The 72089-nt window shown below is 42.6% G+C and overlaps 2 long non-coding RNA genes and 1 other non-coding gene across 3 annotated transcripts; 2 read left to right on the forward strand and 1 right to left on the reverse strand.

Moving 5' to 3' along the window:
• The first annotated feature begins 14897 nt into the window (after window positions 1-14897).
• Window positions 14898-15002, forward strand: LOC145528040 (U6 spliceosomal RNA). The gene has a single exon (XR_014070119.1). It is a non-coding gene; the product is annotated as a U6 spliceosomal RNA (small nuclear RNA).
• A 16407-nt stretch (window positions 15003-31409) lies between these two features.
• LOC145527434 (uncharacterized) lies at window positions 31410-35145 on the forward strand. The gene is made up of 2 exons (XR_014069751.1): window positions 31410-31704; window positions 33466-35145. It is a non-coding gene; the product is annotated as an uncharacterized LOC145527434 (long non-coding RNA).
• On the reverse strand, window positions 34032-43246 carry LOC145527432 (uncharacterized). The gene is made up of 4 exons (XR_014069749.1): window positions 43187-43246; window positions 42967-43025; window positions 37842-37936; window positions 34032-35117 (listed from the first exon to the last, which is right to left on the reverse strand). It is a non-coding gene; the product is annotated as an uncharacterized LOC145527432 (long non-coding RNA).
• Between the last annotated feature and the right edge of the window lie 28843 nt (window positions 43247-72089).

Raw genomic sequence — 72089 nt, forward strand, 5'->3', positions numbered from 1 at the left:
AGCAATTAATGGAACAGTTTTAAAGAAGGTAGGAAGAGGTGAGAGAAACTTTTAGAAATTAGACAGAACTCTTCTCAGAGACTAAAGAGAAGAAAGGGCGCTTAAAGATACAAGGAAAACTTGAGGTAAAGAAATGCAGCACTGGGGAAGTTTCCCCATGTGCCTTCCATTTCCTGTTGAAGGAGGAATCCTCTCGTTGACTTGCCTGGGGCAGGGTTGAGGCTGTGAATCATGGAGAAGACTGGAACTGCAACTAGGCAAAACACTGCAAGTAGTCTTCAAGAAACAGGTCAAGGTATCCCCAACAGTAAGAAGTCAGCTAAAGCTAGCGTGACCCCATTTGTCAGGGCCTCAGTTCACAGAACTGCAGGACAGGCTTCAGTGAAATTCAGAGGTCTGGGAACCGCAGAAAAGCCCAGTGGTGATCCCTGGGAGTAGAGAGCAACAGATTCCAAAGTAGTAGTAAAGTGCCTGTTGAAAAGAGCTTAACCAGGAGTCAGGCTTCCCTGGTGGCTCTGAACGTGAAGAATCCACCAATGAAAGAGACCCGGGTTCGACTCCTGGGTGGGGAAGATCCCCTGCAGAAGGGAATGGCTATCCACTCCGCTATTTTGGCCTGGAGAATCCCATAGACAGGACTGAATGACCAACACTTCACTTCAGCCAGGAGTAAGAGTGGCAAGTGGGGAAGGCGACTGGAGGGCCTGGGACGCTGGGAGAAGCACAGGCAGGGAAGAAATGGGAAGCTCTTTCAGAGGAGGAGAGGTGAAGGTCAAGATGCCAACATGCCACGGAGTGGCTCCAGCTCTGAAAAAACAACTGAAAGCACCAAGGAATTAAGACACATCATGAACGCCTACGTACCACTGTGGAGAGGCCCACACTTCCCAAAGGGCGGTCACCACAGAGGTTTTTAATCTCCAGGGCTGTTGGTTCCCACAAAACCCAAGGGTAGGAAAGTAGACATTAAAGTTCACCCTAGCATGTGATGAAAAGTGAAAAGGAAATCATTACAAATCATACATACGGCATGATTACACCTATAGAGACGTTCTTTATAGAAGGAAACAAGAAAGAAATGGGAGAATGGGGAAAATTACCAAAAGCTCATGCTTTTGATCCTGGGAGGATGCAACTATGGATGATTTAATGGTTTTCTTTCTTTTTGCCCCAACTCTTTGATTTCTGTAGAAGAAGTATTATTGTTTCAAGGAAAGCTGGAAAGGTTTTGGAGTCAGGAGCACAATTATAGTCACTCACAGTTGTAGACCACCCACCAAGCAGGAGGCATTGTACTTGGTGCTTTATATATATTACTTCTAATCCTTATGACAATCCTTGCAGTTACTATCATCCCCGCTTCAGATGTGAAAAGCAAAACTTGAAAATGATAAGCAACTTTGCCAAGTCCAAAATCCATCTGTATTCTGTCAATGTTAACTCACAGCCCATTCAATTCTACTCCGACTCTTTCTTATTAGATGTCTGACATTAGGCGAAATATTAAATCTCTCTGAGGTTCAGTTGCTTTACCTGTAATCATTAAACACACATACCCAGGAGAATGAATTTACCACCAGCTCAAAATCTGCATCACAGCCACCAAATCAGCTCATGGGAGTGGACTGCAGGGCAGTGGGCTTTCCAGGGCAGTAGACAATGAGAAGGTCCCTGGTCTATGGACCTAGTTATGCTGCTTGGCTAAAAAACCAAGAGAGCCCAATGTTTGGAAACAATCTCTTTACTGGAAATACAAAGGTTGTTAGTTTAGGTTTTTCTGGGATAATGTTGTACACCCAAACATAAAAGGGCAACAGTGGAGCAAGAAATGAGCTATTTTCCAAACTCGGACAGACCCTTACATCTGCAGAGACAGGCGCCAGCAGCCCAACAGCCCGTGGGAACTTCAGGGCCAAGGGAGAGCTCACTCAGGTGAGCCGCCTGCTCCGGTGTTCAGCCCAGTTCTGCATCCAGAGTGAGTGAATCAGGCCTGACTGGTGAGGTGTGTGCAACAGCAGTGCTGGGGAGGAGGTGTCCTCTCACCAGCCTGCAACTCACCCGAAATATTACAAATGTCTATGTCAAAGAGTGCATGCTCAGTCGCTAAGTCGTGTCCAACTCTTTTGCAACTTCACGGACAGTAGCCTGCCAGGCTCCTCTGTCTGTGGGATTTTCCAAGCAATACTGGATGATGTGGATGAGAAAAGAATATCTTTAAAGTATTTGGTACAAAAGCCCTGCCGAAAATATGACCTCATTAAGTGGCAGTGGGTTTTTTTTTCTGCTTTTCAAATTTTTAATATGGAGCCTATATTAGCTTTTATGGGTAAGAAAATGAATATTTAAATGTGCTTGCATTTCAGCTGCAGTTATTGGCTCAGATTGTAACTGAGATTAGTTATTACATTGAATGAAAGATACTCACCTTGTATTGATACATTATACATTTTTGTTTAGCTACACATGGAGCACGTATTAATCGTCATGGGTTTTTTTTCCAAAATAATTTTTTTCTTGAAACTTCATTATCAAGATCCTCTTTCTGAGGGTAAGGTGCCTTTTAGGCATTTCTTTCCATAAACCATTCTAGAGCAATCTGTTTAAAATAAAATGTGGGCAACAGAATTAGAAGCCCAAACATCAATCACAATAATAGGTAAAAGTGATGACAAGACAATAGCCGAGAGGTAGAAGCAATTCAAATGTCCATTGATGGAAGAATGAAATATATATATATATACACCACATATAAACAAAATGGGGTGTATGTTTATAATGAAATATTATTCACTCTAAAAAAGGAATCAAATTCTGTCACATGCTACAATGTGGATGAACTTTGAGCACATAATGCTAAGCAAAATAAGCCAGTCACAAAAAGACAAACACCACATGATATAATTTGCATGAGGTATCTAAAGCAGTCAGATTCACAGAAACAGAGACTAGAGTGGGGGTTACCAGGGGCTGGTGGCAGGGGAAGGGAAGAAGGAGTTGTTCAAAGAGTAGTAGAGTTCCAGCTTTGCAGGAGGTACTAATTAGGGTTCTCCAAAGAGAGAGATTTATTAGGAAGAATTAACTTGCACAATTACAGAATCTGGAAGGTTCCACGATCTGCCATCAGCAAGCTGGAGATCTAGGAATACCCGTACTGTAATTCCAGTCCAAGGATATTAGAAGACCAACATCCCAGTTCAGTATGCCAGCAGGAAGGAGACAAACCCTCTTTTCTCTGCTTTCTGTTCTATCCAGGCCCTCAAGAGAAGATGACACCCACCCACATTGGGGAGGGCAATCTACTTTACTGAACCCACCAATTCAAAGGAGTCTCATCTAGCAATATCCTCACAGACAGGCCCAGGAGTAGTGTTTAATCTTAGCATCTCATGGCCCAGGGACATTGACATATAAAATTAACCATCACCCAAGATAAAAAGTTCAGGAGATCTGTTTCACAACAATGTGAATATCCTTAACGCTACTGAAATTTACACTTAAAAACAATTAAGATGGTTAAAAAAGAGTTAATGGGAAAAATTACCAAAAAAATCATGTCAAAAGATCTTTATAAAAAAGAAATTTCCTTGAATATGTATAAAATAAATTTGAACCATTCAAAAAAAAAGAAAGTGATGCCAAAGGAATGAAACCACCAAAGGGTAGAAGATGTTACTTAAGGCGAAAGGATTCTGGTGGGCTAAGAGTTGTCCAAGCAGCCAAGTTCTGCCCACATCACCCAGGAGACAGAGATGGAGAATGTGTGGGCACAGGCTGCCTGCCAATCCTGCGTGAGAACTCAGGCCTTTTCCAGATCAGTCAGCAGAGCAAACCGCTTCTCCTCTGCCTTCCCTGACTCCCTGAGTTCTGGCTGCCTGGCTGGTGTCTGCAGGATGGCCCATCTGCCCCTCCTCAAGTAAACGCATCCATTAGCCCCACTAGGAAGTCGGCCTACAAAAGTCCCCATTTGCCTCCACCAGAGGAGACTTGTTCCTGCCTTGGGCATCACTAATACACCACCTGCTGCCTCAGACATTGGAGCCCAGAACAACTCTTCCTGCACTCTGACAATCCAAATCATGAACCTTGACCAAGAAAATGACTAACTCTGCAAGTGGAAATTTTTCATAAGAAGATTAAAGTAAGAAAATTCCTTAGCCAGGAGGCTTCCGACTGCAAATAGCAAAAAAAGTCTGACTCAAACTAGTTAAAAGATAAGGAAATATATTATTACGCAATAAGAAGTCAAAGTTAAGTCAGTAAATAGGATAGGCTCCAGGTACAGTTAATCAGAAACTCGGTGTCATCAAAGACCTACATGCTCCAGTTTCTACTCTGCCATCTCGGCGTCAGTTTACAACTCAGGCTGGTGGCGAGACGTCTCTACAGTTCCAGTTGTCATGTTCAGAGAGAATATGACAACAGCTGTCTCTTCCTGTTTTGTCTTTCTTGGGGTAGGATACCTTTCCCCATAAGCCCTTAGCATACTTCCTCTCTTCTTCTATTGGCCAGAAAATGGGGCCTTGTGGCCATCGCTAACTTATTCACTACAGGAAGACTGTTTTTACTGCATTCGGCTGAGTTTAATTATTTAGAGAGATCATAGTGTCCACTCTACAGGGTGAATAAGGCCATCAAATAAACACAGCTCTTGTATCAAATGGTTTCCCCGGAACCTTTCAAAGCATAACTATGATGCTCCATCTCAACTCGGTTCCCATGCTGTAGATTCTCAGCGGTGAAGTCACTCATCTGGGAAAGATAAGGGGAAAAGAACGCTGTGGTCAAATATAATTCACAAAATTATATTCCATCTCTCAGAGATTCATGGTTATCAGCTCATTTATTAAAAATCCTGCAGAGTCCCATAGATTGCTTACTCTATTCTTTCCCAAATTTATCTTTTATGTTTATTCCCCCCAAGGTGATTTAAAGTTCTCATTCTGTGGAATTAATGCTCTTCAAACTGTAAGAAATTTGAGTTAAGACATGACCTTTCTTAGAAACAGGCTATATTTGATTTTTTGTTTGCTTGTTTTGACCACACTGGGTCTCTGCTGCTTTCTCTAGTTGTGGCGAGCAGGGGTTACTCTTGGTTGCAATGCCCGGGCTTCTCTTTGCAGTGGCTTTTCTTGTTGCTGAGCACAGATTCTAGGCACTCAAACTCAGTAGTTGTGGTGCATGGGCTTAGCTGTTCTGTGGCATGTGGCATCTTCTTGGACCAGGGATCGAACCTGTGTGTCCTCCATTCACTGTGCCCCCAGGGAAGTCCCAATACTTGATTCTTCATCCCTGAAATCTCAGCTAGAACAGCAACTCTTCCTGGAAGCCCAGCACCCACCCAGAAGAAGGAGGCCTAAAACACGAAGCCCCCTGTCTTGTGATCACCTGTTCTTGAGTTGTCTCCACCACCATCTGTGAGCTCTCTGAGATCAGGAACGGTGCCTGGTTCAAGGCTATGTATACAATACCCAGCATGGTGACCAGCATAGTGAAGGCACTGTGTGTTTCTCGGAAGAATCCATTAGCCTACCGATGGTTTTATCCAAAGGTAAGGACAGAAACTGGAATGAGGCCAAGATAAACAGACACTGATCTCAGCCTTTCTAATCCACTCTGAGTCTATGTAATCACTGAGCACCTCTCCAAGACTGCTGAGGAGCTAACTTTTTCCAGAAACTCCAGTCAGCACAAAGGAAGCCTTTGTTCACAGATGCACTTCTGCACCCAGAGTCCTGTGCTGGGAGTCTTGGTCCTTCCAGTCCCATCACCCCCATTGGAGGACCCAGGAGGGGGCTGTGCTCTGCCTCCTGATTGGGCCTTTGGGGCTACCTTGTGACCCTCACACCACCGCCACAAATGGAGGATAATAGTCCATTGGGCAGAGGTCATCAAGTCTGTAAAAGTGCCTAGAGCATGTTGGAAGAAAGGCCTTTTCCATGTGCAAAGTAAGATTATAACTAGCAAAGGACAACAGCAGGACTTCAGCTGGCGTGGTCCAAAGGTATCCGATGTGGGGGCCTCAGTGTGGGGCTGAGTAAAGGGAAATAGAAAGGTGAGTCACTTCTCTACTCTAGTAGTACAGATAATGCTGACCCCCGGGAGCTAGATGGTGAGCTGTTGAGGCAAGCACTCTTGGTTGCCCTTTCAAGATTATCACCCACTTCTCTTCCTCCTTCCAACAGAAATGAGTTTGGGTTCAGGTATCCACATCCTCTTTCAAGCATCCATGTATTTCGGGGGATGCTGATGCCAATCCCAGCTCCAGGTGGTGACTCTGGTTTGTCTATGACCCAACTGTGGTGAAACTACTCCACCTGGCAAAGCTTTATTTAGCAATGGGCATGTGACCCAATTCTGACCAACTAAGTGTCAGGGTGAAATCTGCTAGCAAGTTTCTGGGAAAGTTTTCTTGTTTCCAAAAAAAAGAAAGGAAAAAAATAAAAAGAAATTTGTTCTTCCTCTGATCATTGCTGGTGCAAGAGTGATGGCTGGGACTGCAGCAGCCATTTTGTCACTACTCTGAGGATAAAGCCAACATCAAGGTGGGAGAATAGAGAGAAGGGAATATCCTAGGTCTTTGATGATGTTATCCAGCCTGGGGTCATACTATACCTGCAGGTCACACCAGCCTTCTTACTGTGTGAGCAAACATTTTATCATTGCTTCATTTTGGTTTTATATGTACTGTGGCCAAAAGCTTCCTGACTACGTTAAATGTACAGGGCTGCAAGGTCAGGCCTTGTGCATTCTATGTCCAATTGGTTTGGCTTTTCTTCCCGGCACTGGATAGTGGACACCACCAACCAGTGTGAACGGAGGCACTGACTCTAGAAGTTGGCTGAGAAATGCTGTGTCATGGGTAAAACCCTCAGATCTCTGTAGGCCTGGTTCCCAAGATATACACAGTACAAAGTACACTCTCCTCTGCCCAAGAGGAGAGTAAGATAAAAATGCTCATCTATCTTTCTTTTTTTTTTTTTTTGCTCATCTACCCTTGTTCCTCTTGGGAAAAGACAGTTTCTACCCAAGTGTGTAAAACCAGGTCTATCTTTTTCAGCTGAGTTGAGGGAAGGATGTGGTCAGAAAACTGTATGCCAGTGAGTGGGACCAGAGCAGAGTCAGGTCTGAAGTCAAGATTGGGCAAGACTGATGCATATGGACTTTAGTTGATATTATTTTGGCTTATTCCCAGGGCAGCTAATAAGTAGTGCAAAATGTAGAAACTAGGGAAGGTTGACAGTGGATGGACATGGCTCTCCACTGCCCCTCTTATTTCTTACAGACTCTTGACTGAAACTAGAGGTCTTCATAGTTAACCAGGAATGAGATGCTGGTCTGACTGGAGCTGTGCAGAACTGTGAGTGCAGTGCCAGTCTGTTCCCAGTCATGGAAGTGCCCGGAAACCACACTTTCGATCACTCAATGATTCTGTCCCTCAGGAAGCTGCACCCCCGTCCTCATATCCAGGATCTGGGCTGCAGAATTCTCACATGCTGGCAGCCGGCAATCTTTCCTCTTTTGTGCCTGCTGTGCAAGGGCGTATTCCACGCATGTCTAGTTGGACTTGCTGTTCGTTTCACTCCAGCACTTTCCAGCCGTGTGAACAGGCAGGAACCTCGTCTCACTAAGTTCTAGTGTCTGCATTTCCCCTCTAAAAGGCAAATTCCACAATGGCAGGGTTTTTCTTTTGCTCTGTTTTATTCACTGATATATCCCAGTGAAGCTACACAATCATGGCCAACTCTTTGCACCCCCATGGACTGTAGCCTGCCAGGCTCCTCCACCCATGGAATTTTCCCAGCTAGAATACTGGAGTGGGTAGCATTTCCCTTCTCCAGGGGATCTTCCCCACCCAGCAATCAAAACCAGGTCTCCCACGTTGCAGGCAGACTCTTTACCATCTAAACCACAAGGGAAACCCTCCAGGTGCCTAAAACAGTGCCCAATACATTGTTGTTATTGTTGTTCAGTCACTAAGTCATGTCTGACTTTTTGCAACCCCATGGACTGCAGCACACCAAACTCTTTATTTCCATTTATATGATTCTACGTCACACTAGTGGTTAGAGGATAAGACAATTGGATACCATTACTGACTCAGTGGACATGCGTTTGAGCAAAACTCCGGGAGATTGTGAAGGACAGGGAAGCCTGGCATGCTGCAGTCCATGGGGTTGGACACAACTGAATGACTGAGCAAGTGGTTAACAACTTTGTTTCCAAACAAGGAAAGGACTCTTTGTCCATTACCCCATGTACTAAGCACAACGTCTGGCCAAAGTAGGGATAGGATAGGTGTTTTGCTGTTATTGTTTAATCACTAACTCATATCTGACTTTTTGGAACCCCATGGACTATAGCCTGTCAGGCTCCTCTGTCCATGGAATTTCCCAGGCAAGACTACTGGGGTGTGTTGCCATTTCCTTCTCCAATAATGGGCCTTTATTGAATAAATATTGACTCTACAGTCTGATCCTAGCTTTTGCAAAATAGGTTGTGGCAGAGAAACCTTTGTTTGTATTGTTTCTTCATCCAAATCACCCCGTCGGTTATACTCTCCAGGATATAGCATGCGGAAGAATGAATCATCTCTTGGGCATTCTTTTTATTTTGAAGAAGAGAATGTAGGACAATCCAGTCAATCCTATTCCTCTTTTAGGTAACTCCTACTTCAGAGTTAACATGTCCACTCCCCTGGCTCCTGACCTTTGCAGGACCAGATGGACAGGATACCTTTATGAAAGTGAAAGTATTAGTCACTCAGTCATGTCCACTCTTTGTCAGCCCATGGACCGTAGCCCACCAGGCTCCTCTGTCTATGGGATTATCTAACTGAAAATTCTGGAGTGGGTAGCTATTCCCTTCTCCAGGGGATTTTCCTGATACAGGGATCGAACCCAGGTCTCCCACGTTGCAGGCGGATTCTTTACCATCTGAGCCACCAGGGAAGCCTACCTTTGTGAGAAATCCCCTGAATTTCAAAGCATGGAGTGTTCTAAAAGAGCCATTTACCTTTTTTGTGGTTTTAGTTTTTTATTTTGTGTAAAGGTTGTTTTCTATCTATAGTTATTACAAAATATTGGCTGTATTCCCTGGGTTGTCCTTCAACTTATTTACACTCAGTGTTTTGTACCTCCCTCTCCCCCACTGGTAATTACTAATTTGTTCTTTACATCTGTGAGACTGTTTCTTTTCTGTTGTATTTACTAGTTTGTTGTGTTTTTTAGATTCCACATATAAGTGATATCATACAGTATTTATCTTTCTTTGTATGACGTAGTTCACTGAGCATAGTGGCCTCCAAGTCCATCAATGTTGCTGCAAATGGCCAAAGGTCATTCTTTTTTATGATTGAGTAGTATTCCAGTGTGTGTGTGCATCACATCTTCCTATCCGTCCCTCTGTCTGTGGACATTTAGCCTGCTTCCATGTCTTAGTAATTGTTAACAATGCTGCTATGAACATTGGAGTGCGTGTATCTGTTTCTATTAGTGCTTTTTTCCTGACATATGCCCAGGAGTGGAATTGCAGGGTCATGGAATAGTTCTATTTTTAGTTTTTTGAGAAACTTGCATACAGTGGCTACACCAATGTACTTCCCACCAACACTGTACAAGCCAAGAGCCACTTATCTTTATACCGATGCCAGTGCAGGAGATGCAGATTTGACCCCTGCGCTGGAAAGGTCCCCTGGAGAAGGAAATGGCAACCCACTCCAGTACTCTTGCCTGGAAAATTCCATGGACAGACGAGCTGGTGGCATACAGTCCATGGGGTGGCAAAGAGTCAGATATGACTGAGCAAGCAGGGACGTTCACCCCTACACAGGTCTCAATTCCTGATGCCTGACTGGCCAGCTGAGCTTAATAAATGATTCTTTAAGTCCGTTTTACCTTCCCTCTAGTCCAAGGGTGCTTAACTCAGGATTTAGGTTAAGAAAACAGCAGTAGGAACATAAAAAGTTATTCAGAGAGAGAGTCTCTTGCTTTCATTGGATTCTCAAAACCACTCACCTTCTAGATTCTATGCTTTTTCCGTTCAGTGTGTCTCCAATCCTTACTTTTAATCAGCTCGTCTTCTCTCAAAACCTTCTTTTTCTACATCAGACTTTTGTGTCCACCACCGCTCTGCTCCTTGTCCATTTATTCTGACTCTGATGACCTACTTCCACTGCACTGCAAAATCATCCCGCACATTTACATATCTTCCATAAAGTACCATTGTCTTCAGCAGGAAGGGACACAATTACAAGGCACATAATTAGGGCAAGAGACTAGCCATTACAATCTTGTTTCTATGGAAAAATAAACTCTTCACTTTGCATCAGTTTCCTGCTGCAGACCTTCTATCCAGACAACTCCGGATGGCAAAGGAATCTATGCCTTTCTTTGCAAGGTGATTTTTCAGAACCCAGAAAAGTGAAATTAGCAAGAGCCCTGGACTTAGCACCAGAAGATTTGTTTTGGAATCCAAGCTCTGCCACTTAGCAGCTGAGTGACATTGGGAAAGAGGCTTAACCTCACTGAGGCTCGGTTTACCCATATGCAAAAATGGTGATGCTCACTCCTACCTTGCCCCATGACAGTGAGTTCTGCGTGATCTGTGTTACCTGCAGACATGCATCGGTGCTCACGTAGTGATTAGTCTTGCAGGTCTCCATGATCAGATTTAAACAAGAAAATACACGGGGGGACTTCCCTGGTGGCTCAGTGGCTAAGAATCTGCCTTCCAATGCAGAGGACTTGAGTTTGATCCCTGGTCTGGGAACCAAGATCCCACATGCCGCGGAGCAACTAAGCCTGCATGCTACAACTAAAATAAGACATAGCCAAATAAACAAAGTTTTGTGTTTTTTTTTAAGAGAAAGAAAGAAAGAAACACTGGATTTGGAGATTTCCCCTTGCCATGTAGTAGCTGAGTAATTCTGGGCAAGCGATTGCTTTATCTCTCATTAAAGATTAAATATTATTTCTTCATCAATAATGTCTCCCACCCTGCTTACCTTACATAGGACATTTTAATCTGAAATTGCTTTGTAAATTGAAGCACATCAAAGTGTTTTGATGGTGCATCCCCTTCTCAGAGAAGTCCGAACCTAGGAATTTTAACCAGATTCTTTCATCTCCCCTAACTTCCACCAACCGCCCCCACCCCCCAGCTTTCCCATGCTGAGTATATTCCCCAGGAGAAGATCAAAGAAGGAGCTCTTCCCTAGTCCCTCTCTCTGGGAAAGTAGGGCAGATCTAGTAGCCTGGAGGGAGTTGAGCCTAAATTAAACTCTGAGGCACTCCCAGGACCGGAGACACCAACTCATCAAAACTTCCATTGCTTGGCCTGAGTGACAACTAAGCTCCTTAAGTCTCCTAGACAAATTCAGTAAGAATGAGGATTATTCATACTATCATTTTAATACAACAGTTAATAAGCATATGTGCTTAAAAATAAAGTTTTTATTCAGTAGTGTGTTTAACCTGAGTCCATCCAGGCGAGCATTTTGCATTAGTGCAGGTGGTATTGGTCTGTCATACCCCCCATTGGACTCTGGAGTCTCTAAGGTACAGTTTTTCATCCCAAACGCTGACAGCAAGCAACATTAGTGTCAGCCCTGTCCCCAGGAGACAAGCAAATAGGTTGAATAACCAGGCATAATATCTGTCTTCAGGAATGTTTTCTTTTGAGGAGGAAAGCAGAAGGAAAGAAAGAAAAAAAAACAAAACCTAAAACTCTCCAGGACTCCTCCCAAACCCTAGACTCTGACCTGGCTCTGCAAATGTCCAATTCCCTAAAGGTTCCAGAACCATCTACCGGCATGTTCTCTGAGGAAAACAGCCCAACTTCCACACTCCCTTTATTTGGCCCAAAGAGACAAAGTCTTAGATGTATCTGAAAAGTGCAGGAAGGGGTGGAAATAGGAAAGCATCACATTTTCTTTTCTGATAACTGTGAATTTCCCTTGCTTCATCTGGCTTTCAACTTTCATCAAAACAAGTTGTTTACCAAGATTAATGTCGGATACAATCAAGGCCCCAGATCGTTCTACCTGTGGGTACAGAGGCTCAGGAACACTGGGCTCAGATTACACTCTCTTCTTCCGCAGGGCGCTTCCCCACGTTATTGTGGGTTGCTTTCTGCTGATTTAAAGCGAGATGACACGGAGACAGATGAGTGCAAACCACAGACATAAATTGCAATTTGGCCTCAAAAGATGAATGAAGAAGCAATGCTTTGATCTGTGATTCAGAGCTGAGCTGCAGTATTTACAGAAAAACATGTCTTTGGGGAAAGGGAGAGAGAGAGAGACAAAGAGAAAGAGAGATTGAGGCAGAGAAAATAGCCTTTGGGTATTAAAATATATATATTTTCTCAAATTACAGATGACTTAAAGGAACTTGAGGGTGTAGGCGGAGAGGGCAGGGGTTTTCTGGCAATTTTGTTCAGCCTGTAAGGGTTGATATGGAGGGGACGTACACAATGGGACGTCTGCTCTGATAAAACATTGCAGCACCTAACTCAGTTCATACCTGACTGTCCTGTAAGACAAGGCTGCAGCTGTACCTGCAGCTGTTTAGTCGCTCAGTCATGTCCGACTCTTTTGAGACCCCATGGCGGACTGTAGCCTGCCAGATTCCTCTGTCTGTGGGATTTCCCAGGCAAGAATACTGGAGTGAGTTGTCATTTCTCATGCCAGGGGATCTTCCTGACCCAGGGATTGAATCCACGTCTTCTGGTTGGCAGACTATTCTTTACCACTGAGCCACCTGGGAAGCCCAACGCGGGGCTACAGAGAAACAAATGTCTCCACGGGGCATGGATGTCCTCCGGCTCCACTGTAGCTCTTTCCTGAACGCTGTGTAACCAGAGCGGTTGCCCTCTGGGCCAACCATCTCTCTTCCTTTACCCCAGTGCAGCGTATACAGCCATCCTGGGGACTCTCGGGGACGGTGAGACTGAAGACCATGACTGGGCAGCCCCTTGACTTCACACTGGTCCCAGATGTCCTTGATCGACTGAACTGGCCTTTGTCGTGCCTGCCAGGGCCCACCTGTCTCCCCACTCCCCTCTCAGCCCTTGACCAGTTTAGAATCTGTGCTCTCATGGAGTGGAGAGAGCTACCAGAGATTAGAGAATCAATCTTTCTAAACTTACAGATGGGCAAAAAGAAACCCAGAGACGGAACATGACGTCCCCAAGTCCACACAGCTGACTACCGTGTTCCACTTTAGGGAACAACAAACCTTCAAAACATATCGGTCATATGACAGAATACCCCAAAGGAAAAAATGCCTAAGAGAATGTCTAATTCTCTCCCATCCAACTTCCCCCTTCTGCTCCCTCTGGAGTAAGGAATGCTCAAAGACCCTTTCAGTATATCCCTTCCTTAGGTGGAAAAATACAGAAAAATGTGGTATCTGCTAGTGAAATGCCCAATGATACATTAGAAATAATTACTACTACTGATATTTATTGAGCAATTACTAGGCTCAGGCCCTGCTTATCTGTATTGACTTATTGATTCTCATAAGCCCTAAGAGATGGGTACTTTGATTATCCCCATTTGACATTAGAAGGACACAGAGATTTAGAGTAATCCCAAGGCCTCAGGTTTAATAAATGAAGGAGGCAGGCCCTCCTCTCGTGCGGCTCCCAGCTGGAATAGAGTCCCACTTCTTTACCTGTTACGAGCAGATGTCAAACGTTGTTGTGTTTCTACACCACCCTGGCTGCTTGTGGGCAAGTAAACGGCCAGGCCTCACCCCTGGATTCCTCAAAGACCCGCTTCATCCAATCCCCCCACCTCCCACTTTTCTCTCCTCTTTGTCTCACTCTGAAAGCATTTCTTGGCCATTTATGCTGCTTATCGAACAGTGGACCATGCTCCTCCCCACAAACCACTCCCTCTCAAGCCCCCATCTCTCCCGTGACCTCCTTTTGAAGGCGGCTCTAGACCTTTCATCAGGGTCTCCTCCTCCTTCCCTGCTTCCCCGTCTGGGCCTCCCGGGCTCCACATCCCTCTCTCTCATCCCTTCTCTCCACCACCCCCAACAAATCTCCTTGATCTTAGACCTGGTGTGCCTTGCCTGCCCTCCCCTAGCTTTTGTGAATATACACAGTGTTGTTTTGTAAACACCGGTGGATACCGACACCTGTCCTAGCAGTACGCTTAGCTTACTTGGTTTATTTCTTTGGGGAGTAGGGAGCTGGGAGGAGGGGAATTTGTGCCAACGTCTCTCTCTTTTCAGTTGCCTCTTATTCACCTAGCAAACATTCATGGTGCGATTTCTGTCTGCTGAGCACTGAACTGAGTGCTGCCCACAGGAAGCCGAACAAGACAGAGCCCCTGAGCTGACCACTGAACCCTAAAACATGAGGGTAACATCACCTCTCCTCTGTGCAGGGCTGTCTGCCCTTCAGTTGTTCACTCACTTATGCAGCAGAGGGGTGTGAAGCACCTGCCAGCCTGCCAGGCTCTTTGTAGGAGCTTTGAACAGGGACTCTGCGACCCAGGACCTTCCAGGGGAGAGACTCAGCAGAGAACTGCTGTCCCGTAAGGCTATTGTGGGGCCAGAGGAAGGCTTCTCGTGCTCGGTTGCTCAGTTGTGTCCAACTTTGCGACCGCGTGGACTGTAGCACGCCAGGCTCCTCTGCCCATGGGATTCTCCAGGCAAGAATACTGGAGTGGGCTGCCATTTTCCTTCTCCAGGGGATCTTCTCAACCCAGGGATCGAACCCGCATTTCCTGCACTGCCAGCATTGGCAGGTGAATTCTTTACCACTGAGCCACCTGGGCTTCCCAGAGGAAGACTTACCACTGCCTGAATACGTCAGAAAGAGGCTCCACAGGGCCCCTTGGAGCTAGCTCTTGAAGGACTAAATTACCTGGTGAAGGATGGAGAAGGGCACTCGCTTGGGCAACACGTATACTAAAATTGGAATGATGTAGAGATTAGCATGGCCCCTGCACAAGGATAACACACAAATTCATAGATCATTCCATTTTTTTTTCATTAATGGAGAAGGGAAGGGTACACAGGCAACATCACAGGCAAGGGTAGAGAAGTGTGAAAAGGAGACTGCTCAAAGAAGGCATATTGACATCTGTGGCTCTAGGTGGGTATGCGAAGGGGAGGGTAGGAAGTGAAAAGTGAAAGGTGGGCTAGAGCCAGCAATGGGAAGACCCCTACTGCTTCCTGCTGGGCCTTCATTCACTAATCTAGGATGCTACTACCACTTCTCATATGCTCCAGGGGGCCTGGGGCTTTCCACTCCTCACCTTTTACCCTGAAAATCTCCCATCTGTTCCTTTGACCACATCCAACACTGTCCCTCAAGGATCCTTCTCTTCAGACAGTGACCTTGGCACCACTTGGCCCCAGGACCTCGTATGAGTCATCAGCCCACCTCGCAGACTGCCAACCATGACGGCAGGAAGAAATCTCCGGGCCCAAATGCTATACAAGTATTTAATTATGGGTCCACAGTTTAATTACTTAGTCCGGCTTTATATGACTTAATTTATAAATATAATTTACAGTTCCCTTGTTTCTTTCTCCAGCCATTTAGCTCATTAGTCTCTGAGCCAGTAGTAAAATGATAAGGCAGAGAGGGCAGGGTACTGGGAGAAGTCTACCCCAGCAAGAAGCATTTTATCACCAGTACTGTTAAGAATTTCCAGTGGGAGATGATCATAAAAAGGAGATAGACTTGTAGTTGGTTTTATTATTGTTTTTAAATCTTGTAAAGCCAGTACCCACCCCCTCCACTTCTCCCCCATTGCCTGCACCCAGGAATGACCACATCTCCGTGTCTCTGCTCCAGGTACAACCTTTAGTTCCACATTAAGGCCAGCTCTCTGCAACAACCTGCTGGGAATTTCCTGGAGGCCTCCCCAAAGAGCATTCATTTATTCCACCAGCATTTATTTCCATACCTACTATGTGCAACACACTTTAGGCCAAGAAATGAAAAGCTGGGATAAAATGCAATGATTAACAGTTACTGCCTACTCAGTATGCACCAGACATTATGCCAAGCTGCTGCAAACATTACATTTAATTTTCAGAATGAAGAAATGAGGCTCCGTTTGTTCAAAGCAGCGGCTCTGGACCCTGGCTGCATGTTGGAGTCACCTGGGGAGCTCTGATGCTGGAAACCATCCTCTAGAGTTTCTAGTTTCTTTGACTTGCAGTATGGCCTGGGCATCAGGTTATTAAACAAAACCTCCTCAGGCCATAAGATGTGCAGCTATGTTTAAGAAACACTGATTTAAGTAATTTTCCTAAGATCCCACAAATAGAGCAGGGAAGGCAGGCAGGCTGGCCAGCTGGCCTCCTGAGCCCTACTATGTGCCAGACCCAGCACTAGGTCCTTTCACTACTAAGGGATGTAACAGATGGCAAATACCATAAAAAAGATTAAACACTATTGCAGGTCAAAGGACAATGCAAGCAGGGAATCCTTTATGAAAGAGGTCACTTATCGGTTATTTTTTTCAAGAATTTGCAGGCTACAAAGAAGTGGTGGAAAGGATCAGGCGGGACTTCCAGGCAGAAAGAACCTTGTGAGCAAAGGTGTGTAGGTTGGAAAACATGGCAAATGGACAAGAAACAAGAAACAAGAAACAGATTCCGTGTGTCAAAAGACAGCTGAAGGAAATTTGGCAGGAAAGTCAGGGACAGGTTGTGAAGGACAAGGCTTCCCAAACTATTTCAGGTTGAGGCACATGTGGAATAATGATCACATTTGTAGTACAAACCAAGATAAGTGGACAAGGCTGTCACCATCTGTCTTAGTCTGTTCAGGCTGCAATAACAAAATTGTTGTTTACCTGCTAAGTCATTTGACTCTTTGCGATCCCATAGACTGTAACTCACCAGGCTCCTCTGTCCATGAGATTTCTCAGGCAAAAATATCGGAGTGTGTTGCCATGTCCTCCTCCAGGGGATCTTCCCAATCCAGGGATCGAACCCATGTCTCCTGCATTGCAGGCGGATTCTTTACCACTGAGCCATCTGGGAAGCCCCTCAATAACAAAATACCAAAGGCCTAAAAACAACAGAAACTTATTCCTCCCAGTTCTGGAAGCTGGAAGTCTGAGAACATGGCTCCAGTAGATTCAGTGTCGGGTGAGGACCCATTTCCTCATCAACAGTAGTCTTCCCACCATAACCTCACATGGCCAAAGGAACAAGACATGTCTCCAGTGTCTCTTTTATAAGGACACCAATCCCACTCAAGAGGACTCCAATCTGATGAGCTAATCACTTCTTAGAGGCCCCACCTCCAAACACCATCTCACTGGGAATTGGGTTTGAACAGTTCAGTCTATAGCCTTATCTCAGCAGATCTAACATACCTACTGGGAATCTTTGGCATAAGGTCTGGCAAAGGATCCAAGAAGTCTGAACTTCACTCTCTGGGTAATGGGAAGCCAATGAAAATACCATATTGAAATGAAGAGATTGTGATAGGATGGAAGTTGTGTGTTTTTACTATAAATCCAGGCATGGTCACAATGACTTCCTAAATGCAAAACCTGACTTGAATTTTCCACCAAGCACTATTAATAGAATACTTTCATAAGGTATCATGATTAGCTACGTGGGTGGTATGTTTCCTACTAGACTTGGTTCTTCAACAAAAGGGATCATGCCAAACTCTTTTTTTTTTTTCATTTTCTAATTCGTGTCTAGCACAGATCTTGACAGACAGAAGGTTTACAATTAGAAACAGACTTTGAACCACTAGGGCTTCGGTGGCTCAGATGATAAAGAATCTGCCTACAGTGCAGGAGACCCAGGCTCAATCCTTTGGTTGGGAAGATCCCCTGGAGAAGGGAATGGCAACCCACTCCAGCATTCTTGCCTGGAGAATTACATGGACAGAGAAGCCTGGTAGACTATGGTCCATGGGGTCACAAAGAGTCACAAAGACTGAGCGACTAACTGTTTGAACTACTCATTAAATTCCATTCAGCAGGCAGCCACCTATTCCAAGGTTAAGAGCCAAAAGTTGATGCAAATGTATGAACATTAGAAAGAGAATGGGTGTAAGAGTCAGAGGATCATGACCTCCTATCTGTTAACTTTTGCCTTACATATTGAGGTGCTCCTATGTTGGGTGCATACATAAACATTTAAGATTGTTATATCTTCTTGGATTGATCCATTGATCATTATGTAGTGACCTTCTCTGTCTCTTGTAATAGTCTACTTTAAAGTCTGTTTTGTCTAATGTGAGTATTGCTACTCCAGCTTTATTTTGATTTCTATTTGCATGGAATACTTCATTTTCAGTCAGTATGTGTCGCTAGATCTGAAAAAGAGATATATGTATATATATTACAATATATATATATGTAAGAATTTATATATATATATGAATCATTGTGCTGTACACCTGAAACTAACACAATATTGTAAAATCAACCATACTTCAAGTAAATAAATAAATAATAAAAATTGGGGAAAAAAATGCACAACTTGGAGGTCCTGGGCAGACACACTTGGTTTTCAGGGATATTCCCCTGGCTAGTCTCTGTCTCTCTTCTGTAACAGGAACAGTAAAACCTCCCTAGCAGCACTGTTGTGAAATAGCACATCACAGAGTCCTGACACACAGCGGGCCCTCAGAAAAGTCTGTTAGCCCCAGTGCCCTTGACCATATTTTATTTTCAAATTCTTTGGATCAAATAATGAGGATCACATTAATGATACTAATTTGTCTTATTTATACTGTAAATATTTGCCCTATTGGATGTGTGTATGGCTGAGGAGCTAGAAGTCCTGAAAGTTCTGCTATTGCTTTTAGTTAGCCCTCTACACAACCACCAGGTAGGAATCATCATACCTATCATTTACTGAGAATTTGCTACGTTTCAGGTCCAATGCAAAACATTTCCGGTATGCTATCTGCTTTCATCTATACAATAAACCTAAATAGGGGTTGCCAAATCTGGCCCTGGCCTGTTTTTTTTGTATAGCCCACAAGTTCAGAACAGTTCACACATTTTTGAAGATTTGACATATATATACTACATAGCTAGTGGGAGCCTACTGTATAGCACAGGGAGCTCAGCTCAGTGCTCTGTGGTGACCTGGATGGGTGGGATGGGGGTGAGATGGGAGGGAGATCAAAGAGGGAGGGAATCTATGTGTACAAACAGCTGATTCACTTCCTTGTACTGCAGAAGCTAATGCAACATTGTAAAGCAATTGTGCTTCAATAAAACAACAAAAAAAGGTATGCCACAAAGACTATATATGCTGCAAAGCCTAAGATATTTATTCTTTTCTTAATTTTATTTATTTTTTTAATTGATGGAAAATTGCTTTACAATTTCATGTTAGTTTCTGCCATACAACAATATGAATCAGTCATAATTATATATATATATGTATATCTTCCCTCTTGAGCCTCCCCCTCCCTTCCTCCATCCCACTCCTCCAGGTCATCACAGAGCTCCCTGTGTTATTTAGCAATTTCCCACTAACTATCTGCTTAATACATGATAGTGTATATACGCCAGTGCTACTTTCTCAATTCGTCCCACCCTCAGCTTCCCCCACTGTGTCCACACTATGTTCTCTACTAGATTCATCTGTATCATTTTTACAGATTCCATATATATGCATTAATATATGATATTTACTTTTCCAACTGACTTACTTCACTTGTATAAGAGGCTCTAAGGTCATCCACCTTACTACAATTGACTCAGATTTGTTCCCCTTTTTTGTGGCCAAGCAATATTCCATTGTATACATGTACCACAACTTCTTTATCCATTCATCTGTCAATGGACATCCAGGTTGCTTCCAAGTCCTGAGTATTGTAAATATTGCTGCAATGGACATTGAGGTACATGTGTCTTTTAGAACTGTGGTTTTCTCAGGGTATAGGCTCAGCAGTGGGATTGCTGGGTCATGAGGTAGATTTATTCCTAGTTTTTAAGGAATCTCCATACTGTTTTCCATAATGGCTGCGTAAGTTTACATCCCACCAACAGGAGGATTCCCTTTTCTCCACATCCTCTCCAGCATTTACTGTTTGTAGATTTTTTGATGATGGCCTTTCTGACTGGAGTGAGGCGATACCTCATTATAGTTTTGATTTGCATTTCTCTCATAATGGATGATGTTGAGCATCTTTTCATGTGTTTTTTGGCCATCTGTATACCTTCTTTGGAGAAATGTCTGTCTAGGTCTTCTGCCCATTTTTTGATTGGGTTGTTTTTCTGATATTGAGCTGTATGAGCTGCTTATATATTTTAGAGATCAACCCTTTGTCAGTTGCTTCATTTGCAATTAATTTCTCCCATTCTGAGGGTTGTCTTTTCATTATGTTTATAGTTTTCTTTGCTGTGCAAAAGCTTCTAAGTTTTATTAGGTTCCACTTGTTTATTTTTGTTTATATTTCCATTAATCTAGGAGATGGGTCAGAGAGAATATTGCTGTGATGTGTGTCAAAGAGTGTACTGTCTATGTTTTTGTCTAAGAGCTGTATAGCTTCTGGCCTTACTTTAATCCACTTTATTTTTAATCTATTTTGAGTTTAGTTTTGTATGTGGTGTTAGGAAGTGTTCTAATTTCATTCTTTTACATGTAGCTGTCCAGTTTTTCCAGCACCACTTATTGAAGTGGTCAATTCTCCATTGTACATTCTTGCCTTCTTTGTTAAAGATAAAGCGCCCATCGGGAGCATGGGCTTATTTCTGGGCTTTCTATCTTGTTCCATTGGTCTATATTTCTATCTTTGTGCCAGTATCATACTGTCTTGATGATTGTGTACTAACTCATTCTTTACAAAAAAAAAAAAAAAACTTGCTAAAATCTGGTCTAGAAGACTATGGCCACTTTACAGATGAGAAACTGAGTTTTTTAGAAAGGTGAGATAATTACCCAAGGCCACACAGAAAATAACAAATGACAAGCCTTGGTTCCAGGACTAATTTTATACTCCTGGTCTTAAAGCTAGCTCTGTTGCTTTACGTTATATTTAGAAGGTCCTTTCCCTGTGACTTAAACATAAACTTGACCCATCCATAGCTTGTTCTAAGGGGTTTGTGACATGCCTTCTGTGTTGCCTACAACCCTGTATGTGCTCCATCTTGCCTCCCCTTATGCTTATAAAAAGACAAGGGTGGGGAATGGGGGGGTATCCGGTTCCTTGCCCACTCCCCAGTTTCTAAAGCAGCAGAGGGTCAAGAGCTGTGAGGAGAAGGACAAGCCAAAGAAGAGCCTGCTGAGGCGGAAACACGGTTCTTTGTCTTGGGAGCTTCCGGATTCCAGCTGTGGGGGAAGGGAGAGAACTCTGCGCTTTCTTTCCAAAGGAAAACATGGCTGGAGGTTTCCAGGTAAGCGCACATCTGAGCAGCCTTGTTGTCACTCTGTCTGGGCTTTGAGGGGAAAGACCCCTGAACATCACACCGCTTCAGCTCCAGCAGCTCACCAGCTGAGAAGAGCAGCTGCTCCCCGATTCATCTGTTTCATATTCAGCAGGAGGATTAGTTTAAGGTTCTGACCCCGGGAAAACGATGGCTGCAGCCTACAGTAAGCGCTCTGTTATCCCGTCCAGCTGGGAGTGAGGTGCCCAGCTTTGTCAAATGTGCTGGTTCCTGGAGAGCTAGTTGCCACGTAGACCAATGGCCGGAGATTGGTATTCAAAGACGCAGAATGCATAATATAGGCTTTGTACTAAAACTATCCGGAATAGAATTCCATCTTTCTTGGATATTTCAGCAGGCATGGTGCCTTGGGGACATTGTCCGAGTAGGAAGAAGGTAGAGGAAATGAAATGCACCGTTTATTGAGTTCTATGCTGCTAGCAAGCACTGGGCGGAAGCCTTAAATCAATAAAGGATTTAATGCTGACAATCGTCCAGTGAGGCATCTCCACTTTACAAAAGAAAAAACTGAGGCTCCAGATGGGTTCATTCATTCGAACGGTATTTACTGAGCACCTTCGCTTGACCTCAGCACTGGGAATACCTATCTCTGCCCTCCTAGAGCTTCTATTCTTGGAGGGGAGCTTGATTAAACAAGTACAAGTCCTTGATCAATTGTGGCAGGGATGAGAGTCACCAGGGCAAGTCATGCTGCTATGACAACACCTAACAGAGGAAGCTGGCTCAGTTTGATCGTCCAAGAAGACTTTCCTGAGGAGGTGAAACTGAAGCTGAGACCTGAGGTGTTCTATAGGAGAGGGGCAAGAGAACGTACCCAGCAGGTGGAAAGAAGTGTGGTCCTCCCAAAAGGTGACAACACGCCAGGCAGCTGGGGCAGAGAGTGAGGGTTGGGGACTGACACGAGGTGAAGCTGGTGAGGTCAGGAGAGCCTAGACCAGCAGGGCCAGCCTCGCGGTCCAAGTGAGGAAGTTGGACTTTATTCCAGGAAGTCACAGAAGGATGCGAGCCAAGCAGACAGGGCAGTCCTGCAGAAGGCCAAACTCTTAGAAGTAAGAAGCAAGCCAGAGTTCAAGTGCAGGTTCAACTCTAAAGTCCATGCTTTTCCACAGTCACCAGCATATCGTTAAAATTTTTTTCTGAAGCAAGCTGATTCAGTTAAGGGATAGGATCTTTCAACTGACAGAAAGGGAGTCCAGTGTAGAAAGAACACCCTGGATTAGGAATCAGAAGTCTTGGGTTCTAGTTCTGCCTTGGATCATCCCTGATCATGCAGGACCAAGCTAACTCTTAACCTCTCAGGCTTCAGTTTCCTCTAAGAGGGAGAGAGTGCTTAGACTAAGTGCTCAATGAGTTATCATGTGGAAAATGCTTCAAACCACATAGAACCCATAGTAAATAATCAATAAATAGCTGTTGGTTTTATCAACCTCTTTGAACGCTAGTATTTTCTGATTTTTAGTATAAATTCTGTGACTTCACTTTTTCAGAACCCTCCCTGCCCAGGCACCATCATCAATCTTGGTTATCTCTAGAATAAGTTAAGAAAATTGTCCTTTTGACATAATCCTAGAATTCTCCAATAGCACTTGAGGAACTCTTGTCTTCCTGGGTTTTATAGCCCACTTAAATGTTTGCAAAATTGATTCGCCCCTCTTACAGGATTTACCCGCATAACCCACAGGCAGAAATTTAATTACGGATCTGAAGGGACTTACTGTTATAATACTGGCAGAGCTTTCCTAGGTTAAGTGATAATTAAGGTTTAAATTCCACTGGGATTAAGCGACTTTTAAAAGGGTCCTCTCCCTCTCCCAGTCCATATTGTACCAAAGGTAGTTTGGCTTTTGAAATGCAGGACAATACTAAACAAGAAATTACTTTGTGTGCCATATGCAAGGTTGGATTTGCTTTTCTTTGGTTTCTTGATTTAGAGATAATACATTTCCACATCCATGTTGTGTCCCGATAGCCTATTTCTGGAAGTTGGGAACAGCTAGGAGGGCTACTCTTGATTATTATAGAAAATATTCAATCCTTAGGCTGCTTCCCAAAAGACCACCCCATCCCATCACTCAACAAGTTCTTGGGTCCTTGCCTTTCTTTTGCCCAGCTGGTGTGTGCTTTCTCTGGGAATGCAAACTCATTTTAATATTAGCTTAAGCAAGGCATAATTCGGAGCACATATCTGCAGCAAGAAAACAATACAATTCATTCAAAAGCTAAGATTTGATGACTTTTGGATTATCTATCATTAGGCTTTTTTTTTTTACATCCTCATTGCTCTCCATTCCAGTAATTGAAAGCTGTCTGTATGTTTAAGTAGTCAGCTGTAATTGGCCCGTTAATATACTCTCCCAGGCAAGCTCTGTTGTTTTGCAAGAACAAGATACAGGATAGCTCATCCTCCTTTTGCAAGCTTAGTAAAGGAAGAGGCAGAAGTTCTTTCTCGATCCTCCTGTGACAGATGCAAGAATAGAACTCACTATGCACTGAAGCTGAGTCACACACTGAGGGTAATTTTTATTCTGGGTAATAGTTCTTATTTTCCACAATCATCTTTTCTTGAGCTTTGTCTTCAGGCTTAACCATCTTCCCTCTCCTTCAACAGATTCATTTTGTCTTGAGAGTACGTTCCTTTACCCCTTTGTCAACACTGCAAAGCTCAAACAAACAAAAATAACCACCCACCTCTGCATTATCAACTTTTGTCATCAGAAGACTTCATCGTCTGCACAAAAGTAATTGTGTCAGGCACTCTTTTATATAACCATGTGTGTACTTGTGTGGGTGTGTAAATGTGCATGTTAGCAAAACTTAAAATCAAAAATGCACTTATAACATATCACAATCAGAGAGTCACAACATGACTGGGCATTTTTTTAAGCAGAGGACCTTTGACTCACTCTTTAATATATAACACCCTTCTGGTAGGAAGGTGAACAAAATCCTGCATGATTTAGCTCCTAAACTATCCTTCCAGCCTCATCTCTCATCACTCCCCCACTGCGTGCTCTATGCTCCGGCCATGCTAGCAGAATCTGTGCCTTGAAATTCATACTCCTTGCCTCCTCCAGACTTTACCACATGTTTTCACTCTACCTGGAATCTTCCTCTGCTCCATCCCTGAACTTTTTAGTCCTCATCCTCCACATCTCAAGTTAATTGTCACCTCTTGTGAAACTTGGCTGTGGACCTGGATCCACATACAGTTGCACAGATTTTTCAACTACAGAAAACAAATTTTTAACTCTTTCTTCAGGCAAGGCTGTATACTAGGCATCTGGGGTAAAGGAAAAAGAGGAAGAGGGCTTTGATGAAACATCCAAAGCCTTCCCATCTCTAGACCTTGGAAAACAAAATGATCCCTAAGACTCTGAACTGCTAATATCCTTATATCATAGCCATATAATTTTCTGATTCTCTATGCCATTTTATACAGGACTCTAATCATTTTTGATTCTAAATTCCTTATGAACAAGGTCTAACCTACTTTCAAATGACCTACAAGGCCTAGCACCAGGATGAATATATAAGAAATACCAACAAACACAATTGATTAACTGCCTATTGTCCTGTCTTAGAGTGTCTTCCACAAGAATCATTGAGCAGCATGGCGAAATGCCCAGGAGACTATAAACAGCCTAAAGACAGGGACTCGGTTTACCATATTCAGCATCTTCCCAAGTCCTAACACAATACCTGACACACCATAGGCACTCAGTAAATATTTATGGAGTAAGTAGATGAATGAGTGATGATATAAAGGCAGCAGTGAACAAAAGTCTTGCCTAAGGGACCCTCTAGACAATGAAAGAGACTTAAACTCACATCGTCCTCTCTCCTCCCAAACTTTTCATTGAAAATTAAATTCAATTTTTCCCTCATTTCTTCTCAGAGATCTCTTGACATGGAGTATTTCCTTTTTTCTTAAGTAACTCTTGAAAGGAAAAAGAATAATCTTAACAGAAACACATAAGCAGGAATCATCTTTAGAAGATAGCTTTGGACAACACCAGGAGTGATGATTGGGATAACTTCTACTCTGGAAGGCTTCACAGAGCTAAGATCAATGACAATTCTTTCTGTTATGGCCTTCTATTCCCCACAAAGAGTCAATGACAAGCATTACAAAATACAAAAGCAAAGTTTGAAGTACAAGCCAACAAATCTTCATTCTGTGTATTTGAGATAAAACATTAAAAGATAAACAAGGCTGGGGTGAAGTGAGAGAGAATGCAAACAACTCCGTACAACGTGATAATCACTATGCTGGAAGTATGGACAGAGGGTTGAGGGAATAATGAAGATGAAGCAATTAATTCTGTCTCAGAGCATAGAGGAAAATGTCACAGAGAAATTGATCATTGACCTAGTCCTTCATGATGGTAGGATCAGCAGGTAGAAGTGAGATGAGCAGTCCAGGTACAGAGAGCAGCATAAAACGCGAAGCATGCATCATGTTCCAGGTGATTAAGGCAGCTTGGCTAAGACTGGTTATCAACAATTTTAACACCAGTTTCATTTATCCCTAATGAAAACAGTTGTAGGTTTAGCTTACATTGATTGAGAAAGCACATCATAGCAAAATCTACTATGCATATAGTAGAGCTCTTGAGCAAATGTGTGTTTTATCAATCACCATTGCAGCTATGTATAGATATAAAAAATGTTATCACATTGCCAAGGTATGAAAGCAGTCTAAGTATCCATCAATGGATGAATAGATATATAAGTATATATATACTTTGTATATGTGTGTATGTGTATATATATATATAGTCCTATGTGTCACTTTGTGACTCTAACTCTTTGTGACTCCATAGACTGTGGCCCACCAGGCTCCTCTGTCTGTGGGGATTCTCCAGACAAGAATACTGGAGTGGGTTGCCATGCCCTCCTCCAGGGCATCTTCTCAATCCAGAGATTGAACCCAGCTCTCCCACGTTGCAAGTGGATTCTTTATAGTCTGAGCCACCAGGGAAGCCCAAGAATACTGGAGTGGGTAGCCTATCCCTTCTCCAGGGATCTTCCCGACCCAGGAATCAAACCGGGTTCTCCTGCATTGCAGGCAGATTCTTTACCAGCTGAGCTACCCGGGAAGCCCAGGACTACTATTCAACCATAAAAAAGAATGAAATTTTGCCACTTGCAAGAACATGGATGGACTTGGAGGGTATTATGTTAAGTGAAATAAGTCAGACAGAGAAAGACAGATACTGTATGATATGACTTACATGTGGAATCTAAAAAATATAACGGACAAGTGAATAAGACTAGGAAAGAGCCAGACTCACAGATTCAGAGAACAAACTAGTGGTTACCAGTAGGGAGAGGAAAGGAGGAGGGGCAATATAGGGGTGTGTGAATGTGTGCTAGTCACTTCAGCTGTGTCTGACTCTTTGTGACCCTATGGACTGTAGCCCGCCAGGCTCCTCTGCGCACGGGATTCTCCAGGCAAGAATACCAGAGTGGGTTACCATGCCCTCCTCCAGGGGATCTTCCCTGCCCAGGGATCAAACCCACATCTCTTGCAGTGCAGGTGGATTCTTTATCCACTCAGCCACCTGGAAAGCCCAGTATCAGGGTAGGAGATTTAAAAAAGGATAATCATAGGATTACATGAAATCATGTTTGTGAAACTTTTAAAAACTGTAAGCACTACAGAATTTAAAAAATCTTTCATTCAATGTTTTACAAAATTAAAAGTCAACCCCATCTATAAATTTCAATGCAGCAGTCCTAAATAAAATATTTGCTGATAGATTTAAAAAAGTAGTAGCACATGATGTCAGACTTAACGTTCACATCATCTTCCCTTTCTGTAAAAGTCCCATTGAAACTAAAACAGAAGATTTTTATCTAGAAAAAATAAGTGATTTTCCTGGAAAGTCTTCCTGGTGAGGAAACCAGAGCTTGAGAAAGAAGACAACTAGGACTTTAGGCAGTTCCTTCCACCCATACAGATGTGTCTGGGGGGAGATGAGTAGGAGGAGGAGAGGGACAAGCAGAGAAGGAATGGCAACTCTGCCCAGGAGGGACATACTGTTCCCCATCACCAAAGTGAGGTCATTCTCCTTTCCAAAGGTTGAGGTTCCCCCACATGCCATCTTCTCAGGGAAACCCTACTTACAAAGAGCCCCCAGGCAGCCCTATAATGCAATCATCTCTATAGCTACAGCAAAACCATATCCTACAGCCTATCTCTCACTCAGAGATAACCTGGGAATTATCCACAGACACGGGAGGAAAATTCACTGACACCAGAGAAAACAGAAAATCCAGGGAACAGAAAAGAGGGTTTTTGTTTTTTTTTAAGTCATTTGAATCCTCAGAATCTAGATTTTGTATCAGTTAAACATGAACAGGGTGCTATATAATGGGGAACAATCAGCCCAAAACAAAATAGTTCTTAGAAGTTAAAAATGACAAGAAATTCAATATGTAGGATGAGTAATACACTAAATACAGCAGACAACCAAACTGGCTTGTCAGAAAAATAAACAAGGAAACTTCTCAAGATTTATATCAAAAGCTTTAAAAATATGCATACAGTGAGAGAAAATATTGGAGACAAGGGGGAAAGGGAGTATGAGTAGGCAGTGAGGCAGTGTTCTTGATTTTCCCTAACAAAAACCCAATAATTCTCTTCAGCTTATAGAGACAAGAAATTAGAGGTTTGAGTATATTATTTAAGGTCATATGGTTACCAGTAGAACTAGAAACACAGCCTGTTAGCGGTGATTGCCTCTAGGACATGACACTGAGTTGAGGAAGCTGCCTCTGGGATAAAAGAGCTTCTTTTGTGGACTCCTGTTTTCTTTGGAAAAGATAATTACTACATAGATACACATTTATTCTAATATTTTTAATAAAGTTACCCTGAAAAAAAGTATACCACATTGGCAGAATTGAGACACCATTTCCATCTCTGTCGAATCTATTCTCTGCCAATATGGGGATCCTTTGTATGCATCAAAAAGAAACCCCAGAAGGAAGAACATATTCTATTTATTTATTCATTCAGTCATGCAACAAACATGAATTGAATGCCTGTTGTAAGTCAACGGCTGTTCCTGCAAAAATAAAACAGTTCAGATAAAGCAGTTAATAAACAACAAACATCCTTGCCTCACAGAGCTGTGTTCTTCCCTTATCACAATAATGCCAGGGTTATTACTTTGCAATTAATAGGCTCAATGTTAATGGGTTAATTCTACTCATATAAAGTTTTAAAATAGGTGAAGCTCATTTATAATGAAAAACATCAGAAAAACAGTTACCTCTTACGGGGAATTGACTAGAAACTGGAGCATAAGGGAATTTCTCGGTGTGGTGGAAATGCTGTATATATTGACAGGATATCAGGTTACACAGATATATGCATTTTCTAAAAATCGTGTATTGCACATTTCAGATTTGTAGATTTCCTCTTATGTGAATTTAGCCAAAATAAAAATTGACAACAAAATTTGAACTAAAAAAAAAAATTAGGCTCAATGTTACTTTAACCAAGGAATGTGTTTCTCAGGTGAAAAATAAATCACATTACTTTCAGAAGAAAAAAATTAAATATTTCACAATGATGAGGTGTGTTTACTGTTAGGTAAATTCAGGTAGAACCCGATGTCCTCCCAACTCCACCCCAAGAAGAGATCTTCCCAAGGATGGGTGGGAAGATCAGATGTGAAACATTTGAAGAGGAGATTTTCTGGAAAAAGGACAAGATAAGGAGATTAAGTCAGGGAAGGAGGCAGCTACCATGAAAGACTAGAAGGTGAGGTTCTTTTGTACAGTGCCTGGGAACACGCTAACCAGAAGAGTCCCAACTCCTAGCCATCAGGCTCTGTGCTATTTGGGGAGGCTCCAGTGACCCTTGAGTAAACAAAACGCTTGCCCCTCCCTCATGAGGCCTGGTCCTGGGGAGGATTAACCTGGGGGTACTCAAGAACAGACATGTTCCCTGACCAGAAGCCACTTTGTAGGTTCACAGAAAGACCAAGACCCCAAGCTTGAGAGCATATCAGTGCCAGGAAAATTCTGTTCTTTCCTTCAGCAGGTCTCCTGGGAACAACCTTCACCTCCACCCCAGCAAACATGATCACAAAAGAAGGGTACCTCCGACATGAACTAATATTTATGCCTACTACCAGCAAGTGGAAAGACAGCAGAGGGAATAATCACAAAAGAAACTAGATTAGATCTAGACAAAATTAAGAAATTCCATTTTCTCTGCAAATCCTGGGAGATGCATGAGTTAAGTTTTGTGAACCTACAGCATATGTTTCAGTCACATTACTTATTCAGGCTGCAGACTTCTTGATGTACATATGGTTCTTCTGATCTTTCCAAATAATTCCATAAGACCCCAGAGTGCACAAGTTGGAAACATTAGGGCTAGCAGGAAGGGCGCTTATTGGGGGGAAGTGAGAAAATGTGGCCAGGGAGGCAGATTTTTGAAAACCACCTCTTGTGCCATACCACAAATTCAGAGGAGAGCCCAGAACCATACAAAGGTACAAAATGTTCAAAGAAGAAAGGAGTGAAGGAAGAGAAGGTTTTTAAGGAAGGGAGTGATAGAATCAGATCTGGGTTTTGGAAAGATGATGCTGGCATTATCTGAAGAGTGATTTACAGAGAAAGAGATTTGTAGACAGCGAGCAGACCTAGGAGGCTACAGTCCTTAATCAGACAAGAAATGCCCTAAACTAAGGCAGTGAAGGGCTGGGGGGGGGGGGGGGGCGGCGGGAGACGTTAAATCTTACGCATTACTTTTTACTTCCTCTATCCTACCCTGACTGCTGCGGTCACCATTTCTGCACAAACTTGAACTAGTTCTGTGTATGTGTGTGTGTTAGTCGCCCAGTCATGTCCGATTCTTTGCGACCCCATGGCCTGTAGCCGCCAGGCTCCTCTGTCCATGGGATTCTCCAGGCAAGAATAATGGAGTGGGTTGCCATGCCCTCCTCTAGGGGACCTTCCCAACCCAGGGATTCAAACCTGCGTCTCCTGCATTACAGGCGGCTTCTCTAACTGCTGAGCCATCGGGGACGCCCCAATTAACTCTGAGCGGGTGCAAATGGGAGGTGCATATGTCCGCCCTGCTTCTCAACCCAAGTCGTCTCTGAAGTTGCTGCTCAAGCACCTACTCTGCAGTCTCACACAAACAATCCAGCAAGACGAAGGTGTGAACGCCTGGGGCCATTATCTTGCATGTTGCCGGATGGGATGCGAGTGTCCCAAGTGGACAGTTCTGAGACGCGTCTCCTAAGGCTCCACAGAAGACCTCGCAGGATCCGGACCCGGCAGCAGCAACCAGCCCAGGACCGCAACCCTGACTGGCCTTCTTGTCCTTCCAGATGTCCATGCCTCTCCCTCTCACAGCTCCCTGGGCCTGCCCTGGAACAAACCACCGTCCACAGCTCTTTTTTTTTTTTTTTTTTTAATAAATTTATTTATTTTAGTTGGGGGCTAATTACTTTACAATATTGTAATAGTTTTTACCATACATTGACATGAATCAGCCATGGGTTTACATGTGTTCCCCTTCCTGGACCCCCCCACCCACCTCCCTCCCCATCCCATCCTTCTGGATCATCCCATTGCCCCGGCCCTAAGCCCTTGTCACATGCATCGAACATGGAATGGTGTTCTGTTTCACATATGATAATACACATGTTTCAATGCTATTCTCCCAGAACGTCCCACCCTCACCTTCTCCCTCAGAGTCCATAAAATTGTTCCATGCATCTGTGTCTCTTATTCTGTCTCGCATATAGGGTTATCTTTACCATCTTTCAAATTCCATATATATGCATTAGTATACTGTATTGTTTTTCTTTCTGGCTTACTTCACTCTGTATAATGGGCTCCAGTTTCATCACAGCTCTTGTATTAGGTCTTGTCCTTCGGGGAACCCAGGCTACCACAGGTAGTCACAGCACCCGCTTCTCAGATGAGGTTTGGTGCCAGAGAAGGAAAAGCTTCCACAGTGGCCTGGGTTTCCGTTGTGCGTGACGCAATGACGTGCGCTGGGGCTGCGTGATGTGGCTGCCTCTGGCCCCGTCGCGCGCACAGCCCTCTTTTCATTCCGCGTGGCTAGAACCCGGCTCCTGATCTGTGGGAAGCTGGCTCCGTGAAGCTCTGACTTCTTCAAGACTGTTTGCTTCCTGCCTTTATTATATGTGGTTTCATTTCTGTGTTGTCTTCTCTCCTGCTCTTCTTCCTCCTCATCCCTCCTTCCTTTTATCCCCTCATGTCTTTCTTTTTCACTCACATCACACAGTCCGTTTTCATGTTCTGAGGTAAAATTCTTTTCTAAAAGCTTTTATTGAAAAAATAGTTGGTTTACTACCATGTGATAGTTTCAGGTGTATGACCAAGTGATTCAGTTATACATATATATCTATATTCCTTTTGAAATAATTTTTATAATTCTCTTCCGTTACAGTTATTACACGATAATGAGTCGAGTTCCCTGTGCTGTACGGTATCCTTGTTGATTATCTTTTTATACAGTTATTGCTGTTGTTTAGTCACTAAGTTGTGTACGATTCTGCAACCTCATGGACTGTAGCCTGCTGGGCTCCTCTGTCCATGGGATTTCCCAGACAAGAATATTGGAGTGGGTTCCATTCCCTTCTCCAGGGGATCCTCCCCATCTAGAGATTAAACCCAAGACTCCTACATTGGTAGGCAGGTTCTGTACCACTGAGCCACCTAGGAAGCCCATTTTATGCAGTAATAATATATATATTTTTTTAATCCCAAACTAACTGAGCCACGTTTATGTACAGAGGGAACCAATAAGTAAATTGGTACTAAAGATAAGCAGCCAAGAGTGAAAGTAATCCATCACTACACAGGGTGATTTACTAGCAGGGTGGTCTGGTGATTTGGGAGTCTCCTGGGCACCCTAACTAGGTTTTCACAAAAGGCAACCATGACTGGGTTTGCTTCTCCACCCAAGGGTGCAGAGAACACCCTTCTATACAGGTGGAGTGTAGAGACAGCCCCGCCTCTCACAGGCCTGGTGCAGGGTTGTATCAGGCAAGGCTGCTGCAGTGGTTGAGTTTGTCTGTTCCTGAGCCATGTTGCAATGAGACGCTCTTTCACACTGTAAAGTCACAGTGACAAAAACGTGAGTGTGGAAACATGAACAAATCTTTACTGAGCAATACTTCCTTACTCTGCCTAGTTAAACTTGTTGGAGTAAAATCCTAGACATTTTTAGTGATGCAAAGAACCTGTTTTGTTGCTTTTCAACCCAGATCTTAGGGTATGACAAATGACAGTGAAGCCGTGCACCCTATGTAGAAGTTGCCAGAAGCTTACAAGTGACACAAAACTTTACCACTATGCCACCCCTGCCCTGCAGCCACACATCCGCTCCTTTCTCTCTCTGGTCCAGAGAGAGAAATCCAGTTCCTTTCTTACCATCTACAGAGCACATACCAAAAGAAGCTGCTATGTTAAGACCCAGCCTTAAAAACCTTTTTTCCTGCCTTTGTAGCAAGCTATCATTTTTCATTTCCTTCTAAGTCAGACACCACCTCTGAGATTTACCTCTTTTCATTGATGTCAGCAGGAACTGACCTCTTGTCTAGCTGTCCTGAATCCCTATTGTCAGTTTGCCTTTGACTAGAAATATCTATATAAGCAGAGAGGGAATAAGAGCATTTATCTCTTTAAAAATCCCATGTTATGTGTTCAAGGTCAGTTTCCCAAAGATTCATTTGAGGAGTGGGGGTGGGGGTGTTGGGGCAACCTGCCAATGGGCCTGGGTCAGAAGCAGCTGGGTGAGATGCCATTTTTTCACATGCAAACAGTGGCAAAGAGATTTGTTTATGCCTTGTCATGACTGGACAACCCAAATACCATCAAGCCTGCATCAGCACTTGGGTCTGGGTTTTGTCATTGTCAGTCCCTCTGGTATTCAGAAGAGATGCTGGCTCAGGAGGGCCAACAGAGTTTAATTTCCCAATGCATCTGAAATCCTTTAAGCCTTTTGTTGGAGCCATTGCAAAACCATAGTGTCTATAAGCCTTTTTTTTTTTTCCCTTCAGTGGTTGTACCACAGTCACCAAGACAAGCACAACTGACTCTTTCTCCAGAGAGACGCTGGCATCTGTGGTCCAAAGGTTAAGCATACTGGGGCCTGGCAGGGGGAATTGCATTTTGTCGGAGAGTCCAAGTGGGTGCAGGCTGAGCTCAGCAGCCACTTGGGAGCAAGAAGCAATTGCTGGCTGTTCTTTCTCCAGGGGAAGGCAAGCAGCATATGGTGTTCTGTGTGTGACACAAAGGGTTAATTTCCACCAGCTTTTCTGTAGTTTCAGCAACTCTGGGATTAGAAGGGACAGGTTCTTTACAATTCCCTCCAATATCTCTCAAAGTTACTTTCCAAGTCTCTGCTTTTGTTCTGCTGTTTCTTTCAGCGGCTTTATTTTGCTTGGAGGTAAACACTTGGCTTGGGATTGAAGGGGGGTTTAACTGCTTTGATTTTTTTTTGCTTTTGCTTTTACCCAGGGTCACTGGAACAGTTATATCAAATCTTGAAACAGTCTTAAATGTTTTTACTCTACGTGTGTGTGCAAACACCACACACACATACACACACACACACATGCTCACCCTCTTCCATATAATGTTTATTAATGATTGTGGAACTATATTGGTACACATGGACTAAAAATTAGCTGGAACAAAGGCAAAATATTTTATAGATTTGAAGGTGGGGGGAGGGAAGAGCCAAGGCAAAAAAGGAGAGAGGGAAAGAGAGAAAGAGAGAAACTAATAATAATAATAACTGCCATTTACTGACAACTTTCTATGCACTGAGTAGTGGTGGTGGTTTAGTTCTAAGTCATGTCTGACTCTTGTGACCCCATGGACGGCAGCCCACCGGTTTCCTCTATCCACAGGATTTCCCTGGCAAGAATACTGAAGTGAGTTGCCATTTCCTTTTCTAGAATATCTTCCTGGCTCGGGGATTGAACCTGGGTCTCCTGCATTGCACTCAGATCCTTTACCAACTGCATTGGGCACACACGCATTCATATTCATTGAATTGTCTCAAAACCTGTCAGACAGAGGGGTTATTACTATCCTCATTTTACAGATGAGAACACCGAGGTCTAAATTACTCGAGACGCCATCCCAGATCCAAGCCAGGTTTTTCCAGCACAAAAGCTATTCCTAATCATGATATCATAATGCCTATCAATAGCACATGCCTGACTCATTTTCTCAGAATTGTATTTTTGAAGAAGATAATTGTCTCATTGCTTTTTCATAGCAACAAGTTCTGAGGGGAACAGTGATAATGATTGCAACGATAATGATTGGTACTTTAAGGATTCAGACACAACCAGTGGAGCCTACATAGAGTATCTCACTTAATGCTCACACAAACTTGCATGTATGTAAATAATAATATATATTATTTCCACTTGACCAATGAGAGAAGAAAAGCAAAGACTTTTTAAGTAAGCAGCCTGTCCCAGGTCACACAACAAGCAAAGGGCAAACTGGAATTCCAACTCTAATCAGCTGATTCTGAAGTCCTAAAACTTCTCAGAGTCTGTTCCACTTTTTGCGTACTGTTTTCTTAGGGAAAACGTTCCAGAAGAGTGTAGTTGTAGGACTTCTCTGGTGATCCAGTGGCTAAGACTTCACCTTCCAGTGCAGGGGTTGCAGGTTCGATCCTTGGTCAATATGCCTAGCAGCCAAAAAACCAAAACATAAAACAGAAGCAATATTGTAACAAATTCAACAAAGACCTTAAAAAAAGTCCACATCAAAAAAAAAAATTAAAAAAAAAAAGAGCATAGTTGTTTAGTCATTTTCCAGTTTATCTGTGAGTGCTAGCATCTTGTTTCTAACACACAGAAATTTGTGCATTGAACGTATTGTATAAGTACATTTGAAGAGATAAATGTTTCATAAAATGAGAAACAAGCGTTTACTGAACTTCAACTATATGCCAGGCCCTGGGAATGTTACCATTCAAAGGAACCTTCAGTACATAGACAAGGAGGCTCTTACATAAATGCTTTCAATAAAAAGTAGTGAGAACAGTGAGGGGCTATAGACCGCATGCCCAGATGCATGCAGTCTATAGCATTTAATGCAGTGGAGGCTCTGGGAGGCCCTGGTACCACACATTCATTGTTTGCAGATGCTTAAGTCTTCATGGCTAACACAATTTTAGAGGATAATCATGGTCTTAGCAATTCATGAAACCGATAAACAAAGTAAAAGGCTCCCTACTGCTTACTGAAGAATGGAACTACGCAGCAAGACCATCTCAACACAGATACCCCCACCCAGCCCTGCCTGCCCATCAGGACTCCCTTCTAAGGATGCTGAGTAGTCAGCAACCCTGCGATGCCTCCATTTCAGCGCCAGGTGACTTGACTAGGTGGACACCCTGCCTAAAGCCTCTCTCTCTCAAAACCTGTACCAGGATCAGATACACCATTTGGTAGTTCATTTCTGAATGTGTTTGCCACTTTCTGCTCTTTGGATTATTCCCTAGACTCTGTACCCCACTCCAAAAAAGACCTGAATTTTTCTTTTTGAAATGACTGATAATGATACAAAGTGATAGTGTCTCTAGGTTTGTATTTTTAAAAAGAAAAAAAAAAAATTTCCTGACCAAAAAGCAAGCAAATGAAAAACACACACAAAAAAACAAACAACAACAAAACCTTAACCCACAACACCTGGAGATGATTGTCTTTGCTCATCACCAGATTAGAAAGCTAAGTGGCTCCATTAGGCCGGGCCATGAGAAAAATAAGTAAAATGCAGGAAATCAGTAAGGAAAGAGAAGAGTGAAGCAGATAAACAATGAGAAGTAGAGACAAGACTTCACAGCCCCTGGGAGATGGAAGCCCTTGAAACTTTCCAATTTCCTACAAGTTTCAGTGGGGCCCCCTTGTACTTCCCCTGAGTGCTTCCAATTTCTCTGTTTTATTTAATAAATCTTTTTATGTGTTTTAGCTGGAGTGAGTTTCTCTTTCTTCCTACCAAAAGGTACTTGACAAGAAAACCTTCAAATCCTCCTCTGAGTAATAAATTTATCGTTTTAGTCCCCCATTTCGCCTCAAGAATCAGACCCATCAGAGCTACTTATGATCCCTCAGATGCATTTAGCCTTTCGCTCCTGCTCTGTCTTGGTTGATAGAGCAGGCTTGGAATGCCTATCGCCACAAGTTTAAGTGTCCACAGCCCAGTCAGCCTTTGAGCCCCAGCTGGAAACTTCCTCCATATGGCTTCTTGGAACCTTTCTGTCTACAAGTAATTTCTCACTCCCCCATAGAGCCTTTTATGTAGGTTTCCTGGCTCTGGCACTTTCTCAGTTACAATAGAGCTGTCAGGATACCCACCTTATCTTTCCTAGTAGAGTGGAAGCTCCTGGGGGCACAGACTTTTGTCTTATTCATTCCAAACTCCACCAGTGTTTATTTAACACACACTAAACATTCAAATACTATTTATAGAACTAGTGGGTTGGGGGGATGAATGAATTCAAATTACCATAAGGCATAATTAACTGAAAAATGTCAATACTCCAATTTTGGAGGGGAAAAAGAGAAAAGTAGAGAACTCAGATCATATCAACTATAATATATAGTCAAAATACAAATTACAGGACTTTGGAGGTTACTACAAATTCAATCAGGTCTTAATGGAACTTAATCTCTAAGGTTTCTTCCACCACCAAAAGAATCCATACTTATGTGATTCTATATTTCATACATCTACAGTACTCCACAGGGAGACCTGAGGTTAGGGTTCGAGCCTTGAGATGCTGTACATTTGCGGTGACTAAAAGAAAATCCTGTTGAAAAAAAAAGTGGAATTAAAAAGTTAAATTTTACTTGACAAAAGAAGAAGGAGGAGGTTAGGAAAGATGAAGACGGGGGAAGTGGGAGAGGGGAGGAGGGGGGGAAGGACAGTTCTGTTATCCATTTACTATATAACATTGTACGTAATTATTTCTTTTAATTACAGCTTCCTAGCTCAATTCTGGGTTTCCTCGGTGGCTCAGCAATAAAGAATCCCCCTGCAATGCAGGAGCCACAGGAGACATGAGTTCAATCCCTGAGTCGGGAAGATCCCCTCAAGGAGGGCATGGCAACCCACTCCAGTATACTTGCCTGAAGAATTCCGTGGACAAAGGAGCCTGGCAGGTTACAGTCCATAGGTTTGCAAAGACTCAGACACTACTGAAAGCACCTTGGCACGCAGGCAGCTCACTTCTACTGAAATATGAGTGCCATGAGGGAATGATTTTTATTTCACTCACTGATGTATCCCTATATATGCCTATAAGAGTGCTTGGCATAGAGGTGATACACAGTAAATACTTGCTGAATGGATGACTGAATGATGAATGAATAGGAAACATGAAAACAGGTAAGATGTAGCCTCTGACCTCAATATGCATCCAGCTTCCCTGGTGGCTCAGTGGTAAAGAATCCACCTGCAGTGCAGGAGACGAGGGTTCGATCTCAGGGTCAGGAAGATTTCCTGGAGGAGGAAACGGCAACTCACTGCAGTATTCTTGCCTGGAAAATTCCGTGGACAGAGGAGCCTGGCGGGCTACAGTCCATGGGATCGCAAAAAAGTCAGACACAACTGAGCTACTAAACAACAACAACAACATATAGAAAGTAAAACACATTTTGGGTCCCCTGCCCAGATCCCCTTAAGCAACCAATGCCCCCATGCCTCAGCTGTTGTTAGTGTCTGCAGACAGCTGGCAGCTGCCCACTACTCCTGAGAATTGACTCTGTAGGTGGGAACACCTCTTCCAGAAAGACCTGGGAAGTTGCACGCTAATTCCAGAGGTACACTAGCCAATGGTTTACTAATAAAGGGATCCAAACAATCCCTCCCTTGCCTCAGCGTGGGGAAGTTCTGTGGGGGTTTTTACCATCTAGGGTTCTCCCATGAGATCGAGCTAAAGCTAGCTTTCAGCTAAGCATATATCTTCATCTGGCCCTTCTTATACTGCTTTTCTCACTTCCTCCCTTACAGGTCGCCTGAGAGCATTCCCTCAGTAAATCAGGGAAGGGGATGACAGAGGATGAGATGGCTGGATGGCATCACCAACTCAATGGACGTGAGTTTGAGCAAGCTCCAGGAGTTGGTGATGGACAGGGAAGCCTGGTGTGCTGCAGTCCATGGGGTCGAAAAGAGTTGGACATGACTGAGTGACTGAACTGAACTGAGAGCATTCCCTCAGTAAATCACCACCAAAAAAATCCTTGTCTCAGGATCCCCATCTCAAGAACTGATGCAGAGACTGAAAGGGGAATTATTTGTTACATCTGATGTGCCAGGCACCACTTTTGAGATATTATATCCATTTTGAAATTTAATTTAATCCTACCTTCACAACCAATTTTCAAGACTGTTATTATCATCCCTAAATTACTGATATAAACTGAATAATTTACTTAATCATTCTATGTGGTCCAAGTAGGATTTGAAGCCTGACCTACTTAACTCCAGAATCTCTGTGCCTCGTACTGTACAACATTTTTGTTGTTTGTCACTAAGTCGTGTCTGACTCTTTGCAACCCCATGGACTGTAGCCCTCCAGACTCTTCTGTCCATGGGATTTCCCAGGCAAGAATACTGGAGTGGGTTGCCATTTCCTTCTCCAGGGGATCTTCCCAACACAGGGATTGAACTGGTGTCTCCTGCATTGGCAGGCAGATTCTTTACCACTGAGGAATCCTAACGTTAGTGCAGGAATTTATTCATATGCTTCGAGAACCTTTTCAATGACAAAAAGAGAACTACATGAGATTTTTGTGGCTGATCTTCAGTTAACCAGAATATGCAGTTAATCACAACTGCCTTTAAATTCAAGGTAATCAAATAGTGTCTCTCAGACAGGCTATCCCTTCACATTCTGATGAGAGTTTGACTTAGGAATCGACATGTTAGGGAGTCTTTCAGCACTCTTCACCGCATCAGATCTTTAAGTAAGTTCTTGGCCCTATGGGAAAGTAGATATCTGTTGACCTATTCTGTTGACTGATGAAGACATTTAGACATTGAGTGATGTTCCCCAAGGCCTTATAACACATCTTCATCAGAACCAAACATTTCAAATTCCTTACCCATGCCTCAGACTTTCAAATTGTTAGCTTGCACAAACCCACAGCATTCACCATCACTGAGAGCGATGAGTCCCTGATAAAAATCTGTTTTGACTCAAGTCTGATTCTACTGGTCAAGAATGGGGCAAAAATATTTACACTTGAAGAATTATCATCTTTCCAAGGCAGAGCCTCCATGGACCATATTAAATGGAATTGGGGGAGAATATTATGTAGAATTAAATTCTTCAAATTATTTAAAACTAAGAGAAATAGACAATCCAGACATTTTTTTTCTACTTGAGATCCTTGGGCTGCTTTGTTTCCAGAGCTCACTTGTTTGGAAGTGTATTATATTTTTGTAAAGGAGATTTTGCACTTCTAAATACTTGAGAAATAAATTTTGCAGGTCTGAAAAAGAAGAGATAAATAATAGGCAGATGTATTATAGGACAAATGTGGGCTAGAATGACAAAACACAAATACAATACCCACAGAATGGGAAATTATATTGAAACTGTGGCTCATGGATATTTCTGATGCTTTCAGGGGAATTACTGTAAAAGTGATATAAGTTATATTATGGAGTTCTGTGTTCTTCTATCACTAGTATTTTTTTGTTTCAATAAAAGCAATACTCTAGATCTTCAGACACTATCTAGATTTGATTTGCATTTGGCAACAATGGATTTTGTATCAAAGGAGAAAATGCAAAAAGGAGATTTCATATAGGTCTCTAGTTTAAAAAAGGAGAATAGCAATGTAATACCCAGTGCATAAAAAACAAAATTTTTAACTTTATTTTGTTAGTGAGTATGCTTTTATACCTGTTTTTAGACAACTCCTTTCTCTAAAGCTGAATCTCCCAAAACAAAGATCAGCAAACATACATTTTCATTGTAATAATGAGCACTTGGATATCAATATTTCAAATAATGATTATAATATGAAATTCAAGAATAGTGTCATTGATTGGAGAGCCTAATGTCCTGAGCCTGAGAGATCTGGATTCCAGCCCAACACAAACAAATTATGTGATATTGAACATTCACTTATTCTTTCTTGATTTCCTTTTTCTCATTTGCATATTGAGAAGGTTGAACTAGACAATTTCTAAGATTTCTTCCAGCTCTATATGTGAATTCACATTTGTAAAATTAGTTTAAGTACTTTGGAGAAAGACCTCAAAGCCTCTATAATCATTTTCCCGAATTAAGTGAATTATATTTTTCAGAGCATTTTTTTCAAGGCTATGATGAAATGATGAAACATAGCTTTCTCCCCAGAAACATATGTCATGTTGAGACCTGCTCCTTTGAAATATATCAGTCTTGTTACTGAAAGCATGTTGAGGTCAGATATGTGAACAAGGAAAATATGATGGACATAGTGAAAGGAAATTATACAAGAACAAAGATATAGGTAGTGACTCCAGAGAAATACTCAAGACTAAAATGGTTGGACAGACAACATAAATCTAGATAAGTCAGAAGTCAAATGCATACAAATCAGCCAACACAAAAAAATCAGAGCAAATGTGGTAGGTCAGAGTCTGGGATCAGAGAGTGGATATTAATAGCATTGAAGAACAGAAAACATCAAAGAGAGATCAGATTTTAGGGCATAGCTTATTTCCTCTCTATGCTGTTTATATTATGGGTAGCTGTGCCCTTGTGTGCTCACTGTAGTCAGAATAATGTGAAAAGTAATACTGTTGAAGTAAGATACTGGTGCAAGTAGGATGTTGACAAAGATTTAGAAGATTGCTTTTCATTAGAAAGTATCAGAAGATTCAGATGATTTAGGGATACTGGACACAGGAGAGGAGATGAGATAAGAAAGGAGAAAGCAGCGTGTCTTTCTTAGACACTTGCTTTGTCCTGGCTCAGTATGAGGAGAAAACAAGCCACTCCCTACTTCCCTTTCACTCTCATACCAAGCTAAACCAGTACAGCTAGCACCAGGGAACATAATCTGGGTAATGAAGGCAGGGACATAATCTCCACTGTTTGGAAGACTCCTCACAATAACTGGCATAACCTCCACCTCTTTCACAGCAACCTCTTTGGGTTATCCACAAGAGAACAATGTAGAAAGCCACACTGTGCAAGGACTCTCTCATATCCATTTCTATCTGGCTTTGTGTGAAAACACTCTGACTCATGCCTCATTCAAATAGAAAGATTCAAGAGAGCAGTTGTTATAGAAATGTATGGCAGCATAGAAGGTTCTGTGGACCCCATAGAAGTTCCTTTTCCCAGAGAGAATTCTTCTTCTGTATCCACTAACTAGCTGAAAGGGGGTGTCCGGATGTAAAGAAATCTTCTAGTTGCTCTATGGAGAGTATACTACAGGGCAGCAAGAATGTAAGCAGAGAAACTAGCTAGGAGACATTTTAGGAGTCCAAATGAGAGATGGTAGTGACTTTGAATTCCAGCATTCATCTGTATAAGGTTTCCTCACCATCCATGCATGTGGAAGAATTATGATTCCTTTTCTCCCTGCAGTTGGGTGGTGCTCTGTGACTAGTTCTTGTCAGTGGATTGGTCGGGGAGCAGAAATGGTATGTGTTGCTTCCAGGGTGGAGCACTTGATTTCTGGGTAAGAATTTCCTGTGCTCTCTTATCCCCTGCAACTGTGACTAGTAAAATTCCAGATTGTGGGGACATTTCAAAGAGGGCCCTGAAATGAGGAAGAAGTAGAACAGAGCTCCCTGCTGATAGGCAATGGACTGAGTGAGAAATTGGTATTTGTTGTTTAAACCACAGAGATTTGAGGGATTGTTTGTTACTGCAGCATACCTTAACCACCATTGATACTAATAGTAGAAATGGTGGAAAGTAAGTAAATTTGGGATAAAGTCCAGAGGTTTGATTGACAGGACTTTCTGACAGATTGCAGGGCCAAAGAAAGAAGAACCAGGGCTTCCCCGGTGGCTAAGTGTTACCACTTAGAATCTACCTACCAATGCAAGAGACTCGGGTTTGATTCCTGGTCTGGGAAGATCCTACATACAACAAAGTGGGAAGGCCTGTGTGCCACAACTATTGAGCCTGTGCTCTAGCACCCAGGCACTACTACTGAGCCCATATGCTGCAACTACTGAGGTTCTCTCACCTTAGAGCCCATGCTCTGCAACAAGAGAAGTCACCACAATGAAGGGCTTACATACCACAACTAGAGAGTAGCCCCAACTTCCTGCAACTAGAGAAAAGCCTATGCAGCAGTGAAGACCCAGCACAGCCAATAAATAAGTAAAATTATTTTTTTAAAAAAGAAAGAAGAACCAAGGATGACCGCAGCACTACAATGAGCCTATAGCTGGCATTGCTGATCGTTACAGTTCTTCTTGCAATGAGCTCAGCTAAGTCTTGCAAGCCTTAGTAACACAAGCTCTAGAAATGCACTAGAGTAAGATGGAAAAATGAGTGATATGATTTGCCATACCTGGGAGAATATGGTGTCTTGCATCATCTACTTCTTGTAGTCTTTGACTCTATGAGGGGCTTAGAGACAGATGGTTAGAATGTTTATCATTGGATTGGGATGAAGTGGACACAACCAAATTCATTTCAACCTTCCCCAACATTAATACTGAGGACATTTCTATACCATAACTAATTTCAGGGGAACTCAGGAAATAACTGAAGCATTAGAAAACACCTACCTCAAAAACACCCTCATGGCAGAAAGTGAAGAGGAACTACAGAGCCTCTCGGTGAAAGTGAAAGAGGAGAGTGAGAAAGCCAGCTTAAAGCTCAACATTCAGAAAACTAAGATCATGGCATCCGGTCCCATCACTCCATGGCAAATAGATGGAGAAACAATGGAAACAGTGACAGATTTTATTTTCTTGGGCTCCAAAATCACTGCAGATGGTGACTGCAGCCATGAAATTAGAAGATGCTTGTTTCTTGAAAGAAAAGCTATGACCAACCTAGACAGCATATTTAAAAGCAGAGACATTACTTTGCCAACAAAGATCCATCTAGTCAAAGCTATGGTTTTTCCAGTAGTCATGTATGGTTGTGAGAGTTGGTCTATAAAGAAAGCTGAGTGCCGAAGAATTGATGCTTTTGAATTGTGGTGGTGGAGGTGACTCTTGAGAGTCCCTTGGACTGCAAAGAGATCCAACCAGTCCATCCTAAAGGAAATCAGTCCTGAATATTCTTTGGAAGGACTGATGCTGAAACGGAAACTCCAATACTTTGGCCACCTGATGCAAAGAACTGACTCATTGGAAAAGACCCTGATGCTGGGAAAGATTGAAGGCAGGAGGAGAAAGGGACAACAGAGGATGAGATGTTGGATGGCATCACCGACTCGATGGATATGAGTTTAGCAAGCTCCAGGAAATGGTGATGGACAGGGAAGCCTGGCGTGCTGCAGTCCATGGGGTTGCAAAGAGTCGGACACAACTGAGCAACTGAACTGAACTGAACTTCAAAAAATATTTTATGAAAACCAGAAATCAGAAAGAAAGAACTAACTTCTTGAGTGATAACTACTGGTAGATTAAGCTGTTCAAAAAACTGACCCTAAAATACTTTACCCTAAAACTGTATTTGATTGGACTAGATTTAAAAGGGAATTTTATACCAAAAAAATTAGTGAATATAACCTAAAAGAAGCAGACTCACAGATATAGAGAACAAACTTGTGGTTACCGGTGGAGGGCAGCAGGGAGGGATAATAGGGGTGGGAGAGTGGAAGGTACAAACTATTGGGTGTAAGATAGACTGAAGGATGCATTGTACAACGTGCAGAATGTAGCCAGTATTTTGTAATGACTGTAAATGTAAAGTAAACTTTTTAAATTATGTAAAACCCCACTCCAGTACTCTTGCCTGGAAAATCCCATGGACGGAGGAGCCTGGTAGGCTACAGTCCATGGGGTCGCTAAGAGTCGGACACGACTGAGCGACTTCACTTTCACTTTTCCCTTTCATGCACTGGAGAAGGAAATGGCAACTCACTCCAGTATTCTTGCCTGGAGAATCCCAGGGACGGCAGAGCCTGGTGGGCTGCCGTCTATGGGGTCGCACAGAGTCGGACACAACTGAAGCGACTTAGCAGTAGCAGCAGCAAACTATTTTAAATGTTTCAAAAAGGGAACTTCAAAAGCTGTTGAAAAATCTTCTCTTCATATAGGTCTGTGGCTGTGACACTAATTGTGTGATTCTGGACAAGTCACTCTAACCTCTCTGAATTTTAAGTTAATCATTTATAAATTGGGAGTAATCATGAAGGTTTTTTAAGAATTAAATCATGTGTATAAAACTCATTGTCAACTACATGGTACTAGTCTAATATGCAGAATTATTATCATTTTTAAAGAATGAAATACAGGGGTTCTTTTTCCCTTATTTTCAAGGCTACATGTAACCCTGGTAATTCTACAAAGGAGATACAAGAAGTTTAAGTCACCATACATTCGAATCATGACACAGTGGCATTTTCAATATAACACTTGCCCTCTTACATATCAACTCACATGGAAGAAATTAAGTCACTATTCACTGTTAGCATTTTTAGAACTAATGAACTCAGCAGTGTGTGCTCTCACTTATTTAAGTATTTGTTAAGCAACTTCTGGTAATAATCACATAGACTGATCTTAGCTGCATTCTCCCCACCCTCAACAAAAATCCTATTTCTAAAAGGCTGATAGAAGAAACATATTTGAACCTAGCTCCCAAATCAGTCCAACACCAATTTGTCAATTCCTCAGATTTTAGCGATGGAATTAAAACATGACAGCTGAACACCAAAGATACAAAAATGTTGAAGGAAGAAGGGGAACCCATCAAGAAGAATCTTTGAGTGAACTTTCAGTTTGTCGAGTGTACGTAACAATAATAATTTAGTCACAAGTTTAGAGGACACCCAGTATCTCTGTTACAAGGCTGACATGAAAACTAGAATAAACTAGTCTTGGTAACGATCTAGAAATGTGATTAAATCCAGTCATGAATGTGGTACAACTTAAGAGTTTCTCTAATTAGATTCTGAACAAATTCAACCACATCTTGAGTTCTTTCCCTTTGGGTTATTCAATAACTTAGATAAGATGTGTAATGTCTATTCTCTCAGTCATTAGTTTTAGTTAACAGCTAATTGAGTTCTAGTTTTTGATATCAAATTTCCTCTTTGCATCTATCTCTGGGTCTATACAGAATAAAGCAATTTAAAAGTGGACCAATTATACAGTAAATCTAGGAAAGTTAACTATTAAGATACATTAGACTCTGGGTCTACCTCGAGTATTTCATTTAAAATTACCTGAGGGCTTTCTCTAGTAGGAAGTCACATAATACTTTCTGATTCTCCACCATAACAATAGTTTTAAGAAATATCTATTGAAAACTTAGCCAGCCACTTGTGTTAGGTGTGCAAAATGATTCAAATGTGTTAGGTGTGCAAAATTATTTAACTTGTGATAGGTGTGCAAAAACTAGGAGTGCAAAGATGATTTAAACTTTCCTGCCCTCAAAGTGGGCTTCCCAAGTGGCTCAGTGGTAAAGAATCTACCTTCCAATGCAGGAGATGTGGGTTGGGAAGATCCACTAGAGTAGGAAATGGCAACCCACTCAAATATTCTTGCCTGGAAAATTCCACGGACAGAGGAGCCTGGCAGACTATAGTCCATGGGATTGCAAAGAGTCAGACACGACAGGGCACACACCCACACACACACACACGCTCTCAAGGTACTTAGAGTCTAATAAGAAAGACACACAAACCACACTGACACAGTGTGATAAATGCTTAGGGAGATGCAGAACTTTCAGCACACCTTCGCTTCCTCAAAGAGATGATACCTCAGTTGAATTTTAAAGACACACGAGAGTTATTCACACAGATGAATAAAGCAGGCATTTAGGACACAGGAAACAGCTTGATCAAAAGATATGCAGGAGCCAAACGTTTGGAGACAATGATCTGAAACTCAGCTTGCTGTGGGAGAATGAGGTAAACTAGGCAGGCATCTTGATAGAGGAAAAAAAAAAAAGCTGAGCAGAGAGTTAGGACTGGGAATGGAAATTTAGAAGTCATCAAATGGGGCAGGAGAGTAAGACAGGGAAACAGGGATGGGAAAAGTTCACAAGGTGGGCTTGATTCCTTGAAGAGTACTCAGGCTTTAAGGGGTAGGAAAAAAAGGAAGAATTCATGAAGGCGCAGCAGAGAAATAATCAGAATGGTAGAAGTAGAACCAGGAAAGAAACATAGAATGTTGAAAGTTCCAAGGAGATGGCCAACAATGACAAATAAACACAAAACTGCAACTAATACCAGACTGAAATAATATGAATCCCATTTAGCCATGGGAAAAACATATGCATTCTCTTAAAAAACCATTTCAATGATGTAGGGGTTGGAGGAGTGGGAAGGGAGCTAGAGTTTAGATTGTGCTTCTTGACTAAGAAGAGGAGTGAGTTGAAGGAAGGTTAAAGTGAAAGTCGCTCAGTCGTGTCTGACTCTTTGCAAGCCCATGGACTATACACTCCTTGGAATTCTCCAGGCCAGAATACTGGAGTGGGTAGCCTTTCCCTTCTCCAGCAGATCTTCCCAACCCAGGAATCGAACCAGGGTCTTCTACATCACAGGTGGGTTCTTTACCAACTGAGCTATTAGGGAAGCACCCCACTCCAGTACTCTTGCCTGGAAAACCCATGGACAGAGGAGCCTGCTAGGCTGCAGTCCATGGGATCGCTAAGAGTCAGACACGATTGAGCGACTTCACTTTCACTTTTCACTTTCATGCATTGGAGAAGGAAATGGCAACCCACTCAAGTGTTCTTGCCTGGAGAATCCCAGGGACGGGGGCGCCTGATGGGCTGCCGTCTATGGGGTCGCACAGAGTCGGACATGACTGAAGTGACTTAGCAGCAGCAGCAGCAAGTTAAAGTAAGAGAGCATTAATAGGCTAAAGGGAAAGAATCACTAGTAAGTAAGCAATTGACTACATATGTAGAAAGGATAGAAGATAGTGGAAGGGATGAGGATGCTGTGGAAATGTGAAGGGGGTGGAGAATGGTTTTCAATAGGCTGACACTCCATATTTTTTACTTTGGCTCACTATAAGAAACATATTTCTCACAAAACCCAGTACACCCACAAAGATATACACACAATCAGAGATGTAAAGCAAAGTTTATAAGACAATATTTACCCTTACATTCTATGTGCCGTGATATTTTCTTTTCATTCTATTTTATTCTATTTTCATTCCATTAACCCAATGCAGGTTAATTTCTGATAGCTTGCATGCCTTCCTGATTGGATCAGGGCCCAGAGTTTTAAGAACACTAGAATGAAAGAGTGTTCAATCTCAAACATCAGCTTCTAAATCTCTAAACCTTCCAAACTTGGAAGAAAATAAAGTAGGATAGAGATGAAAACAAACATATAGTGATACAGAGGAAGTTGAGGCACTTCAGTGCTCGTGGCCTCACTTTTCTTGAAGTAAAAGCTGGAGGTCAACACTGGAGTCCAGGGAGAATGGAGCATGGTGGGGGATGTAATGAGAATGATGTTCAGTAAAAGTGGTGAGAGTGGACATCTTTGTCTTGTTCCTGATCTTAGAGGAAATGCTTTCTGCTTTTCACCACTGAGTATGATGTTAGCTATATGTTTGTCATATATGGCCTTTGTTATGTTGAGGTATGTTCCCTCTATAGACATTTCTCCAAAGAAGACCTATAGATGGCCAAGAGATGTATGAAAAGATGTTCAACATCACTAATTATTTAGAGAAATGCAAGTCAAAACTACAATGAGATTCCATCTCACACCTATCAGAATCAGTACATTTCAGTCACTCAGTCATGTCCGACTCTTTGCAACCTCATGGACTGCAGCACACGAGGCTTCCCTGTCCATCACCAACTTCCAGAGCTTGCGCAAATTCATGTCCATCAAGTCAGTGATGCCATTCAACCATCTCATCCTCTGTCGTCCTCTTCTCCTCCTGCCTTCAATCTTTCCCAGCATCAGGGTCTTTTCCAGTGAGTCGCTTCTTGGCATCAGGTGGCCAAAGTATTGGAGTTTCAGCTTCAGCATCAGTCCTTCCAATGAACGTTCAGGACTGGTTTCCTTTAGGATGGACTGGTTGGATCTCCTTGCAGTCCAAGGGACTCTCAAGAGTCTCCTCCACCACCACAGTTTAAAAGCATTGATTCTTCAGTGCTCAGCTTTCTTTATAGGCCAACTCTCAGATCCATCCACGACTATTGGAAAAACCATAGCCTTGACTAGAGAGACCTTTGTTGGCAAAATAGTGTCTCTACTTTTTAACATGCTGTCCAGGTGGGTCATTGCTTTTCTCCTAAAGAACAAGCATCTTTTAATTTCATGGCTGCAATCACCATCTGCAGTGATTTGGGAGCCCCCAAAAATAAAATCTGTCACTGTTTCCATTGATTCCCCATCTATTTGCCATGAAGTGATGGGACCAGATGCCATAATCTTAGTTTTCTGAAAGTTGAGTTTTAAGCCAATTTTTTTCACTCTCCTCTTTCACTTTCATCAAGAGGCTCTATAGTTCTTCTTTGTTTTCTGCAATAAGAGTGCTGTCATCTGCATATCTGAGATTATTGATATTTCTCCCGGCAATCTTGATTCTGGCTTGTACTTCATCCAGCCCAGCATTTCACATGATGTACTCTGCATATAAGTTAAATAAGCAGGCTGACAATATACAGCCTTAACGTACTCCTTTCCTGATTTGGAGCCAGTCTATTGTTCCATCAGTTCAGTTCAGTCACTCAGTCGTGTCCAACTCTTTGTGACCCCGTGAATTGCAGCACGCCAGGCCTCTCTGTCCATCACCAACTCCCGGAGTCTACCCAAACCCATGTCCATCGAGTCGGTGATGCCATCCAACCATCTCATCCTCTGTTGTCCCCTTCTCCTCCCGCCCCCAATCCTACCCAGCATTAGGGTCTTTTCCAATGAGTCAACTCTTGACATGAGGTGGCCAAAGTAATGGAGTTTCAGCTTCAACATCAGACCTTCCAATGAACACCCAGGATTGATCTCTTTTAGGATGGATTGATTGGATCTCCTTGCAGTCCAAGGGACTCTCAAGAGTCTTCTCCAACACCACAGTTCAAAACCATCAATTCTGCGGCGCTCAGCTTTCTTCACCGTCCAACTCTTACATCCATACATGACCACTGGAAAAACTATAGCCTTGACTAGACGGACTTTTGTTGGCAAAGTAATGTCTCTGCTTTTAAATATGCTATCTAGGTTGGCCATAACCTTCCTTCCAAGGAGTAAGCATCTTTTAATTTCATGGCTGCAGTCACCATCAGCAGTGATTCTGGAGCCCCCAAAAATAAAGTCTGACACTGTTTCCACTGTTTCCCCATCTATTTCCCATGAAGTGATGGGACCAGATGCCATGATCTTAGTTTTCTGAACATTGAGCCTTAAGCCAACTTTTTCACTCTCCTCTTTCACCTTCATCAAGAGGCTCTTTAGTTCTTCTTCACTTTCTGCCATAAGGGTGGTGTCATCTGCATATCTGAGGTTATTGATATTTCTCCCGGCAATCTTGATTCCAGCTTGTGTTTCTTCCAGCCCAGCGTTTCTCATGATGTACTCTGCATATAAGTTAAATAAGCAGGGTGACAATATACAGCCTTGATGTACTCCTTTTCCTCTTTGGAACCAGTCTGTTATTCCATGTCCAGTTCTAACTATTGCTTCCTGACCCACATACAGGTTTCTCAAGAGACAGGTCAGATGGTCTGGTATTCCCATCTCTTTCAGAATTTTCCACAGTTTATTGTGATCCACACAGTGAAAGGCTTTGGCATAGTCAATAAAGCAGAAATAGATGTTTTTCTGGAACTCTCTTGCTTTTTCGATGATCCAGCGGATATTGGCAATTTGATCTCTGGTTCCTCTGCCTTTTCTAAAACCAGATTGTTCCATGTCCAGTTCTAAATGTTGCTTCTTGACCTGCATACAGATTTCTCAGGAGGCAGGTCAAGTGGTCTGGTATTCCCATCTCTTTAAGAATTTTCGACAGTTTGTTGTGATCCATTTGATCAAAGGCTTTGGTGTAGTCAATAAAGCAGAAGTAGATATTTTCCTAGAACTCTTTTGCTTTTTTGATGATCCAGCGGATGTTGGCAATTTCATCTCTGGTTCCTCTGCCTTTTCTAAATCCAGCTTGAACATCTGGAAGCTCATGGTTCACCTATTGCTGAAGCCTGGCTTGGAGAATTTTGAGCATTACTCTGCTAGCATGTAAGATGAGTGCAATTGTGCAGTAGTTTGAACATTCTTTGGCATTGCCTTTCTTTGGGATTGGAATGAAAACTGACATTTTCCAGTCCTGTGGCCACTGCTGCATTTTCCAAATTTGCTGGCATACTGGGTGCAGCACTTTCACAGCATCATCTTTTAGGATTTGAAATAGCTCAAGTGAATTCCATCACTTCCACTAGCTTTGTTCATAGTGATGCTTCCTAAGGCCCATTTGACTTCGCATTCCAGGATGCCTGGCTCTAGGTGAGTGATCACACCATCATGGTTATTTGGGTCATGAAAATCTTTTTTTGTATAGTTCTTCTGTGTATTCTTGCCACCTCTTCTTAATATCTTTTGCTTCTGTTAGGCCCATACCATTTCTGTCCTTTATTGTGCCCATCTGTGCATTAAATGTTCCTTTGGTATCTCTAATTCTCTTGAAGAGATCTCTAGTATTTCCCATTCTATTGTTTTCCTCTATTTTTTTGCACTGATCCCTGAGGAAGGCTTTCTTATTTCTCCTTGCTATTCTTTGGAACTCTGCATTCAGATGGGTGTATCTTTCCTTTTCTCCTTTTCCTTTAGCATCTCTTCTTTTCTAAGCTATTTGTAAGGCCTCCTCAGACAACCATTTTGCCTTTTTGCACTTCTTTTTCTTGGGGATGGTCTTGATCCCTGCCTCCTATAGAATGTCACAAACCTCTATCCATAGTTCTTCAGGTACTCTGAATGAATGGCACTCCAATCAGAATGTCTATAATCAAAAATTCACAAACAGTAAGTGCTGAAGAGGGTGTAGAAAGAAGGGAACCCTCCTACACTGTTGATGGGAATGATATTGGTACAGCCACTACGGAGAACAGTATGGAAGTTCCTTAAAACCTAATAATAGAGCTACTGTATGACCCTTCAAGGCCACTCCTGGGCATATATTCAGAGAAAAACATGATCCGAAAGGATGCATGCACCCCAGTGATCACTGCAGCACTGTTTACAACAGCCAAAACATGGAAGCAGTCCAGATGCCCATCAACAGATAAGGGAATAAAGAAGATGTAATGGATAGATAGATAGATATAATGAATATTACTCAGTCATAAAAAAAGAATGAAAGCTTGTTATTTGCAGCAACACGGATAGACTTAGAGATTGTCACACTAAATGAAATTAAGTCAGAAGGAGAAAGACAAATATTATATGATATCATTTATATGTGGAATCTTAAAAAAATGAACTTATTTGCAAAACAGGAATAGACGTACAGACATAGAAAACAAATTTGTGGTTACCAAAGGGGAAAGAGGTAGGATGGGATAAATTAGGAGCTTGGAATTAACAGATGCACACTACTATATATAAAATAAACAATAAAGACCTACTGTATAGCCCAGGGAACTATACTCAGTATCTTGTAGTAACCTGTAATGGAAAAGAATCTGAGAGAGAATATATCTCTGAATCACTTTGCTGTATACCAGAAACTTAATAACACAATGTTCTAAATCAATTACAATTTGATTTTAAAAATAATAAGTAAATAAACATATGTGGGGATAAAAAGTACTCTACCTAGATGAACTATTTCACTGCCTGAGTTGAGAGTGCAACACTGGTCATTTCAATTCCTGCCTGTCTCTTGTGCAGAAAAGATACAAGGCACTCTCCTTATATCCTCTGCCTCCTACCACACCTACCAAGGCATCCCTTGAGAGCTTCTGCATTCAGAAAATTGTTGAACTGTCCAGTTGACAGCACTGAGCATGGTGCTTGGCACCCTGTAGGTGCAGTTTGTTTACTGATTGGCATCAAGCTTGTGATATGTTGTAGAAGTATGCTATATAGCTGACCTTCCCTGGTGAATCAGCAATAAAGAATCTGCCTGCAATGTAGGGGACCCGGGTTCAGTCCCTGGGTTGGGAAGATCCCCTGGAGAAAGGAAAGGCTACCCACTCCAGTATTCTTCCCTGGAGAATTCCATGGACAGAAGAGCCTGGTAGGCTATGGTCCATGATGTCACAGAGAGTCAAACACAGCTGAGTGACTTACACTTCACTTCATGCTATATAGCCAGCTTTGTGTTTACGTTGTTTGTCCAACAGGACAACTCTATGCAATGAAACTATGAAACGGGTCTCTATGTTTGAAGCAATCTAAATCCATTCATTCATTCAGCAAATATTTATTGAGCCTCACCTAGGTGCCAGGCACTAGTCGAGGCATGGGGATTGAGCGTGAACAAGAATGACAGGGTCCCTGCCTTCAAGAAGATACAATACCATCCTCTTTGGAGGAAAAAGAGAGATGATTTTATTTGTTCGGCCTGATTTTTGAGTGATGTGGGGTGGGCTGGGAATAGGCATTCAGGAAGAGAGAAGAGCATGTACAAGCTTAAGACCCTGGATGACATGGAGCGTGGTACTGGCATGTCCCAGAAACGGAGATGAAGCCAGTGTGACCACAGCCCAGTGAGGAAGGGGACAGGCCCAGTCTGGGGGCCTTGTAGACAGGTTAAAGATACTCATCTCTCTCCTAAGAACAAAGGGAAGCCATTTTGGACAGGAGACTGATGAGGAGATTGCCAGTCCTGGATGTACCTCAGTGTCTGACTACTTATCCAATTGTTTATCCTAGTGAGGCATCTCTCAGCTGGCAGATTAGTCGCAGATCTGGTTTTTGTTTTGCTTTGTTTTGCTCTTCTCAGTATTGCCGAGCAAGGCCTGCATTTTGACTTCCCTTCCACCCTCACAACCCACTTTGTCTGGGAGAATCTTCTACTTCTCCCCCTTCCAGTTTTCAGACCAACTGGTGACAGAAGTCCTTAGAGGAAACTGCCATTATTAAGAGAATGGGGTTTGCAGAGCTGGTATGCCTGAGCACTCAGGAAGTTTTAGAGGCGAATTTAAAAAAGACAGAATGAAAACATTTCTGTTTGTCAGAGTGGAGGGGCTTGCCTCTCCTCCAGTCCAAAGGGGACTTCATTCCAAACGGGAAATCTGGGAATTGCTAACTCCAGTTTGCCTTCTTTGTTTCCTTCTGGATTGCCTGTTGCCCTGGATGCCATGAAATTCGGAGGAGCAACTCCCTTCCCTGGACTCCAGTAGTGACTGCAGCTCTGGGCTGTTGTGCAGAAGTACCACCGGGGAAGTACCCCAGGCTGGGTGTGGCCAGGGAAACTCAGCTCCTAGGTCATGTACAGAGCTTATGTCTGGTGTATGCAAAACCCCAGGCTGAATGACTCATTGGAATGACAATGAAGTCCAGCTCAAGGTGGGTGCCCAAGCTTCAAACACAAGTGTACCTCAGGGAGGCCCGGCAGCCTTGCTCCTGTGGCCACAGACATGGAGCTGATGCACTATGGGTATGTTATTCAAAATACCTGCTCCTTGACAAGGAGACCATGTCGCCAGTCTTAAGACACCAGCTTCTTTCACTGTGAGGGGAGGAAGCTATTGTCACCTTAGGAGAAAAAGCAGGAGCTGTTAGTTTTGTAATTTTCTCCACTTCATTTGCTGACCTTTGACTTCTGCCTCTTAGGCATTCTGAAACTCACCCTTCCACCCCCACTAAATCAACCCCAGTTCTGGGAAGCTTCTCATTTTCCCTCAGCTCTTTGTACCCATCAAAGGAAATGTTCTTTACCTTAGAGAAAAGCAGTCTATAGTTGCAATGAAATGCAATTAACTCAACAAACAGACCTGGCTTTGAGGCTGAGCTGTGCTTTACTACTTTAGCAATTGAACCTCGTAGAACTTTAGTGTCTCAGCTGTATAATACTGATAATAATAAAAGTCACCTCATTGGGTTGTTGCGGAGATTAAATTCAAAGAGATGATGCTGTGTCTGGCACATAGCATATGCTGAATAAAGCATACACTACATCCTCCACTAATCCAGGCAGGAGGGAATCATCTGGGGATTGATCTCATAGAGAGATCTTGGACATAAAGAAAATCTGAAGTTTGTCCTCTGTGTCCCAGTTCTGTCTCTTCTTTGGTGGTGCAGAATTGAGACAGAATTCCCAGCAGCTCTAACTGCCAAGGTGAGGTGGTACGGATGGGGCTGAACCACCTGCTAGACACAGATGTGCTTCAAGGCTGTGTTGTGCCCTGCCAAACAAATGTACTCATGTAATGGAAGTCCCATTATTCTTTATTTAGAATCTGAATACAAAGACAGCCTAGTTCCAAGCCAATAAACCCAGGGTTCCAAAGTCCTAATTTCCTAGAATTTGGTGAAATTGTCCCAGAAACTGCTGGTGGGTGGGTTTGGAAACAACAGGCTAATCAATCCCATGCTTCATTCCTTGTCTGTAGCTAATTCCACAGTGTGGAACCTTCTTACTGGGCCTTGGGGATGCTCCCTTTCACAGTCCTCCATTGAGGTGACTCATAGCTTGTTTACTGAACCTTGGATGGGCTTCTGGGCTCTGTGGAAAGTGTTCCAGAAACAGCCCCTGTCCTTAAGTTCCCTTCCAGTCTTGTCTGTGAGCCATATTGTACTTCTCCTTGTCCCCAAACATACCTGGTTCTTTCCTACCTCCAGATCTTGACTGGTGCTGTTTCACTTCCAGGAATACAGTCTCCATTCCCTCCCTGACCCTGGTATCTCCACTTGTCAACGTTCTTCCTACTTGATTTAAGCTCAATCCAAATACCACTCAACCTTCCTCCTCTAAATTCTCAGCCTAAAATCCTCTTCTTATTCAAAGAGTTACTTGGCATATCATTTCTCCATGAATACATTTCTCTCTCTTAGTTCAGTGTAATACCTTGGGAGAGAAATCTTTGTTACTTGTCTTTGTGTCTCTCGTGACATTTATGGAACTTAACTGTGGACACTGAAGTTTGAGTGATTGAGTGAATTCATTCATTCCACAAATATTTATTGACTTCCCACTATTGGCCAGGCACTGTTCTAGGTGGAGGATACAGAGGTGATTACATAGGCAAAGCCCTTATTCTTGGGAACTCACAATCTGCATGAGTAAATTCCAGAAGAACTGTCTCACATTCTGCATGAATAAATTCCAGAACTGTCTAAAGGTAAAGGTAATGGGACTTACCTGATGGCCCAGCGGCTAAGACTCTGCACTCCTAACGCAGGGGGCCTGGATTCAATCCCTGATCAGGGAACTAGATCACACATGCTGCAACTAAGACCTGGCACCATCAAATAAATAAATAGATTTTTTTTTAAAGTAAAAGTAAGAGATGCTTTAAAAAATACCAACCTTGGTGTTATCACAAGACAAGAAAGTATTGCAAAATTAAAAAAAGAAAAAGAAACTATTGGAAATATATGCCCTCTTTGTTATTTTCCCATCAACTAATATTTGATTTAAATTACTATCATTTATGGTTTGGTGTTAACTGAGAACTCGGCTAAGTGCTTCACAGAAAACATTTCGTTTTATCCTCACTTCAAGGCTAAGAAAAAGAAACTAGTATTACATTTGAGGAAACCATAACTCATGAAGGCTAAATAGCCCACCTGAACACAAGAGCACAAGGGAATGAAAACCTGGAAGTTTGAACCCCACTCTACTTGACTCCACACACGCCACCTCTCAACCATTGTGTTGTTCCATCATAAACTTTAGCACACGGGTCTCAGTGCCATAAACCGTATGACCCACAGTTTGCATTTGTTGGCCTTCTATTAGGCAAAGTTTCCCTGAAACCAGCCCTCATTGCCAAAACTTCACATGTCTTCTGACATACATTAACAACTGGAAACATTTTCTCCCTAAATATCAACCAGCTCAATTGCTACATTTTGAACATGATTCCAGCATTTCCTTTCTCCAAAGATCATGTGTTGGGCCATCAGCCATCTTTAACCTGGAGTTCACCATGTCACATGCAGCAACAGTTTAACTCCTTGGCAGGATTGCCACACCCCACACCCCTAACATGGCAAGCTACTCACAACATGTTCATTCTCCATATGTGGAGTCAATGATTAACTTGTGAATCACCTTCTAAGACTCTCACAATTTTCAACATAAGATGCCCCAAATTAAATTTCATATGATTTCACCCAATACCATCCCTGTGGGAACCAGATCAAACAGAATCAGTTAAACTTACTGACAGACTCATGTAGTCCTTAATGTAAAGCATTATAGAGCCAGCCTCCAGTGGAGAATGACTGTCTTTCAAATTCATTACCTCCCCTGACTACTCTATGTCTAGAACACACTCCTCATTCAATATCAACACTCCTCATAAATATTTGTTGAATAAATGGATCAATAAATGACTTTTTAAATTTCTCTGAAAGTAATTTAAGATAAGGTGTATAGTGTGACCAAACGAACATTGATCTTGCAGGTTTAAAAACAAACTAAAAAAACTTAAAAGAGCTTGATTCCTCGCTCTACTACTTAAGACCTGTGTGGTGTGTAGCATCATGCAAGTAAATAAGCAGGCTTACAATTGCTATCAAGTGAGGATAATATTATTTGGCTCAATTGTTGAGAAGAAAAAAATGGAATAACATTGTAGACCATGTATCAATGTTGGTACATGGTAGGTCCTCAATAATTCTTCTTTTCTCCAAAAAGAAGAAAAGAAAATCCACTTCTTTGGGATTCACTTTTCTGTAAAACATAGATGGAAAAGAGTTAGATTAGATCTGGGGTGCACTCTTATCTTCTCTTGAAATTTCTCGTTATTTGGAGGCAAGCAGGTATCTATAATTTTAAAAAACCGTTTATAGACCAGTGACAAATGCTGAGATACTCTACTGGCTGGGAAACTGGCCATGGCACATCATCTCATGATGGCCAAGTTGTTTTGCTGCTTGAAACAGCTGTGAGATTCCCAGGAACACTGTAAGTTACTTGGCAGTTTAGTTCTAAGAGTTTCATAATGGAGGGAATTTCAAGTAACCAGAAATTCCAATTATTCCACATAAGTGAATGTTACTTTCATTTCCCAGAGGTTTTCAGTCCAGTTACCTGATTTATCTCCAGCTATCCCAGCGTCCAAATAAGAGGGAATAAAGTGAATACAATCTTGAGAAAATGCTCAGGAATGCTTGAAATGTGATAATGTAATATCAGCTCTTTTGACTTTTTCACCCATTTCCATAGGCTTTGCCATAGAGTTGCTTCAAGAAATACAGGGATAGCTCAGGGTGCAGGTCCCCAGTACAGAGCAGACTCTCAAGAGATGTTAGTGTCTCTCCTCACTCCTCTCCTATAAGAGATTCTCATATCACAGCCATGGTATTTGAGCAAGACCTAAGTGTTGGTCAAAGACAGAGAAACAAGAGAGTGCAAGGAAATAGCTTTAGCAGCTACCAAACTGGGTGGCCTTGAGTATGTTTTTCACCTGTGTAACTGAGTGACAACCACTTGGAAGATAACTGACTCTTTCTACCTCTTATGGTTCTTTGAGATAGGTGTTGTTATCCTCCTGGTTACAGATAAGGACAATGGCTATTAGAAAGTTAGAAAGTTCCCCAAGATCACATACCTTGTGTTTTAATCACAGCCTGATTAAAACGTGAGGTCTTTTTGCAGTTTATAGTTCCTAGCACCATACCTCCAGATCTTCAGCTCTAAAATGGCATCTTCAAATCTTTTCCTCTAAATATCTAGTGATTTATTATTTAATTCCTTCAAAAAAAAGTGAGATTCTACTATGCTAGATACAGCTTCCCTAGTGGCTCAGACAGTAAAGAATCTGCCTGCAATGCAGGAGACTGGGGTTCGATCCCTAGGTCGGGAAGATCCCGTCAAGAAAGGAATGGCAACCCAGTCCAGTACTCTTGCCTGCAGAATTCTGTGGACAGAGGAGCCTGGAAGGCTACAGTCCATGGGGTCGCAGAGTCCAACACCACTGAGCAACTAACACACTATGCTAGGTAGAGTTGGGTGATGTCGGGAAGAATAAAAAGTGGAATTTAAGATCTATGTGGACACACATAATAGTAACACAAGATAGAAGCAGGGACAGTCCACAAGGGGCTCTAGAAAAAGGCCTCAGGGACTTTAGAAGAGAAAAGAATTGGTCTTGCTGAGCAGGTGAAAACAGACTTCCTGGTGAAGGAAGAGCCTGATCTATATCTCAACTATCTACTGCGTGTCCAAAGCAGGAAACTCTCCTTCTTGGGAGGTGAAACTCCCGAGCTAATTCTGCTTCTCCATTCAGGTTGAGAGAACCCCTCTGTGAATTGAGAACTTGCTACCATTTTGGACAATTTGAAACCAAGAGAACTCCAAGTGCCCATAATAAAGTATACTTCAAGATGCTTGCTTTAAAAGGCCATGACATTTAAGATTCAGTTCATCTAAATTCTTCAATTCATCATCTTTGTCATTTCTTCCATAAATCATGGACATCCAAATAATACAGAAACCTCACCATCAAGCTTCTCCTCTTGACTTGCGGAGGGCACAGGCTTTGGATTTCAAACTCTTGACACTAAACAGAGCTCTGCTTGGGTAGAAGTCATGCTATGGCAACAGCAAACACAGAGATACTCAATATTTGCCAGGCATGGTGTTAAGTGCTTTACACATATTATTCTCATTTAATAAGCTCAGTCACTCTATGAGGCAGATACTATTAATATTTCCATTTTGCAGATGAAACTCTAAGACATTAAATAATTTGCCAAAGGTCATCCAAGCTAGTAAGAGTCAGAGCCCAGGAATAAACTGACAAAGCCTGGTTTGGGCTCATTACCACTGGTCCACATGGCCTCATTCTATGCTGACCCAGATTAATTTACCTGGTTTAAAACCAATGAAAGAAGAAAAACTTGCATAATTCTAATATTTGGGGAAAACTCAAAGTGTGTTTTTTGTCTGTTCATTTGTTTTACTGTAAACTTTTGGTTCCATGCATAGTCATAGTTTAGTGGCCTCAATTGTGTAGGCTTAGAAAAATTACTCTAAAAATATTTACTTTGCTATTTTCCTGACTAAAAATGTAAATAAAGGTCTTGAAGTAATATTTTTAAACACAGAAGAGACAAAAGAAGAAAAACCACTTATGAAATAATCCCTATTTACACTTTGGAGTATTTTGTGCTTAATTACTTTTTCTCATGTAAAGCTCCAGCTTTGCCTTCTAGATATGCATGTTAAGGATAATGCTATACCCAGTTTAGAATCTTGATCTTAGTCCATGTTGTACCTTGTTACTAAAAATTCTTCAGAAGCCTCATTTTGAGGACAGGAAAATATTCCACCAAATGTATGTTCTTTGATTCATTTAATCAAACTTCAGTTTTAAGCATTCAGACTACTTCCATTTTCCTAATTAAAATAAATGCTTCAATAAACCTCTACAAACATTATTACAACTGATAAAAATGTATGTATTGTGTATCAGTGGCTCAGCGGCAAAGAATCTGCCTACAGTGCAGAGACATGGAGATGTGGGTTCTATCCCTGGGTCGGAAAGAGCCCCGGAGAAGGAAATGGAAACCCACTCCAGTATTCTTGCCTGGAGAATCCCATGGACAGAGGAGCCTGGTGGGCTACAGTCCATGGGGTCTCAAAAGAGTCTGACACAACTGAGATACTAAACAACCACAACAAAACATCTAGATACAATTTTATAGCTGATATTCCTTTCTTCGGCTTTGTTAAGATTATATCAGATTTGATTAACTAATTAATTAATTCCACAAATACTAAAATATCTATAATGTGCCAGCTGCAGTTTAGGAGCTGAACATACTATGCTGTTACTTGGTCACAAGGGAGGACTATGGTTAAGAGTCTTGATGCGTGGGCCCAGTGCTCCACTAAAAAGGTTGTTCTAGTCATTGATCCTACGTGAGCTGTTTGACAGCTTGCATTTCACTGAATCCTATATGGATTAAGAATCATATCTTCCAATGTGAAAGAGGATAATTATATTTCATTGTTGCCTCTGTATTTCTTTGATGTTGAATGAGGTTATCCCTTCTGGCATATTTATTGTTCACAGATGTTTAATTTTTAAATTCTTGTTCAGGCCTAACCTAATTGAAAAAACTTCTCATTTCATATTTCTTTATAGCATGAGAAAATGCTAAAATGCTCCCTGAAAGCCTTAATGTTGCCTTTTAGTACTCATAATAGTCAAGGTCAGGCTTTTAATGCAACTAGCTCTCAGCAATCTGGATTACTGGAAAACATCAAAAACGGGCCCCTTGTATGAAGTGAACACTTAGGATTGCCTAGACCAGGGACATTAAACAAATTTGGGCAGAAGCATAAAATCTGTTGGTCTCTTGGCTGAAGGAAGTTAACTGTCTTAATAGTTGGTGTTCTTCTTTCTACAAAATATTTTTTAAATCTTGGTTTTGTCTCTAAGGTTAGTTAATACACTAGCAAAAAAATTAGCATAGTAACATCAGTTAATGGAAGGTGCATTTCACTGAATCTTACATGCATAAATTATCTCAAAGTACTTTAAAAGGATTTTCACAGTCTCTTCTCAGAAATGAACAGCACCCCTTTTCCTTTGCCATCTTCTACTAGTTAGAAATAAATAGGTCCAGCTCACACCCAAGCGATCCCACAAGAACATGATTATTGAAAGGTGGAGGCTGTTGGGGATTATCTCAGAGGCTGCCAATCACACTCTATCCTTTACAGTTTTTTAAAAATAATTTTATTTATTTGTTTATTTTTTGGCTATGCTGGGTCTTCACTGTGACATGGCCTTTTCTCTAGTTGCAGAGAGCAGGGGCTACTCTCGAGAGGCGGTGCATGGGCTTCTCATTGCAGTGGCCTCTCTTGTTGCTGAGCAGAGACTCTAGGGCACGTGGGCTTCAGTAGTTGCAGCCCGTGGGTTCTAGAGCACAGGCTCAGTAGTTGCGGTGCATGGGCTTTGTTGCTCCGCGGCTTGTGGGGTCTTCCTAGATCAGGGATCAAACCCGTGTCTCCTGCACTGGCAGATGGATTCTTAACCACTGAGCCACCAGGGAAACCCTATCCTTTACAGTTTTATTTTCTTCAATGCACTTCTTGTCAGCTAGAATTATTTGCTTATGTTTTTTATTGTCTATCTCCCGTCTCTAAACCATAAGCTCCATAAGGGAGTTTGCCATATTATCTTCAGAACCTCAACTGTAATGGTATATAGGAGGTTTTAAATGAATATTTTTGGTTAATTAATTAATTAATCTGATAAACTACACTCGACTGAGAAAGCAGTTGTTCAGTGGTCCAAAGCAAAGCCTGTTAAATCAAATGGTGGTGGTGAATTTAGTCACTAAGTCATGTCTGACTCTTTCGCGACCCCACAGATTGTAGCCTGCCTGGCTCCTCTGTCCATGGGATTTCCCAGACAAGAATACTGGAGTGGGTTGCCATTTCCTTCTCCAGGGGATCTTTCCAATCCAGAGATAGAACCAGGATCTCCTGCATTTCAGACAGATTTTTTTACCGACTGAGCCACTAGGGAAGCCCCTAAATTACTATCTTTGCCACTCACTAACTGTGTAAACTTGGTTTCATTGCCTCAATGTCCATATCTGGCAAATGAGAATAATAATATCTACCTGGCAGAGTTATTAGAATTTACTTTAATCATATATATAGGTATGCAAGATCATATATACCCACTTTATATTACATTGTGTATATTTTATTCTATTGTGTATATATATATATATGGCATATATATTTAACAGCATATATATTTTATACTATATAGTATATGTTTTATATAGTATGTATTCATATATATATTTTAATGTTTATTTTGTATGTTGTATCTATATATATATAAAGACTGAGAGAGAGAGAGTTCTGGTACACAATAAATGTCCAGTACATGGTCATTATCACTACAGGTATTACAATTCAAAAGATGAATCTCCTGACCTTTGGGTAAACTCAACCCAGCAGCTGATGCTCTGCACTGGGCCTCTTTGCTCTGAAGACCTGCCTGGAGAGGAGGGTGTGTGTCATTCCTCACACTCACTCAGGGTCTTGTTTGGCCAAACTTAGCCACAGAGAAGGAGAAAGGGGAGCCTCCCAAAGGAGAGACCCACGTTGCGTGGAGCTCATTTCTAGTTTCGCCCCAGTTCCTGGCCATCACCCTCAGGCCAGGCTGCTGACCCTTGTCATGAGTTTGTGCCAACCCCTCTGCCTTCCTCCACGCTGGGACTCCAGTGATCAAGGAGAGGCCCTGCCCTGAAGCCCCCAGTGCTGCCCGGGGTGTGGGAGTTGGCTGTGTCTGACCCCAAGGAAGGGCACAAGCACACGTTTTGGCCAACTGAACTAAACTGCCATGATCACAATCTGATGAAACAAGGAAAATCAATCAAATTAGGGTTAACCTTTCCTACCTCTGCAAATGATTCAGAGTTTCACACTAAGCAAGGGAAATTCACCCACACATATATGGTAATAAGGTGTCCATTATATATCTGTCCATCTACTCCACAACCATTTGTTTAGTACCATGTGCAAAGCAGATTCATAGATGGGAGAAAGGATATTATAAAATCTTGACAGAACACCACAGGAGCTTGGAGGGAACTCCTAATTCAGATAGTTATACAAGAAAGAAAAAACATTGAAATGGGTCTTGAGGAATAAAAGATTCCTTTCTTCAATTCTTAGTTATCAAGCTCTTACTCTATGCTAAGGAAAGTACAAGGTAATGGAGAGAAAGAGTGAATAAGACACAGTTCCTGCCTTCAGATGGCTTATGGTCTTGTGGAGAATCAAAGGGTAGGTGGAAAGTCTCTGGGGAGCAGATGGGTGCAGGATTTTAGGAAAGGGAAGTCCATGGCTTGTTTAGTACTGTAGCCTGGTTAGAATATATGAAATGTGGGGTGTGTGGAACTCGGTTGGAGTTGATGGAGAGATTTGGTCTCGGTGTGAAGAGCCTCACACGAACCTAAGGACTTTTAACAGTATTCTCTAGGCAAAGTCAGGCTGTAGAAAGTGTGTATAGAGGAATGATGTTATTGGATCTGTGTCTACAAAGAGCCCTCAGCCACTTGTATTAATGTATAGGTTGCAGGGGACAATAGTTTTCCAATTTTCGAAGCAAGCAGTGACGACCTGACCTCAGACATGGGCACGTGTAGAGAGAAATGAGGCAGGACTCAAGAAGTTGCTCAGAGGAAGAAAAGCTATCACCTGTTGAGGGAAACTACCTAGTCTCAAAGGACGTTAAAAGTTCTTTTAAATCACGTGAGTGCATGCTTAGCCACTAAGTCATATCCGACTCTTTGCAACCCCGTGGGCAATAGCCCACTGTCCATGGGCTATAGGCTCCTCTGTCCGTGGGTTTTCCCAGGCAAGAATACTGGAGTAGGTTGCCATTTCCTTCTCCAGGAGATATTCCTGAACCAGAGATCGAATCCATGACTCTTGCGTTGGCAGGTGGATTCTTTACTACTGAGCCAGCAGGGAAGCCCTTTGAATCACCTACTCCATCTCTATTTCATGGATTAGAAAACCTTTGTCCAGAAAAGTCGATAACATGCCCAAGCACAGAGCTGCCAGTTTTATCCAGTCTAAAGTGACATCAGTAATTTTGGTTAATGCCGTACACCTTAGTTTCTTAGGGCTGCTGCAACAAAGTACCTCAAGCTAGGTGCCTTAAAACAACAAATTTATCACCTCACATTTCTGGAAGCTAAAGTGTGTCTGAAATTAAGGTGTCAGCAGAGTTGTGCTCCCCCCAAAACTTGTAGAAGAATGTGATTTCCTGGCAATCTTTAGTGTTTCTTGGCTTGTGGATGAAGCACTCCAATGCTCTGTCTTCTAATTGCATTTTCCCTGTACATGTCTGTCTTTACACTGTTGTTGTCTTATAAGGACACCACATATATTTGATAAGGGACTAGCTTTGCTTCAGGATGACTTCACTTTAACTAATTACATCTGTTGCTGTTTAGTTGCTAAGTCGTGTCTGACTCTTTTGCGACCCTATGGATTATAGCCTGCCAGGCTCCTCTGTCCATGGGATTCTCCAGGCAAGAATACTGGAGTGGGTTTCCATTTCCTTCTCCAGGGGCTCTTCCCGCCCCAGGGATAGAACCCATGACTCGTGTCTCCTGCATTGGCAGGTGGATTCTTTACCACTGAGCCACCTGGAAATTAAATTACATCTGTAATTAACCTATTCCCAAATAAGATTGCATTCTGAATTACTGGGGTTTAGGATTTCAACATATTTTTGACATATCTGGAGGGGGAAGACAGGATTCAACCTATAACCCCCTATCAAGTTGTTCTGACATAAAATGGCACTCGGAATAAATTGGCTTCCCTGCACCTAAATACAGGCAAAGATTTGTTGGGCCCTATATGTGCATGTGTACAGAGATTCAGTCAATCAAAAGCAGGCAAGTCTGGACTCTTGGTTAAAGTGTAGCTGCAATTTTACCCATTTCTAAGTTCTCTACTTGGATTTGAAATGACTGTAATAGCTGAGGAAGGTCAGGAGAGGTCACATTTCTGTTTCACTGTTTCCCTATTCAGCATCTCCCTTCTACTGTTCAAAGATGGACTGATCTTTCCCAAATCTCTGAGCTTCACCCACGAGCTATCAGTTTCCCTCTCTGTAAAGTGGGAAGAAGGTGTCTTCTCATTCCCTTCTCTCTGGTGCAATAAACCTCGAGGGAACAGAAAATCTACAGCATTATATCTTAGACAGCAAACGCATTTTTCAAGAGAAAGGCCCTGTGGAAATAATAGAATGTTACCATTTCTGTAGTCTTCTTGACTGCTGACTAAAGAGGAACCAAAGAGTCTAAAATAGCTGATTTAGTCTCGCCCAGGAAACACATCCCCCACCCTGACTTCCTCCTGCCTTCTCCTCCAGGCATCACAGCTGCTCTGACCTCTAACCTGCCCTGGGGTTTTCACGCACCGCCCCCCAACCCCGGCCACTGAGACTCCCAGTCTGTCCCAGTCGGCAGAAATCTTTTCTAAACTCCTTTGGGCACCAGGAGCGTGTACTCTTCAGGGATACCGGATGAAGAAGGGGATGAACAAGATGGAGTCAGATACTTGACAGTTTTATCTTTCTTGACAAGAGTGTCAGGCCTTTCTAGAAGTGTTAGAAAGCCCACTAAATTCATCTCAAGGCTTCCGAAAAGTGAAACTTAGATCACACTAAAGCCACCTTCATTTGGAGTTTGGGGTCATTCAAACAGAGCCTGAACTGAAATTTAATTTCACCCTAGCCGTAAGGATTTGCTGAGCAAATTAATGCTAGAGTGTGAACAAGGCTTCCCAAGTAAGCCTGAGCCTGTAAAGAACGACCTGCTTTCAAGGCTTGGAAACAATCCTTTTTCATGCTAATTACAAACCCTCCGGGAAAGAGAGTCCCTCTGGGATTTCTATTTGCCAACAAGTTGTTTATTTCCAGTGTAAAGGGGGCGGTGGGTCTATGAATTATTGAGTAGCTACAATGTGCTTGCCTGTGCTCAGTGCGAGATTGTTTCTCTTCACTGCCATGCTTGGAGCTACACCTTGCCCCAGTCTGCACCTTCGGAAGGGAGCTTTGGCCTTCGAGGGCAGAGCTGGTAAGTCCTGGAACTGGGTGGGATTCAACCTTGCACAAGCCTGATCCCCAGAACCCATGTGCCTTCCTCCAGAAGCACCACCCTTTGGACATGTTAGGTCTGCCTTTCTCTAAAATATATTTCCCAAGTCAGTCTTCTCAATATTTCAGAATGGCTTGCCCCTAATTAGCCCTAATTAGCTAGCTTTTGTAAACTCTGTCTTCATTTCAGTAATGAGGGAAAAAAGAAGAGGCATTCATCCAAGAAGCAAGCTGTGGAAGGAAAGAGGTTGCAGCAGGTCTGGGCTTATAAATCCTAGTCCATGCTGCTTCCTGAGACCGATGACTCTGAAAGGAGACAAGGTGGAAAATCACTCCTTCTTGGTTACATATATTTTGCTTTGGGGAAGATGTTTCCTCCACTCACAGGAGAGAGTTCTCTGGCCTTAGGACAGAGTTAGTGTAGACTGTCCTTGCAAAGGGCATGCTGGGTAGGTGAGGAGCCCGCCTGGGAAGTGTAAGAAAGAGACTGCGATGCTGGGTGGGGAGGTTTAACCTTCTGAGCCTTTTTCCAGGACTGCTGTCACTGTCTACTAAGGTCAGAAAAACTAACAAAATGCCAGGAGATAACCGCATGTTCTCAGCAGTACCACAAAGCTCTACCCTCCCCAGGGTGAGACCATTTCTGCAAGTCACCTCATCACCTTCCCACTTATGCTTATTTTTAAAGCATACACAAAACACATTTTAGTGCAATTAGAGAACTGGAGCTTTTGACCCAGAAATGAAACAGCTGTTGACTTCCAGACTGCTTGGCATTAGAGAAGAGACTTGAAACCTTTAGCAAGTTCAAACTCTGTAAGGTACAGTATTGAACTGTATATATAGCTCACGGGCTAAGAGCCGCCCCGCAGCACATAATGCATGAAACGAAGCAGGTTTCAAACAATTATAAGGCATGCCATAGAAATCAAGCCTCTAAAACATTTATTAATTCTTAATTTTTAATTGCCGAAAATACTCGCAGGAAAGCATAGCAATGACTCTTATATGACCCAGAGGGACTGGCCGTTTGGATGCGAATAATCTTAACGGCCTGCACCCCCATTGGTACCCTCTCGGCTGAGGAGCCGTTCCGTCTCAGCTTCAAGTGCACAGGAAGTGCAAACAGCCTCTGCGCTTCAGACCTGAGGCTGCTTTTGCTAGGAGACCGTTGAGCAGAACCCCAGCGCGCTCTGATTCATGCCGCCTCCTGATTGGCGGGCCTCCTGGCCGCTGACGTCATCCTGTTGCTGGGTGGAAAACTTCTGCCGCACCGCCCTCCACTCTGACTTGGAGAGGACGGTGTACCCAGCGTGAAATCAGATTACAGCTCAAACGGAATTAGAAGACCTCCTTTTTGTGCGATCGTTCCAGCTTCCTTAGGCCTCTTAGACGACAGCGTGCTTCCCCATGCCCCGCAACCTCGCCACCTCTTTTGTGTGGCGCTGTCTCCTCCAGGCCACCCAACCCCCAGCACCCTCTAGAACACCGTTTTCCTTTGAGTGTAGGTGGAAGGTGTTTTAAACATCTCCCAGTTGACGCTGGCTTTCTGACTGGCTTACGTTTCCCTTTATCAGCAGATTTGAAGTATGTCCTTGCTCGCTATAATGATTGTGAAGTAGTGCTTTGCCCTTTCTAGTTTTCATTTTTTCTCCCAGCATTCTGTGAGGCACAGATAACCAAGGGAAATGAAGGCTCACTTGTCTCTTGCCCGTTACAGTTTGCAAAGCCCCTTTTATGTACATTGTCTATTTGTCCATCACGGCAATCCCATGAATGAGGTACTGTTGTGCCTGTGTGCGTGCTCAATTGTGTCTGACTCTTTGCGACCGTTTGGACTGCAGCCCATCAGGCTCCTCTGTCCAAGTGATTTTTCAGGCAAGAATTCTGGAGTGGATTGCCATGTCCTCCTCCAGGGGATCTTCCCCACCTAGGGATGGAACCAGCGTCTCCTGTATCTCCTGCGTTGCAGGCTGCTTATTTACCCACTCAGCCATTGGGTTCTACTACTTACCCTATTTGATAGATTAGGAAACAAGCCTCCAAATATTAAATTCTTTGTCATCTACGTAGCTCATCCATGACAAGGTGGGGACTCAAACCCAGACTTTCGGATCCTTGTTTCTAGTTCTTCCCACTCAGACGTAGCATCTTTTGGTCCTGGGAATTTAAGCAGTTTGCAAAAGCCAGTGCAGAGTAAGGGGCTAAACCAGTGCCAAGACCCAGCAATCCCCTCTCTTCATACAGGACCTTTTCTCCTAGACCTCTTGCTAGCTCTCAAGAGTTTTCCTTAAAGATGTTCTTAGATACACTTTATTTTATAAATCTCTAGGCTTTCACAGGCTTTTACTTATTAAGTGCAGCTTTGAAGGGGAAAAAAATAGAAGGCTAATAATTTAGATGCACATTTGCATACATTACATAAGGCTTCTATAAGGGGGAAGATTCTCTAGTTGCAGGCTTATTTTAACTTTTAATAGAATGACTTTGACAGAGCAGAAATAGCAGGCTTAGTACCCAGCTCAGGCACTTAGATGTCAGAGACGCTTTTGCCCTGACAGGTGGGGCTCTTCCTCATCTCTAAAGAGACACTGGACTTCTCTTGCCCATCTCCAGCTGGAATGATTAACTGCCCTTTGCTTGGCTTTCAGTTTGCCTGGCACAGATTTCTCTTTCATCTCATTCATCGCCCCCAAACCTTCTCTCTTCAGCTTTTCATACCCATTTGAAATAGTTCAGCTTCCCCCAGTTACTTTTACATAAGCAGACCAGTAAAACGTGGAGTCCTGCCATGGAGCCAAACCACATCTGATTTGCTCAGGTGAAAATTCTGCTCATCCTTATTTTTCAGTGAGAGAGAATCCTTCAACAAAAGACAGATGAAAATGTGGGAGGAGGGAATGTGGGGGTGAGGGGCACAGATGACTCAGACATGAAAGTGTAGGTTTTTAATCTTCTCTCTTGATCTTTGTGGCTGCAGCGTCCAAACACATAGCACAAGGACTTATGTTTCACAGTTGACACGGCTGATTTCATGGACTTTGCATGCTTCCTTCATTTTCCCAAGAGTTGCCTTCTTTCCTTTTGGGGACATTGTGGGGCTGTGTGTCCTCCTCCATCTTCCTGTCTCTTGCTTGCTGTGTATGACTGATACACACACGTCACTCTCGATTTCAGCAACATGCTCTCTCAGAAACTGTATTCGTTTCACATTGCTCAGATGTTCACGCTTTCACTGCCTGTGGAGGTACAAAACTATTGATTTTTGTCTTGGTGTCTTATTTTAAGGTAACGAATAATTTTTCATATTGAAAAAAATAGCATTTCACTCTTTCGGACTCTCCAGAGTGAACCAAGACAGTGCTTACATCCGGATCTCCCCTCTCTGTTCCATGGACACATCACACCTTCGCTTCTGCTGTTCTTTTGCCCAAAATGTATGTCTTTAAAAATGCACAGTTAAGACTCAGCAAATGTTGGGGCGGGGGGTAATGCTATGGCCACAAAGCTAGTTATATGGTAAAGCTAAAATGTGATTCCAACCTCACTTAATTATTCAATGAATATTTTATTGATGAAGTAATACATTGTTGTTGTTGTTCAGTCACCCAGTCGTGTCTGGCTCTTTGCAACTCCATGGATTGCAGCATGCTAGGCTTCCCTGTTTCCTCACCATGTCCTAGAGTTTGCCCAAGTTCATGTTCATTGCATCGGTGATGCTGTCCAGCCATCTTATCCTCTGACATCCTCTTCTCCTTCTGCCCTCAATCTTTCCAGCATCAGCTCTTTCCAATGAGTCAGCTGTTCATATCAGGTGGCCAAAGTATTGGAGCTTCAGCTTCAGCATCAGTTCTTCCAGTGAATATTCAGGGTTGATCTCCCTCAAGATTGACTGCTTTGATCTCCTGGCTGTTCAAGGGACTTTCAGAAGTCTTCTGCAGTACCACAGTTCACGGCATCAATTCTTTGGTGTTCTGCCTTGTTTATGATCCAGCTCTCACAACTGTATGTGACCACTGGAAAGATCATAGCCTTGACTATCCGGACCTTTGTCGGCAGGGTAATGTCTCTGCTTTTCATCAAACTGCCTAGGTTTGTCATCGCTTTCCTGCCAAGAAGCAAGCATCTTCTGATTTCATGGCTGCAGTCACTGTCCACAGTGATTTTGAAGCCCAAGAAGAGGAAATCTGTGACTACTTCTGCCTTTTCCCCTTCAATCTGCCACGCAGTAATGGGGCCAGATGCCATGATCTTGGTGTTTTTAATATTTAGTCTTAAGTCAGCTCTTTCACTCTCCTCCTTCACTCTCATCAGGAGGCTCTTTAGTTCTTCTAAATTCTATGGCCACATAGGTAGTTATATGGTGGTTAAAGCTAAAATGTGATTCCAACCTCACTTAATTATTCAATGAATATTTTCTTGATGAAGTAATGCATTAATGTAGGTTAGAGGTTTTGTATTATATCCATTCAGTTCCAGAGCTTTGAACTTGAAAGTCCTCTCTTGGGATCCTAGGAGTTAGAGTCATCCCCTCCCTCTTCACCCACTCTCCCATCCCCACTCAGCCTTTCACTCTCCTTTGGGAGAGTTGTTTTGCCCAGAAAGTGACAGAATCAGGTCCACAAGTATAATGCTCTAAGCTAGACATTCTCAAAGGGCACTTCTAGCACAGCATTCTAAGCTCTCTGGGCCCTTTGCAGAATTGTGTGTGCTGGGTTAAGAGTCTGGGCCCTGGAATTAGGCCTCATTCAGACCTCACCTCTGCACACACCAGGAGCCTGGGAGGAGGGACAGAAACCAACATAAATGAGTATAGGCAATTTAATCTCCCCCCATTTGTGTCATTTTTTTTTTTTTAATAAATCAAGGATAGTCATATACATACCTCTTATAAATAAGGATTAAATAAGGTAATGCCTATGAAATTCATATTGCAGAACTGGGGTATGGGGTGTAGAAACTTCCCAATAAAAGTTACCAAGTATTTTTTTATACCACTTTTAAAGATTATATCCCATTTACAGTTATGACAAAATATTGGCTATATTCTCCATACATCTTTGTAGCTTATCTTAGACCTAATAGTTTGTACCCCCTCTCCCCACTGGTAACCACTAGTTTGTTCTCTATATCTGTGAGTCTGCTTCTTTTTTGTGTTTATTTTTCAGATTCCGTATATAAGTGATATCATACAGTATTTTGTCTTTCTCTGTCTGATTTATCTCACTTACCATAATGCCCTCTAAGTCCATCCTGCTGCTGCTGCTGCTAAGTCCGTCAGTCATGTCCCACTCTGTGTGACCCCACAGACGGCAGCCCACCAGGCTCCTCTGTCCATGGGATTCTCTAGGCAAGAATACTGGAGTGGGTTGCCATTTCCTTCTCCGGTGCATGCATGCATGCTAAGTTGCTTCAGTCGCGTCCGACTCTGTGTGACCCTATGACCAGCAGCCCACCAGGCTCCTCTGTCCACGGGATTCGCTAGGAAAGAATACTGGAGTGGGTTGCCATTTAAGTCCATCCATGTTGCTGCAAATGGCAAATTTTCGCTCTTTTTTATGTCTGAGTAATATTCCGTTGTGTGTGTACATGTATATATATATGTATCCATTCTTTATCAGTCATCTGTTGATTGACATTAGGTTGCTTCCATATCTTGGCTGTTGTAAACAGTGCTGTTATGGACACGGATGTGCACGTATCTTTTTAAATTAGTGTTTTGGGGGGATTTTTAGGGGGGGAAAGGGGGAGAGCATATACCCAGGAGATGAATTGCTGGAT

Source organism: Giraffa tippelskirchi, chromosome 11, assembly GCF_054371585.1.
Source record: "Giraffa tippelskirchi isolate mGirTip1 chromosome 11, T2T-mGirTip1v1.2.pri, whole genome shotgun sequence".
NCBI lineage: Eukaryota > Metazoa > Chordata > Mammalia > Artiodactyla > Giraffidae > Giraffa > Giraffa tippelskirchi.